The sequence below is a fragment of the Lactuca saligna genome, chromosome 9 (assembly GCF_052625555.1).
Source record: "Lactuca saligna cultivar CGN05327 chromosome 9, ASM5262555v1, whole genome shotgun sequence".
In the NCBI taxonomy this organism is placed as follows: Eukaryota; Viridiplantae; Streptophyta; class Magnoliopsida; order Asterales; family Asteraceae; genus Lactuca; species Lactuca saligna.
The window spans coordinates 41,601,832-41,653,528 of record NC_136425.1 but is presented as its reverse complement, the minus strand read 5'-3'; the positions used below and the strand labels follow the sequence as shown (position 1 = coordinate 41,653,528).

Here is a 51,697-nt window from a genome sequence, read left to right as displayed (position 1 = left end):
TTTGTGAGTGTGTGACTCTTTTGTGAGTAATCTTGTGTGTTGTTGAAGCTTGAAGAAGAAGGGATTAGAAGGCTCAAATAAAAGATTGTAGATCCAAAAACTCCCTTCAATCCTCATCATTTTCTGGTAATTAAGTCTCCATCTTGGCTTTTAGTTCATTAGATCTTCTTATGTCCATTTATGGGAGGTTTTGACTCAAGAACCTTGATCCTTGGGATATGGACGGCCCAAGTGGTTTACCTTTCAGGTCTGGGATCTAGAAGGGGTTTCATGGCATAAATGTGCAAGCTTTATGACCATGGAAGCCCTATGCAGGCTTAAGGACGTTTCTATGGCCTTTTGAGCCCAAAAGGGCCATGTATGGAAGTAACGTCCGAGACTTTACATGTTTATTGGGTGTTTAGGACCTAGATCTGGGTTTTCATGATTTGGGTTGGAGTAATAAGGCCGTTGGACAAAGATCCATGTCCTAAATAACTAAGGTTTGAGCTAAACCCATTAAGGAGGGCTATAAGCAGATAAAGTTGGAAACTTTACCATTAAGAAGGCATTTCCAGTACTTAGAGGAGTTATGGTGTTTGGATCAGAAGAGTAGAGGCTTAACCCATTAATATGGCCTAATCAGACAGAGGAACTTGTGGGTCCATATAGGAATTCGACGAGTTGAGTCGTGTGTGTCTCGTTTTCTGTTTATGGTAGAACTCATCGAGTCTGAGGATAACTTGGCGAGTTGATTCGCCAAATCAAAACCATTAGTTGCTAGGGAACTCGGCGAGTCAGGGGGTGACTCGACGAGTTAGATCGCGATTTCAGGGTTTTAGGACCCATCGAGTTGATGAAGCAACTCGGCAAGTCGGGTCAACCCAGAATGTTGACTTTGAACGGGGGTAAAATGGTCATTGTACCCTTAGAAGGATTTTCAGTTTGTGACTAAGTGTTCCTTGTGAATTTATAGTCGGGGAGTCGTTGGAGCAGCCATCATAGATTCCTCATTTTATATTTCAGCAACTAGCTTAAGAGGTGAGTTTTCCTCCAGTAGGAACAGGTCGAAGGCACCAATGTCGGCCCGTTTATGTATGTTAGCGTATTCCAGATTTAGGTCTGATTCTAGGGTTATCCTGATGTAGCTTATATGTTTTGGACTTCGATCCGATGTCGGGGCAATCCCGGGGAATGTTTGTATGTTTGATGTCTTTGTGATTCTTGCATGTGTTTGTTTATGTGTTCCGGACTTTAGTATGATGTCGGGGCAAGCCCGAGGAATGTTTAGCTTACATGTTATGTGTTATGTGTTCCGTACTTCGGTCTGTTTATGTATGTTAGCGTATGCCGGATTTAGGTCTGATTCTAGGGTTATCCTGATGTAGCTTATATGTTTTGGACTTCGATCCGATGTCGGGGCAATCCCGGGGAATGTTTGTATGTTTGATGTCTTTGTGATTCTTGCATGTGTTTGTTTATGTGTTCCAGACTTTAGTATGATGTCGGGGCAAGCCCGAGGAATGTTTAGCTTACATGTTATGTGTTATGTGTTCCAGACTTCGGTCCGATGTTGGGGCAAGCCCAAGGAATGTTTATATGTTTATGTTAAATGCTTGTTGATATGTTATATGTATACCAGACTTCGGTCCGATACCAGGCGGTGGCTGATGCCAGATTTCGGTCCGATGCCAGGTTGGGCCCGATGCCGGATTCGTTTGATGTCGGGCGGGGTCCGATGTAGTGGGCAACGCCCAATGTATGATATTATGTGTTTATGTGTATGGTATGTGGTATTTTGGGAGACCCACTAAGCTTCGTGCTTACAATTTTTAGTTTTTTGTATCAGGTACTTCCAGTTGCATGGGGAAGAGCTTAGGATGACTGTATGGCACACACCACAGTTTTCAGTCCGGGATGTTTAGACTCTGATATTTTGACACATGTTTTGGTACAATATTTTTGATATGATGTTTGATATACATGACTTGTGATTTTATTAAGTTGTTTGACGAATTATGGGTTTTCTTAAACAATTTAGAGCGGAATTTTTGGACTATATATTTGGGATGTTACAAGTTGGTATCAGAGCTTTGGTTTGAGGGATTCGGGCACACTCTCGGGTGTCTGAACTCGAACTAAGGAATTGGTATATATATATATATATATATATATATATATATATATATATATATATATATTCAAAAGAAAAACCATTTTTATAAAAAGAACTTTGAGAAAAAAGAAAAGAATTTTAAGAAAAGCGAGAAGAACTTTGAAAAAAAGAAAAGGGTGTGGTGCATGCAATCAGCCAAGCTCAAGTAAGTATTCCCAGATTACCCATACAAGTTTATGATAATATGTTTATGAGAACTGCATGATAGATTAAGGCTAAGGATCTAGGAAGGATGCCTTATGTGCCTGCTATATGTGTATTAGCTTTATGAACTGCATGCTAGTACATATTAGTCGGTATGATGGCCTGATTAGTATATGCTTGATTATGTTACTCAATGCTCAAATGTTGCTTGTTTTGTGCTTTTAGGAGTCTTAGTTATCTTTTGCTAACTAGTAACGAATATGTTAATTTACATATTGCAAGGATTAAATAATTTCAGAAGGTTAGTTCTAGCTCTATTTCGCAACTCTTGTTTGAGTCCAACCGTTGTAGGGTAGGATCTCTTATTCGAAGAATTATCTAGTCTTAGTGATATGTAATGGTATTCACGAGCTAGTTGGGGGAGATAGCAGGGACTTCTTGTGTAGTTGATGGCGGAGAGTGGGATGGTGATTACTCTAGGGAAAGCCTAGGATGAGATTAGCGCGTGAAGTAGTAGTAGTAGAAGGGACTTGGTGAAGTCAAGGCAGTTCTTGAGGAAAGTACGGATAGATGTGGAAGGTAGTATGGGCACGTACTACTGAAAGCAGAGGATCCGTACTCGAATCAAGGAAGGCTGAGATGAATCCAATGAACTTATAGTATGTGTGATCCCTCAAGTTATAATAAGTATTTTGATGTTTTTTGTGGTGTATTTTTTCAGTATGGTGACACTACACATTAGACCAGTTGGCAGTTCAGGCACTGGTGAGGGATCAGGCTCATGCTTAGGAGTCGGGCAACTAGACGACCAAACTAAGGAGTTCATCTCCTCTGAGATCATGCGCAATATCCTAGATCAGACTCATGTGATCTTTTGCATGATAAAGGAGGGTATTTTGGAGATTCTAAATGAGAGATTGAGTGCTTTTTACATAGAGGTGGTGGCCACGATGGGGGTCGCGCACACTGACATTCAGGGATTTCAGAGCTTGTGGGGCTCCCGATTATCGTGGGGCTCGGGACCCCATTCCGAGCACTAGATGATTGGCGGATGTCGCCAATGCATTCCGCCCTAGCAGGTGTCTTGAGGGGGACAAGGTTCGAATTGTGTCCTGTCTTCCGAAGGACATGGCAGGAGGTCGGACATGCCATTGGTGATGGCGCAGCTCTTGATACTATTAATTGGAGTGACTTTTCAGCCAGGTTCAGGTCCAAATTTTCAGCCGTGATAGAGGTGCATTAGCTTTCTAAGCAGTTCCAGGATCTACAACAGACGACTGAGATGGTGACCGAGATCACCGCTATGTTCAGGGATAGGGCCTTTCTCATTCTGCAGTATGTGGAGGGTGTGTTGGATTAGGTGTCTAAGCCCATAACTATTATTGGTATGTATTCGACCCGAGAGTAGCATGGTCTATTTGGGTTGCATATCATCAGGACAATTTGTTAGGATGGACTTTTGAGAGAAGGTTAATTTATGGTTTATTAATATATTATAAGTAATAATATATTAATATGAAATCATATGTTTTAATTAGTATTGATGAAGAGTTAATTTGAAATTAATTTAGTGGTCGAAAGAGACTAATTAAATCTATGGGGACTAATTATGATAATTAGTTATATTTATATGTGTTAGGCTTATGATCCATGTTGGACCAAGTTTATGTATGGATACATAAAGAGTTGGGCCACATGAACCATGGATCATAAAACCCATGGGTATGGATTTGGGTTATATCCATGACCCTAGAAATCTCACATATAAATAGATACTTCATTGCCCAAAAATGCCACTTGTATCTTCTTGGAGTTCATAGTGTCTTTTGTGTGCATGGAATTCTCTCTCAAGTTCATCCTTTGTCCATGATGTGTTGTGATTCCACTTGAGGCTTCCACACTATTGGGGCTAATCTATTTAAGGCCAAATACACCAAGAATTCAAGCTCCATCAAAAGGTATGTCATGCTAACTAGTATATTATATTTATATGTTAAATGCATGCTAGTTGTAAGATTAATACCTTGGAAACCATTTGCATGTATAATTAGTGAAAACATAGATCCAAGGTATTTAGGGTTGTATGTGCACCATAGGATGTTGTAGTATACCAAAACCCAACAGTGGTATTAGATCCATGGGTTGTTTTCAATTATACTTGATGCAAGTTGTTAGAAAAAACTGAAAAAAATCGAATTTTTTGCTATCGGGATAGCAGACTCGATGAGTCCAGTGATGGATTCAACGAGTCCATGAACAAATTCATCCAACTCGTCGAGTTGGTTCATGCACTCGATGAGTCCATGAAGAAATTCATCCAACTCGTCGAGTGCAGAGTTGGTTCATGCACTCAACGAGTTGGACCCCCTGACAGCTTATCTTTGAGTTTTTTGGCCTGTTTTGGATTAGAATCATTACCGCAAAGTATTTTTGTTCATAAAATTTGTTTTTTGATACTATGGTAATGTTTATTCTCATCCAAATAAAGGATAATAATCAAAGTTTCAAGTTTTATACATGTTTATATGATGCTTGAAAAATGTTGATTATGGATGTTCATATTTATGAGTTTGTTTAGATTAATAGGAAAAATTATGAGATAGTTGTTTTCAATCCAAATTAATCTTGAATTTTTTCATAATACGTGTTTTTGTAACTTGTCCTCAAGTTACGTGAAAAGTCACATTTATGAATTTTAAAACTCATAAAATTTCCATAAGTTATGAAAAAAATGAAGAGTCACATTTTTTAAATGCTTTTAAAGTCTTCCATAACCTGTCTACAAGTTATGGAACTTGAAGAGTTTTTCCATTAAACCACTTTAAAACTCATAAGTTATGGAAACCATAAGTTTTTGAATTGTTCAAAACTTGTCCTCAAGTTTTGGAATTTGTAAAGTCACCTCATATACACTTTAATTCCAAACTCTAGAATTTTAAAAGTTAAAGTTCAAACCTTATGGACTTCATTAAATTAATAAAATGTTTAATTAAAAGAGTTAATAATTTCATAAAGACATGGTTTAAGTTTATATAAATTAAGAGTATAGTTTAATTAATAAATTAAACCACCAAGTATTTAAATGTTTAAAATACACCTTTATACTATTATAATATTAAAAGTTAATGATTATATATACGTATAAGAGTAAAGTCAATCTTACCGTTAGTAGGCCTCATTCACAAAGCCGGTCTATAAGGGGGGTATAAGGTTACTGCCTATAAAATGGCAGTTTAATGGGTGTCTACTCTCACCCACCGCTTCCTTGACCGGTGGAGGGCCGTTATCCGAACGGGTAGGACAAGGACTATAATTCTCCCTTCATTAAAAGTGTTAATGATAAATACTAAGTAACTAAACCTTTTATAAATACCCAATCTTAGTTACTTAGGAAAAAGTAAATAAGGTGTTAATCCATGAAATTACACCTTGCACTTTGTTTAAGTCGGTTAGTGGAGCATGTGTGGTTAACTGACACACTAACTCGTATTTAACAAGGTAGGCAAATGGTAACTTAATGTTTATTATAGTATCGATGGAGCGTGTGTGGTCAACCGACACATCGATTTAGGGGTAAACACTTAAGGGTACCAAGTAATTTGCATGGTTACTTCACACCTTGTTTTGTGATCCTCGGCATCCCAGTCACAAAACCTGAAGGGCACACTAGAGATTGAAACATGCCATTGAAAGGTTCAATGAATCTCAAAAGATCTAGGAGTTTCAAATCCAATTAAAACCTAATAATACATTTCGTTTATCTTGGTGGAAATAGGTGAATCGTCATTCACCTACCTTCAAATATTATATAGCTTGGATTACGACATCCCTCTTCTAAGTTATAAAATAGTTTATTTGGGTCCTATCCTTAATATTTCATAGTGGGTGTCATATTAAGGATTTTAAATCAACTATCTTGAATATCTCCCAAAAGATGTCTGGTTTAGACATTTATGATCTTCCCAAATCTCTTGAAACAAGCTTTCCTAAATGAAGATGATGTCCCATGGAAATCATACTTCTTTCACCTCCTCCAATTATTCTCCCTAACCCACAAGTTCCTGAAAAGTTTAAGGTCACTCAAGCCCTATTGGCAAGCAAAGGTCTATGTGTGATCACATCTTGGAGATGTAGTCACATATTGACAAGCCGGGAAAGTTGGGTGCCAAAGTCTTGATAAAGTTGGTGGCTCAACTATTTTATAAGTCACATAGTGAGTTCTTTTGGAGCACCTATGAAACAGACTATGACAAGACCCTTAATAATCTTATCTATTTGCTAAGATCAACTTCCTAAAAACTTTATGGACATTGACAATGATGACACTGGAAATCCAGAAAAAGCATTCTCTTCCCAATGGAAAGGGATCGGCCATAGTCAACTCGGTTGACCAAATGGTAAAGAGAAAAGCTAAGTCTGGGATAGTCCCATTACCAAAGGGTCCATATGTTTATATTGCCAAAGAAAGGGGCATTGGTTGTGAAGCTGCCAAATTTACCTAAGGATGTTAAAGTCAATAAGTTTGACTCTACTTCAGGTAAAGTCCACTATCTAACTTTGTTAAGTTTCTATTATGAGATTCTTGATAAAGGATGTGACTGGGTCACATGTTGATGTTTTAAGAATCAAAGAAAAGTGAAGAAACTTAAAGAAAGAATATGTTGAATCTGATCGTGTAGATGGATTTCTATCGCATAGTTTGAAAATCGAATTTTTGAGCTACTTCTTAGGAGTTATGATATTTTGCTTAGGAATAGATAACAACAAGTTTTCATATGGATTGTAAGGATAATTTTTCCGCAAAGTTTTAAAATAAAAGGTAAATCTTTTGATTTTATTTATTTTAAAATATCCTTACAATGGCATTTGTGAACATATGTGTTGCTTATAAGATTCCATTAAGAGCAAGAGTGGAAATATGAATTTCATTCTTTCATTTGTGGTAGTGTCTAAATTTACCAAATAAGGAAAGATTCTCATCACCCAAGTTTCATTTGGATAGAAACTTTGAATCATGCAAGTTGTATAGCATGATGAATGAGAACTTTTGAGCATTGGAAAAATTAAGACTAACTACTTGTTCACATAGATGTGTGAGTCAAGTGAAGGACTAAGGAATCGGGTACACATTCTTGTGTACTGGTCAGAGTCCACCACAAAAGATCGATAAGACTATTCGTCATAATTTACTATAACTTAGTAAATATGATTATACATACAAGCTTAAGTGTAATTCTGAGATATTGGAAAAATGTTCCAATGTATGGTAGAGCGAATAAGAAGAATCAATTTAGACAGAAGATAAAAGTTTCTCAAATCTGAAAAGATGGGAGAGTACTTTAGTATCATGTTTTAAGACCATCTTAATGATTTTGAGACCTTATCAAAATTCATCCTCTAAGTGCATTCTGATAGTTAAGAAGAGGAGTTATGAATTGTTGAAGTGGTTAAATCAAGAAGATGATTCATACTTTGTTCCAAAAACAATTCTCAGAGTTATACTCTAAGAATGTAACTTGAGTGACATGTCTTAAAGAAGGTTTAAAAACACTTGTCAAATGTAAGAGTAAAAGTTTTCTACTCTTGTACATTTGAAATTGGTAAGTTGTGATGTTTTGGATAAAACAAAAACCAACTAAGGCCAATTGTGTAAATTGTTTGTCTTGATTAGAATCCAAACTATCTCTTGAATATCTGAAAAGAAAGTCTTATATTTTAAGAGGACAGTGGGAGTCTTAAAAGATCTTGAAAGTCTCAAGAACTAATCAAGAATAAAACATGAAGTTCTTTACTGGCACACGACTTGAGGTTCATAACCTATCGTGTTGACATATTTTGTGCCCATTCTAATCAAATTTGGCTTTGTATATGAGTTCTTAGAGTTCTCAATTGGTTGCACAACAACTTGGAAGCAATGGTAGGCCCTTGAGCTGCCAGATGGCAAGAAATTAAGATTGAGTTCAGTCCATATAAGTTTGGATTTGTCATTATCCTTGTCTTGTGACTATGGTTTTGACAATTCACATGGATAAGAACACATACACCATTAAATCTAAGTGTCATAAGGTTTCTCTCCGATTCATGAAAATGATGATAAGGAAACACTTTCACTAAGTAGATTCTAGCTAGATAGCAATTGTGATATTTGCATTCTCAAAGTCGTTAGTGGAGCTTGTGTGGTTAACCGACACACTAACATGGACTTGTGAGAAGTGGCAAAGGTCTAAACAATCGAGACTATGATTACGTCATCCCTTTTCATAGTTCTTAAAATTGTTTAGACACACCTGTGAGCTATCTAAGATAAGTTGTATGATATTGATAAAGTTTTGTCAAAGCAATCTAGTATCAGAAATCTGAACTTTGGTAAGAAGGTCAATAAAGTATTGATTTCTAGAAGTCCAACTTATTTATAAGTACATGTCAAAGCTAGTAGGAGCATAAGTGTTATGCTAATAATCATCATGTTAGTGTGAGCATGATAATTATGATAAAGATTGCAAGTTAGTAATGTTAATTCTAGAAAACAAAAGGTTTCAATTGGGAAAAAGTTGTTTTGCTATAATTAAGGGAGGGGAAATTATACTTCATCTTAAATATAAAAGCTTAGATTGAGGTTTTAATTGTATTTAGTCAAGTATATATATGAATGTTATGTTGGAATGGCTCAACATAAGAAAATTCTAATATATGGGTCCATTATTTGCGTTCTAAATTTCGATTATGATTACAGCATCTCTTTTCATAATCTGAATTATGAGAACTTGGAAAATTGAAATGGAAATATTATAGCAAAAGACTAGTTTAGTCTTTATGTGAGACATAATGAATCGTGTCCCATATGCTTCAGATATAGCATCGATTACATGTGCTATATTCATCCTTTCTATAATATTCCAAATGCCTGGGGCATTAAGAAGGGAAAAAGTCTAAAACTGGATATGACTAAAAGAACTAAACAATTGTTGATGATAATCTAAGGTTTACCAAAGATTGGTTGCATAAGGATAGTTGGAAGTATAGTGATAATTCTAGAAAGACCATATTGACATAATCTGCAAGGAGGCAACTCTTGTTCAGAAGTGATAGTCAAAATGGAATATGGAAATGTTTCAAAGTTAGAAATTATTCAATCTGTGTAAGATTAGGAAACTTAATGCAAGAAGGATGTTTCCAAGGACCTGATCTCCTTTGGAATGCTCTATAATGTTTATTGTCAAGTCTTTGTGACTTTGTGCATAATCATTACAAGAGGATCTATGCATATAAGTTTAGAATCTAACAGATTTCAGTAAATGGCATGAATTTGGAATTCTTGCATTTGTAGTAAGGATTTGGGACTGTGAAAAGAGGATCATTGGAGTTATGTTCAATTGATCTAATTCACAAAGTAAAGATCATAGACAAACATAGTATGCATACTTGGTTTATGGCATGACTAGTGTTTAGAAAACATAGTGTACATGCTTGGAGCATGGGACAACTATTGTTTTAAATTCAAAAATAAAGTTGATAGTTGAAACAGTATACAATGAATAATGTGTAATCATATGGTGATAAATAAAAGGTGTTTTATTTATGTTCATAGGTTTTGATACCATATTAGATTCAATTATTCTTGTGTTTCATTTTGCATGTTTTGACTTCCAGAATAAACTAGGTTATTCATCCAGAATGACTAAGTTATTCAAACCATCCATAGTCGGTCATATGTTGGAAGTAGATGTTGGACAAAGGGCTACAACACTCATGAGTCCTCATAAGTTCTGAGTATTGGATTCAACCCGCGCTCTTTGGAATCACTTCATGGATTTTATCACGAGTGATCACGAGATGATAATATCTTATATTCTTCAAACCTAGAGATATGAGTTGTTACTATGACTTGGTTGTACATTGATTGCACGAAAACACATTCGGTAACTCAATGTTATAAAACGTGCCTTTGTGTATGATTCAACAAGTAGTAGAACAAGCCATATGAGCTGAAGTTTATCCATTCCTTTTAACTTCGGGATAAAAGCGATATCTGTGGGCCCCTCGATGATTTGGTGATGAAAAACGTAAGTGCTCGGCTGGGCCTGGACTGATTTGATTTGTTCAATTAGTCAGTCGTCATAAATCGGAAATCGGGAAACAACAAATGGATAGGGAGAATGATTATAATCCATGTCACAGTCCATATGATATCTAGAATGGAGGAATATATGATCCCTTATCTAATGGACATGTCATTGATTTGTTCAGAGTTCGACAGCGGCTTTAAGAGCTACGATTTCTATTCGGGTTTTAGAGTCATACGCAAGAATAGTTTTAGACTTATCCAAGTGGGAGACTGTTGGATTAGGTGTTTAAGCCCATAATTATTATTGGTATGTATTCGACCCGAGAGTAACATGGTCCATTTGGGTTGCATATCATCAGGACAATTTGTTAGGATAGACTTTTGAGAGAAGGTTATTTATGGTTTATTAATATATTATAAGTAATAATATATTAATATGAAATCATAAGTTTTAATTAGTATTGATCAAGAATTAATTTGGAATTAATTTAGTGATCGAAAGAGACTAATTAAATATATGGGGACTAATTATGATAATTAGTTATATTTATATGTGTTAGGCTTATGATCCATGTTGGACCAAGTTTATGTATGGATACGTAAAGAGTTGGGAAACATGAACCATGGATTATAAAACCCATGGGTATGGATTTGGGTTATATCCATGACCCTATAAATCCCACATATAAATAGATACTTCATTGCCCAAAAATGCCACTTGTATCTTCTTGGAGTTCATAGTGTCTTTTGTGTGCCTGGAATTCTCTCTCAAGTTCATCCTTTATCCATGATGTGTTGTGATTCCACTTGAGGCTTCCACACTATTGGGGCTAATCTCTTTAAGGCCAAATACACCAAGAATTCAAGCTCCGTCAAAAGGTATGTCATGCTAACTAGTATATTATATTTTTATGTTAAATGCATGCTAGTTGTAAGATTAATACATTGGAAACCATTTGCATGTATAATTAGTGAAAACATAGATCCAAGGTATTTAGGGTTGTATGTGCACCATAGGATGTTGTAGTACACCAAAACCCAACAGGGTGAGGAGATGAAAAAGGCCCGATATCATGAGATGTTGCATAGTGATATATGCTAGTTTGTGAGAAACTCCAGCTGCAAGATGCTGGAGGACATGATTGTTAGGGAGAGAGAGAGAGAGAGAGAGAGAGAAAGAAAGAGAGAGATAGAGAGAGATAGATAGATAGATAGAGAGAGAGAGAGAGAGTTGGATTTGGAGATGGAGAGGAAGAGGAAACTTGAGGGTGTTCAGTCAGGGAGTTCGGGCAAGAAGCCCAAGGTATCAGACCACTGACCTAGGAGGCGGAAGGGTAACAGCCGTTGTGGCAAATGCAACAAGTTACACAATGGGACGTGCAAGGCAGGGAGTTCGAGTTGCTTCAAGTGCAGCCAGACTGGACATGCAAGCAGAGATTGTACAGCTACTACCACCACCACTATAGTATCAGATCTGATTTGCTTTTAGTGCAATCAGAGGGGGCACAAGCGGTCCCAGTGCCCGAGTTTAGCAGTAGCAGGGTAGGTAGCAACACCTACCCCTGCCACATTAAGGATTACAAATGCCCATCAGGGTCGGGATGAGGCACCTGTGGTGAAGAGAAGGGCCTTCCAGTTGATAGCAGAGGAGGAACGAGCAGTTCCCGACATGGTGACGGGTATGTATATTTCCCTTATCTCTCTATTGATATTGATTATTGCTTACGTTTATGTGTTTTCTTATAGGATCGTTCTTAGTGAACGATACATCAGCTTTGGTAATATTTGATTCGGGTGCCACCCGATCTTTTGTGTCGCTCGCGCTCTGCATGTCATTCTCAGGGGCTCCTGGGGAGTTGGATTGCCCACTTGATGTAGAGATATCAGATGATAGGACCTTCAGGGTTGCGAGGGTTTACAAAGGATGTACACTGCAGTTGTTTGATGAGTAGTTTTCTGTGGATCTAGTCCCTATTCCCCTACGAGGGAATAATTTTATTGTCTGTATATATTGGTTGATCCCCAATGGGGCAGTGATCAACTATGATCAGCAACTAGTGAGGGTTCACACTCCTAGTAGGGGTGAGTTAGTGATTCAAGGCGAGAACCCACAAGGTGGACTGGCCCTATGTTTAGCAGCGAGAGCAAGGCACTATCTTCAGCTGGGTTGTGTGGGTTACGTCGCTTATATCATGGATACCCGGGATAAGGGTAAGGTAACAGTTGATGGCATACCGGTAGTGTGAGAGTACCCGGACGTATTCTCATAGGATTTACCTGGGGTGCCTCCAGAGAGACAGGTTGAGTTTAGGATTGACCTAGTCCCTGGTACGGCTCCGATAGCCAAAGTACTATATCAGTTGGCTCCTCCTGAGATGCAAGAGTTGTCTACGCAGCTATAAGAGCTGCTAGATAAGGGATTTATCAGGCCGATCAGTTCACCATAGGGAGCCCCGATCCTGTTTGTGAAGAGGAAGGACGGGTAACATCACATGTGCATAGACTACCAGGAGATGAATAAGGTGATGGTGAAGAACCATTATCCCTTCTCGAGGATTGATGATTTGTGACTAGCTACAGGGTGTATCTTGGTTCTCCAAGATTGATCTATGGTCGGGTTCCCACCAGATGCGAGTTAGGGATGAGGATGTGCAGAAGACGGCTTTTAGGACTCACTATGGTCACTATGAGTTTGTGGTGATGCCGTTTGGGCTCACCAATGCTCCAGTCGCATTCATGGACCTCATGAACCACGTTTGCAGACCGATGCTGGATCGGTTTGTGATAGTCTTCATAGATGATATCTTGGTCTATTCTAAGACTCAGGATCAGCATGAGGAGCACCTGAGAGAGGTATTGGAGACACTGAGGAGGGAAAGACTTTTTGCAAAGTTCTCTAAATGTGAGTTCTGGTTGCGCAAGGTGTATTTTCTTGGGCACCTCATCAACCAAAAGGGTATTCTGGTTGATCCGGCCAAGATAGAGGCTGTGATGCAGTGGGAGATTCTGAGGTCTCCAACTGAGATTCAGAGTTTCCTGGGTCTAGTGGGTTATTACCGGTGATTTATTCATGACTTCTCCAAGATTTCAGTTCCTTTGAACCGACTGACCAAGATGGCGGTGACCTTCCGCTGGGGGCCTGATCAGCAGGCAGCCTTTGAGACTCTCAAACAGTCGTTATGTGAGGCACCGATCCTGAATTTTCCGGAGGGAGTCGACGACTTCGTAGTTTATTGTGTCGCTTCTATCACATGCATGGGAGCGATTTTGATGCAGCGGGGTAACATGATAGCTTATGTTTCGAGGCAGTTGAAGCCTCATGTGGCAAATTATCTGACGCATGATTTAGAGCTGGGGGTTGTGGTTTTCGCCCTCAAGATTTAGCGGCATTACCTCTATGGGGTCCATTGCACCAGATACACCGGAAGTGCGAGCAGATCATAGGCCAAGTGGCCTCCTTTGATTATGACAGCCGTGAGCTGTTAACCCTACATGGGAGGGTATGGGTACCGTATTGGGGTGGAGTGCGGCAAATCTGATGGATGAGGCCCATAAGTCCAGGCTCTCCATCCATCCCAGGGCGACGAAGATGTACAGAGATCTTCGTCCTGATTACCGGTGGCCCTGCATGAAGCGGGATGTAGCTTGGTACGTTGAGAGGTGCCTAAACTGCAGGAAGTTCAAGTCAAAGCACCAGAGGCATCATGGAAATACTCGGCTGTTATATATTCCTGTGTGGAAGTAGGAGGACATTACTATGGATTTCATTACTAAGCTTCCTAGTACCGCACATGGAGTTGATTCGATATGGTTCATCATTGATCGGTTGACCAAGAGTGCTCATTTTATCCTGATCCAGGATAGCATATCAGTCGAGATTTATGTGCAAGAGGTAGTGGCACGACATGGAGTGCCTGTCTCAGTGGTGTCAGACCGAGATGTTCGTTTCACTTCCCGATTTTGGAAGCGGTTCCACAACGAAATGGGTACTCGTCTCCACTTCAGAACCGCTTTCCACCCCCAGATTGACAGACAAGGCAAGAGGACGATTCAGACTCTCGAGGACTTGTTTCGTGCATGAGTTTTGGATTTTGGTGGAAGTTGGGTTACGTATCTTCTGTTAGCTGAATTTTCGTATAACAACAGCTACCACGACGTCATAGACCGACCTCCCTTCGGAATGCTCTATGAGAGGAAGTGTAGGAACCCAATCTATTGGGGCGAGGTTAGTCAGAGAATCATGGGAGTACTGAGGTAGTACTCAAGACTACAGAGTGGATCCAACAGGTCCAGAGCAGGCTCCAGACTGATCAGAGATGGCGAAAGAGCTACGCCAACAAGCGACATTCAAACTTGGAGTTTTAGGTGGATGGCATGGTCCTCTTGAAGGTGTCACCTTGGAAAGGTGTCATCCGGTTCCGGAAGCAGGGCAAGCTAGGCCCCAGGTATATCAGCCCCTTCAGGTTTATAGCTCGGGTGGGCAAGGTGGCGTGCCTATTGGATCTTCCAGCAGAGCTCAGCCAGATCCACAACATTTTCCATGTATCCCAACTATAGAAGTGCTTAGTGTACGACTCGGCGGTTGTGGCTCTTGAGGACATATTGGTTGATGACAGCCTAAATTACATCGAGAGACCAATGACTATTCTTGATAAGAAGATGAAGGAGATGAGGAACAAAGGGTTGGGATGGTGAAGGTGTAGTGACAGCACCGCAGGGGTTAAGAGTGGACTTGGGAGCCCGAGGAGGAGATGAGGGAGCACTACCCGGAGTTGTTTCCATATGCAGCAGACTTCGAGGATGAAGTCTAAGTCAAGTGGGGGAGAAATGTAATGTCTCATTCCTGGTACACATTTATTTTTAATTTGTTTATTTTTATAAAGCTACTCGATGGGTTGGGAGCCCCAGACTCGTCGAGTAGAAGAGAGATTAGACACGGGTTTTAAGTCATCTACTTGACGAGTTAAAAGACCTCGTCTCGACGAGTAGGTCTGCCAGAATGAAACCCTAATTTCGGGGTTTTGTGCCTTATTTAAGCAACTTAATCCCCACCTTATGGCCTTATTTCTAGCCTCCAAGTCCCAAACCCTAATCCACGAAACCTTAGAGCTTTTTGTGAGTGAGTGAGCCATTTGTGAGTAATCTTGTGTGTTCTTGAAGCTTGAAGAAGAAGGAGTTAGAAGGCTTAAGGAGAAGATTGTAGATCCAGAAACTTCCTTCCATCCTCATCATTTTCTGGTAATCAAGTCTCCATATTGGCTTTTAGTTCATTAGATCTTCTTATGTCCATTTATGGTAGGTTTTGACTCAAGAACCTTGATCCTTGGGACATGGATGTCCCAAGTGGTTTACCTTTCAGATCTGGGAGCTAGAAGGGGTTTCATGGCATAAAGGTGCAAACTTTATGACCATGCAAGCTTAAGGACGTTTCTATGGCTTTTTCATCCCAAAATGGCCACACATGGAAGTAAAGTCTAAGACTTTACGTGTTCATTGGGTGTTTAGGACCTATATTTGGGTTTTCATGCTTTGGGTTGGAGTAATAAGGCTGTTGGACAAGTATCCATGTCCTAAAGAACTAGGGTTTGAGCTAAACCCATTAAGGAGGGCTATAAGTAGGTAAAGTTGGAAACTTTACCCTTAAGAAGGCATTCGAGTACTTAGAGGAGTTATGGTGTTTGGATCTGAAGAGTAGAAGCTTAACCCATTAAGATGGCCTAATCAGACAGAGAAACTCGTCGAATCTGAGGATAACTTGGCAAGTTGATTCGTCAAATTGCGACCATTAGTAGCCAGGGAACTTGACGAGTCGGGGTGGGGGTGATCCGATGAGTTAGATCGCGTTTTCAGGGTTTTAGGACTCGACGAGTTGATGAAGCAACTCGGCGAGTCGAGTCAACCCAGAATGTTGACTTTGACCAGGGATAAAATGGTCGTTTTACCCTTAAAATGATTTTCAGTTTGTGACTAAGTGTTCCTTGTGAATTGATAGCCGGGGAGTCGTTGGAGCAGCCATCAGAGATTCCTCATTTTAGATTTCAACAGCCAGCTTGAGAGGTGAGTTTTCCTCCAGTAGGAACGGGTCGAAGGCACCAATGTTGGCCCATTTATGTATCTTAGTGTATGTCGGACTTAGGTCCGATGCCGGGGTTAGCCCGATGTAGCTTATATGTTCCGAACTTCGGTCCGATGTTGGGGCAAGCCCGAGGAATCTTTGTATGCTTGATGTCTTTGTGATTCTTGCATGTGTTTGTTTCTGTGTTTCGGACTTCGGTTTGATGTCAGGGAAAGCCCGATGAATGTTTATATGTGTATGTTATGTGTCTATGTGTTCCGGACTTCGGTCTGATGCCGGGCGGGGCCCAATGTAGTGGGTAAAGGCCCAATGTATTCTATTATGTGTTTATGTGTATGATATATGTTAGTTTAGGGAGACTCACTAAGCTTCATGCTTACAGTTTTCAATTTTGATTTTAGGTACTTCTGGTAGCAAAGGGAAGAGCTCGGGATGACTGCATGTCACACACCACGGTTTTCAGCCTGGGATGTTTGGACTCTGATATTTTGACACATGTTTTGATACAATATTTTGATATAACGTTTGAGATATATGACTTGTGATGTTATTATGTTGTTTGACGACTTATGGGTCTTTTTAAATTATTTAAAACGAAATTTTTGGACTATATTTTTGGGATGTTACATTAATGGATTAAGTTGAGAAATATGCATTTTTGATCCCTTTGAGACTTAAAAAAATAGATCTTGGTTGTTTGGACCATCATGGAGCTATTAGGAGTCATAAAAATGTGATCTTGGTCCCTTTCTTCCCTCCATGCAAGAGTCATGATGCTTTGGTGTGTGTATTAAGTTAGGATTTTGGTGTATGGACTCCTTCTAGCCATGGAAAGTCATAAAGTTGGAAACTTTATGACTTAGAATGTTATTTGGGACTAGATTTGAGATTTGGACGTGGGATCTTAATGAAATAAGCACTTAATGAAGGTAACTGGAATTAGTCGAGTACGTTGGGCGTACATGGTAGTACGATGAGCATACCAAGATGGAGCCCCGTAATCTGGAAGGGATCTACTACGCGGAGCGTAGTGGCTGAGTAGATTAGGCATACTCAGTTTGTGTTGACCTCTTTTGACTTTGACTAGGAATTTGACCAAGTTTGACATAAAGGCATTTTGGGTAATATGAATTATAGTTTGAGATTTGGGTCCCTATTAATTGTATATGTGATCAGTAGAGATAACTTTTGGAATAGTGATGGGTACTACAATTCTTTTAGACTATGAGGTGAGTCTCCTCACAAAATGTTCGGTGATATGCAAGAACACTAAAAGCTCAAGTGATTTGTATTACTTGCAGGTGCATGGGGAGTTGAAGACGACGAAGATATATATATATATATATATATATATATATATATATATATATATATATATATATATATATATATATATATATATATAACAGTGTTAATGTTTTCAAAAGGTTCTTTGTCAAAGTTTTCAAACTGATTTAGGATAGTTTTCAATTTCCAAATAAACCAACCAAAGGAAGAACAGTCATACTACCTAGATAACTTTTTTCATAATTAAAATCAGTTCTACTATGTTTTGATACATATATTGAAAGATACAAAATAATGGTGATTTTGGTCTACGAAATCCAAGATTTTTACTTCTCAGTGAATAGGTAGGACTTGAAGTAAACCACAAACACAAGCTTGTAAGTCTTTCATGTATTCAAGCTTATAAACCTAGTTGAGTTTAGTCAGTCTACTAATGTGGGACTCATTCCCACATTCATCTATTTTGCTAACTTTATACTTAAATCCACAGTCTTTGAGTATTGATATCTCATTCATATACTTCATTTTTGACATATAATATACATCGTTTCGAAGTTCTTATGGAGGAGAACACAAACTAACTTAAAGTTACTTATATATACAATATATATATATATATATATATATATATATATATATATATATATATATATATATATATATAGGGTTAGGATTAAATGTGAATCACAACTATTGTGTAAATGTATGACCATTTGTGGTCCATTAGATTATAAGAAATGAGTGGTTAAGATAAAGAATGGCATGATGGTAATTAATTGAAAAAAAATTAATTCTTTTGTATATTAAAACACCCTATATGGGTAAAATTGACATTTTGTTTGATAACAAATTAAGAAAATGCATATATTAAGGGATACAAACCAAAAATTTAGGAAAAGTTTGAAAAAGTTTGAAATAGTTTGAAATACGTATTAACATTTTTGAAAATTAACATTTCAAATCCAACTTAATATTTCGATTTTCTGCATTCCGTTCTTCAAAAACCAACTTCAATTTGGTTTTTCATTCTTCAAGAATCAGTTCCAATTTCACGTTTTTTTCTCCAAGAATCAGTTTCTATTCCATATTCCATTCTTATGCATTTCGTTCAAGAATTATTTTTCATTATGTGTTCCATCTTTCTGCATGAACAAAAAAAAATGAAAACAATATTATAACTATTATCTTATTTGGTAATGTTAAAAGGAATTTAAAATTTTAACATATTCTACAAGAATGTGAGTATATTGTTTAAGAATGAGATAAAAAAATACCACATCTAAGAGAAAAAATACATTCTTTTAAACATGAAGCATTAAAGTTCTAGTACGTATAAAGAATTCATACAAAATGTATGTATGTCATTATTTACAACATTGTTGTTCTTAAAAAAACATTAAGAATAATATTAAACCTAAAAATTTCTTTTATAAAGAAAATTACAAAAATACAAATAAATAGTAATTTATTAAGCATAAATATCATTTTCATTATTTATTCACATCCAATTCCATAAGATTTTATACAAATTGCTTAGGAATGAGATGTTTACTCATTAACTAATTTCAGATTGAGTTTAGAATTACATACATCATTCTTTAAACAAAAAGTTTTACAATTTTGTGTTCAAAATGCAGGTTGCAGATTTATTTGAGACTGAATTATTTAATAATTTAAGCAACCTGATAAGAATGAGATTTAACATGTTGTATTCTTTAAGAATATAACTTATTCAACTTTAATTCTTTTAAATTTCCTTATTTCATATAAAAAACCATTACAATCAAATTACATCATCAAAATATATTCTACTTTGGTTGATTTACAAACAAAATTTACAAGATACTCATTTACTATTTTTTTAAGAATTCATACTAATTGCTTTAAGAATGGAATATATATTTCTAAACAAATTTAGAATGAAACTTGATTTTCCATGTTTCGTTCTTAAAGAATATGATTGTCTAATTCTTAATGAATATGATAACTTCTTTTAAAAGAAAATTGTTTGCTTCAATAGATAATGATTTGAAACATTTTATTGTGTAAATATTCTGCAAGAATATGAAAACTATTTTTCAAAGGAAAATGACTGAAGCAATAAAACCAATAAATTATATAAATTGCAATGTTACATATCATGGAAATTATTAGTGGAGTGTACCTAAAAGCTTTATATAAATTTACTTGACCATTGTTGTTGTTCTTATCATCAGTGAGGTTAATTTAATTTTAAGGATAGTTCAAGGTTATAAACAAATAAAAAAACTATTAGTAGAGTCTACCTAAAAGGTTTATATAATTTTTTTTTCATTTTATGTGATAATAATCATAGTGTATAGTAGTATAGTTCAAGGTTATAAACAAATCAAAAACTCAACATTCAAATGTAACCCCAACACCCTATTAGCAATCAAGATCATTATGATAAACTAAAAGCTAATTTTAAGATGGTTATTTCCAAATCAGATACTATGCATTCTAAGTTTTTTTTTTAAAGATAAACATTTGTAGTCAAATACCATACAATATACAATATGCATACATACTAAATACAACCTTAATTGAGTTAATAACCTCAAAAAACTGTTGAAGCTAAAGTAAGTTTAGCTAGTGTAATATACATGTAAAGCAAATAAAAGAAATATTTTTCTGTTAAAGCATTAAAATCATACCTCGTTTCTTCTTGAATGGCTTCAATTTTGAGTTCTATCCAACGATTCAAGCTTGGCACTTCATAGTGTAGTGTACAGGTATGTCTTTCAATATAAAGTCCATGGTTGATTCTTCAATTATACAATATATTTCAATTGATCTGGACCCTAATCGAGATTGTCTTTTTTCGATGGTTTCTTTTCATTGATGAACCTGGTGACGGTGATGGAGGTTTGTAGTATTGTTTTAGGGTTATTTTGGGGGCTTATGGGGGATAGATAATTAAGATGATGATGGTCATCGTAGGATTCTATGGGTGATTCCAAGCAGCGAGATAGAAAAGATGACACAAGGAGGATTTGAGCTTGAATGAATTTTACTTTTGATCAAATAAATCTTAATGATTGTAAACGATAGTAGGATAATTCCACAATTTCTGTCTTATAATTTTGGGTAATTGATTAATTAATTACTCAATTTACTATAATGCCCCTATCTATTGATTGGTCTGAAATTTGTCATACATTCACACAATAGATGAGGGTTATATATGAACCTAACTCTCTCTCTCTGACTCTCTATCTCTCTCTCTCTCTCTCTCTATATATATATATATATATATATATATATATATATATATATCCAAAGTTAGTAAAAATATAAATATCTATACTAAAATTTTCCAACATATTTAACAAGTTTTAATTTATTTAAAAAAAAATACATATACAAATCAACCACTTTAATTTAACCTGTTATAGCATTATTAAAACTTCGATTTAAACTTTTGAAGTCATTTATAAACAATTTATTATAAACAATTACTAATTCATCTTAACAATCACCATCTCTAATTGAGCGAGTCTTATGTCAAAAGCATCAAAAGTTAGTTGGATTTGGGTGAGAAAACATACATAAAATCATCAAACTCCACCAACCATAACTTTGTTTTGTGCCCTAGCAAAGCAAATTTGATCTAAGAATACGTCAAATCACACCATCCCAATGGTGCCAAAACAACGAAAAATCCTTCATTTTACCTCAACAATACTCCTCAACTTTACCTTACTCATCTTAGTTTCATCAAATCCCGATACTACTTCACACCATACTGAATTCATTTACAAAAAATGTCAAAACGTAACTCACCTTCCCCAAAAATTAGCGTCATCCCTAATCCAAGAACTTGTTGAAAAATCGTCAAACTCCAAGTTTTACCAAACAACCACCGGTGACGACACATTTGCAATCTCCGGTGCTTTCGAATGTCGACACGACCTCACAAACACCGATTGCAATAATTGCATAGTGAACACTCTCCCAAGATTATCATGTGGGTCAGATTTTCTCTCTCGGGTTCAACTCAAAGGTTGCTATATAAGCTTAGAACCCGAACCAAACATTCCTGATCCTGAAGGTGATAGGATTGATGAAAGGGTTTTGATCGGTTTTCAAAAAGATGACTTGCAACACAAGAAATGCGGCGAGAGGAGAGTAGGGTTAGAGGGATTGGAGGAAGTTAGGGATGCAGCTTTTGAGGCGATTGCTAGGTGTATAATAAGTAGTGGTGATAAGCACTGTGAAATGAGCCATGAGTGGATGCATGTGGTGGCCCAATGTGACATGAGTTTGGAAGGGTGTCAATGTGGGAAATGTGTTAGTAATGCGTTTCAAGTAGCTCAAGATGAATGTTTGGGATCTGATTCCGGGGAGGTTTATCTCACGAATTGCTTTATTAGTTTTAGCGATGATAACGGAGGAGGGAATTATTCTCAAGGTATCGTTGTTACATATGTTTAAATTTGTTTAAATTCTCAATTAGCCACATAGATCAACGATTAGTATCATATTTTGAGTGTTGCATGGCTTTTTTTGTAGTATGATCAATGATGTATATACAAAAATCTTAAATCTTGTTCGTTTTTTTTACAGGAAGAAATATAGGAGGTAGTTCAGCGAAGGTGGTTGCAATGGTGGTGGGTATAGGTGTCGCTTTAGCTCTATTATTTGCCCTTTGCTATTGCATTAGATCTTCGAAAAGAAAACGTGGCGATGGTTAGTTTTTTTTTTTTTTTAATGAAAAATTAGATGAAACTTAATTTTAAAAAAAATAACTGCAATTTAGTTTGAAACATCAACAGCATTCATAAAGTTAAATGATCATGAATGAATCTGTAAATATATACGTTGTATTCCTGCCAAAGTTTTCTTGATGGATTGTAATTAAATAACCTATTTGTAACTTTTGTTGCAGATTGGTGAGAAGATAGATATCGGATATTCATTAAAAAAGTTGCATGATTGTATATTTTTTAGTGAATTTGAACGTAATTATTTTGTATGATTTTGTATAAAATGTTATAAAACACCAATTATATAATTGTTTCCAAGATTTATATATTATTTTGTATGATTTTGTATAGTTAGTCATATTGTATATGCAAAAGTAGAAGATCATAACGAAAAAAACTACATTTTGACGTTTCAAAACCTAATAAAATCATCCTAAACATACAAATTCGATCGGAAATATTATTAATGGAAGAAAAGCTTAATTAATTAGTCATTTTTATCAACATAACCCTTTTGCATTTTTGCACAAAACTCAAACAAGCTTCCATCAAAGCACCTTCTTACGGATTCTTTCGATAAAAATCCTTCTGAATCCTTGGCAAGCATATAAAGTACTCCCCATTCCAACTTGCTTGCAATCCTATATAAAAAGTGTCTTAATTCAAAAGGCTACGAGTGTCGCTAAAAAGAACAAAATCCGTCGCTAAATAATGAGGTTTAGGGAGATAGATACAATACCAGCCAAAGAAATCAAAGGCATTGCGATTTGCATCTGTCATTTGCCAGAGTTCTTTGAAGGAAAGCTTGTCTGCCTTTGTTTGAGCATATTTGCTGAAAATGTTCTCGAAATTTGCTGGAATGTATCTACCAGAATACGCTTTTGTAATTAATATCAGTTTGATTTGATGAAGAAAAGAAAAGGAAAACGAGATTTGTTAATTGTAATGCACCTTCCTTCGGTGTCGTAAGTTGTAGAATCACTTCCATGCTTGCACTTGTGTATGTTTTCTATGTAAATCGGGAAGTGAGGTGATGGTAACCAAGTCTATGACAAGAGAAATTCGATCAATTAAACCATGTTTTGAAGATACATTAATTAATTACAGAAAGAAAACTGATAGAGAAATAGTAATTGACAACTTACAGGAAGAGTGGCGTAACTCATAGCTCCATGAATAAGCATTGCAAAGAACAAACAAGCAACAACATTGAATCCGATGTCACGAAATCCTGATAAATGATGGTATTAATCAATTTTGTTCACAAAATCATAAACTGAAGATGAGAATGGTATGTAGAAGAGAGATTGCATGCCCTTGAAAGTTTCCGAGGGGTAGATGATGCCATTATCGTCTTGATCAAAGAAGGCTACATGTTGTTGAAGAACTGACATGTTATGGTGCTTGTGACATCCCCATGACCCATCCACGTTATCCCAATCTGGTGCAGCTATAGCTCGAGCCAAATCTGAAGAGCAAACAAGCTACGGATTTCATCCCAAATCATTCAAATACGCATTTGATCGCAAAATTGTACTACGATTTGATCTCAAATCAAACTCGGATCTTTCAAATTGTACAAAAAAATTGAAGTAATAACATACAAGGTTTGGCGAGTTTAACATCGAGATCAGATCGGACTTTTCTCTTGAAAGTAAGGGGAGCCTTATCGGCGACGGTTAGCATTGAGTCGGCCGACGCCTTCATCGCCTGATTTCCGCCTCCATTGTCTCCCATCTCACTGCTCTCCTCTCGATTAAGATCGGGGGAGTCTGTAAGCTGATCGAATTGCTGAAAATTCTTACAATTTTAATGTGGTTTTTGCGTTGGAATCGGAGGATTTGTTCGTGTGATTTTGAAGATTTCACTTGGAGATCATATGCTCCGAATCCTATTTTCATGGTGTCATGGACCTCCTGGTTTTACTTGCATCATTTCATTTCATACCCATAATATTATTTCTTTATATCAAATTCCTCAATTATATGATTTTTATTGGCAAAAAGACAAAATACTTGCACTTTAAAGATATAAGTACTTATATTTAGGAAATGAGTAATCTAATCTCAATGTGAGTTTAAGAGTATGTGGGTCCAAACAACGAATTGGATGAGTTTGCACACGAAAACGGCGTCACGACGTGAGGAACACCTCCCCCAACTCATTGAAGCTCGTTATGGCGAATCTCGTGGGCGTTAAGACGGATTGCAACGCATAAATTTGAACGTTTTCTTCACTTGCCCGTTTGAAAACGGTCAAAATTAAATAATAATAAAATTTTATCTTTTATCCTAATTATAAATATTACTTTTAAACCATTTTTTAAACCTTTCTCTCATTCTCTCTATATCTTATACACATATATTTTTTTAAAATTTTTAAAAATGGAGCAAAACCCAACCCCCCCCCCCCCCCCCCCTCCATCATCAAACTCAAACACAATCTCGCCTCTCGGATTTGCGGGTTATTAAAATTATTTCAACCTGTTATCGTCACAAGGCTCACCACAAATCTCATACCAACGAGCCGCTTTTAATTCTGCTTTACCGTCATTGCAATTTCCCAACTCACCTTACCTTCAACAAAATCAATTTGGTTAAAACCCAAATTTATAGCAAAATCTTTTCCCTACTTTTGCTTCGATGCAACAAACAAGCAACCAACCACCGCCTACGACACAATAATCGGTTGAAGTGGAAGCGGGAGGTAGTAGGAGAGGGAAAGGGAAAGGAAAACCGATAGCGGTAGAAACAAAAAATACAGACACCAGAGGAGGAATACGCTTTGACGGCGGCTTGATGTACTACTTCAAAAAACGAACTTCACGGAAATGAAATGAAAAAAAGGAGTTTATTGGGGGGGGGGGGGGGGGGGGTGCTCGACAAGTTTCACGCTATTTTAAAGAAAAATCTTTATCGTAACAATGACATGTTGAGCAGAAAATGGGGTCAAATAACTAAGCGGTGCAACAAATTCAACGGTATTTACAACCGGCTTGAGGCGCAACAACAAAGCGGAACCAACGACTTCGATTTGTTCAAATCTGCTAAGGAACAATATCGGGTTGAAATGGGTTATGTTTTCGACTTTGAAAAATCATGGGAATTGTTGCGAGCGGATCCAAAGTGGAATAAAACGCCTACATCGTCGGGGGTTCAATCCAAAAGGTCTCGCAATTCTAGCTCGGTTGACGTGTCAGACGCACGGACTAACATCAACCTAAACACCGACGACAATGAGATCCCAGATGATATCTAAGAGATAACCCCACCACGACGACCGCCCGGACGCGACAAAGCGAGGCGCGCTGCAAGACATGCGGAGAAGGTGGAGACGAGAACAAAAGAGACGGCGGAAATGAGAGCGAAATTTGACGAGCACAATTTATTAATAAAAGAAAAAAATTAGTTGAAAAGTCGTCATTTGGAGTTCCTAGAAAGACAGGCACGGGAGAAGCAGGAGCAAAAAGAAAGGGAACTAGTGACACATCGTGTAACGTCCGGATTCCCATGTATTCTATTTTATTTTTTTATTTTGAGTTAGAAAGAAGGACTCGACGAGTCAGTGCCTAGACTCGTCGAGTAGAATCGCGATTTGGTGACTGGATTAATGAATAGTCTCGACGAGTCTGCGCTGGGGTCAGAAACCCTAAATCTGTGGGCCTGAGCCATATTTAAAGGACCTTATAGCCCTCATTTGCAACTACCAGTCCAGAGAGAGAAACCCTAGAGAGCTTGGTCGAGTTGTGTGTGTGTGAGAGAGAGAGAGAGAGATAGCCTTTTTTATCCTTGTTAGTGTGATTTTGCCAAGATGAAGGTGTTTCCAGCTTGAGGAGGTCAAGAGGGTTGCTAATCTGTGGTTTCCAAGCTTGTATCTGCAATGTTGAGGTAGCAAATCGAACTCCCTTTATGTTTTGGTTAAGATCTATGAATCTAGGGTTTTCTATACCCTTTTTATGGCTTGAATTGATAAGTTTGTGGTCCCTTTATGTGTTAGACTTCAGATCTGGACCCATAGAGGTCCAGAGAGCATTATCCATCTTGCTTTATGGAGTGTTATGGAATGAATGAACTTAGGTTGCCATTATTAAGACTATTTCTTCAAAAGGAACCATATATGTGCTGCATGAGTGTAAAGGTTTCACCTTTACGTGATTATCGTGGCTGGGAAGGTCAGATCTATAGGTTAGAGAAGCAGATCTAACCTCAGGAGGTCATTTGAGTATGGTCATGGAAGCAACTCGCCGAGTTCATAAGTGGACTCGACGAGTCGAGTCGGGTTTGCCCCGCAATTCGTGACAGGAGTAACCCGTCGAGTGAAGGGATGACTCGATGTTCCAAGTAAAGCTAGAAGGATTCAGAGGACCCCGCATGGACTCGCCGAGTCGCCCATGACACTTGACGAGTCGGGTCAAAGTTTGATCGTTGACTTCAGTTGACCTTAGGGTTTTGGTCAAGACTGATTCAAGAGAGTTTAGGAAAGGGTAGAATGGCCTTCTACCCAATCTTTAGACATGAGATTATGAGAGAATATTGATTAGGGATGTTATTTTGATAGGAGGAGGCTAGGTCGGGTATTCGAGCTCGTGAGATTATCCGATATCGTTTGAGGTGAGTCTTCTCACTATACTGTACCTGGAATGGTACCTATGTGTGACCGGAAGGTCTTATATGCTATGAGATGTATGTGTTGTATGTTGTTATAAGATATGTATGTGTTATGTATGTTATGAATGATAAGGACCGGAAGGTCAAGATGATATGGACCGGAAGGTCAGGAGGTTACTGACCGTAAGGTCGATACGGGTAGGATCGAAAGGTCTACCAAGAGTTCGGGACGAAAGTCTCCTTAGACACTTGGACCGCAAAGTCCCACATAGTTATGGCCTTGAGTGGCGTATGTGTTGTATGTGGTATTTTGGGGAACTCACTAAGCATTTATGCTTACAGTTGTTGTGTTATGTGTTTCAGGTACTAGCGAGGATTGCGGAAAGGCGCCAGCATGATCCGTATACACTCGTGGGTTTTTATGTCTTGAGATTCTGGGATATGTTTTGTTATGAAAACATTGGAAACATTATGTTTTGATATTATCTTGTGAATAAAAGTATGTTTTAAAAATGAAAAATAGTTTTGAAAATTTATGTCGTTACACATCGGTTGTCAATTCTTCGGACAAGCGAGGAGGGTTTGGCGTCTGCCGATCTAGCGGTGCTACAAGCGATAAAGGAACAAATTAGGAAGAAATATTTGGGTTAAATAGAATTGTTATGTGGTTTTAGTAGTAATTTGAATGATATTTTAGTTATGATTTTATGTTTAAAATTATGTTTTTTTTTTTTTAATTGTAATCGTAATTTTAGATTTTAAATATTATGTCTTTTTTGTTTTTAAAATTTTATGTTTTATAAAAAATATATTCATGTTAGTGATTAAAAAAATACAAAAAGGGAAAAAAAACGAAAAAGTAAAAAAGTAAAAAAAAAAAAACAAAAAAACAAAAAAAAAACCAATTTCAAACAAAAAAAATAAAAAATAAAACATATTTATTTTCAAAAAGTTGGTGCTACATCTTGTTGTCTATTTCCCCACTTGGTGTTATGATACCACTTGTTTATATGGCATGTGAGGTGGCACAACTTGGTGTTGCACCTTGCTGCCCACACCAAACGCTCTAATCTCAATACTGCAACCTAATGATAAATATGGGCCCACACAACACATTCCGGAATACGTGTTCCAGATTCTTCAATTCCGAAGTTCGTTCTACCTACATTTCGCACATAGTTTTTAATATGGATTCGTCAAACCAAATGGGTTTTATTCTTTAAGTTACTTGCATTTTAGTTTTCAAACAACATATTCAAGAATGCGTAGAACACTCTGGAATATTTGCATTTTAGTTTTCAAACAGAAAAGTCTCATTATTTTGAGAAAATCATATAATTTGTCATTTGTTGTTCAAATATTAAAAAAAAATCGTTGATCTAAGCAAAATGTTAAATAATCGGTACTTTTCTGTTAAAAAAAAAACTTTTAGAACTTTATTGAAATTTTTCCAAAAAATTTGAGACTTTTCTGTATATTTCCAGTATAGATCAAAAAAGGTTATGAAACTATAAGTTTAAGAATCACACTTACACAATAAAAATATGAATATTTTTGGACTTAAACAAAAAAAAATAAGAGTAAATTACATGAATGGTTCCTATGGTTTGGAGTAATTTGCACGTTTGTTCCCTAATTTATTTTTTTAACTCGGAAGGTCCTAACTATTTGTTTTTGTTACACGCTTAGTCCCTACTGTTTGCTTTTGTTACACGCTTGGTCACTGTCTTGCCTAAAACGACTATTATTTAAATAGGAAAAAATTATGGGATAGGTAAGGTAAGGTGAGAGGGGTGGGGTTGGGGGTGTGTTTATTTAAATAAATTAAAAAAATCAAGAGCAAAATAGTCTTTTTATGTATGATAGGGACCAAACACGTAACAAAAAAAAACAATAGGAACCTTCCGAGTTAAAAAAATAAATTAGGGACCAAATACGCAAATTACCCTAAACCATAGGGACCATTCGTGTAATTTACTCAAAAAATAAAAACACTAAAACCAATTTGTCATTTAAAAATTGTTTAATAGTTGTTGATTAAATCAATTTAAATGAGTGGAAGCCTTAACCAAATAAAATGTGTTGGGTGAGGGTACCAAATGGTCTGACTATGACAAGTCAGGCCTGTTTTCTTACCGGATTCAATAAAATAACATATCAAAGAGGCCTAAGTCAAAACTAAATAAATGTTTTGTCTTATCGGATAAATAAGTAAATAAAAGCATTCATGCGAATTGGTCATTTATAATTTAATGATTATTATCTTTTAATTTATTGTAATATATTTAATATCTATTTATTATTTGGAGAAGAGAGCACTACCATTGTCATGAAGAAACAAGATATAAGTCTCGTAAAATAAATCCTTATGTTTATGCAATATTATAACATCAACTGTAGGGGTAGTCATATTGTGTAAGCAGGATTTGGAGAAGAGATTTCAGCAACAAGTATGGTTTTTAGTGGTGGGGGAATTGAACCATCAACATAACCAGATAGGCGTTGATAAGAGAGAACGAGGAGACGTTGATTCCGCCATAACAGATAATTGGAGGAGAATTTGATAGTGAGCATGTGGAGAATCGTATTGAAAGAAAGAGTTCCATCAATGGGTTTAGAAGTAGAAGAGTCCATGAAGAAGAGGAGGCATGACCTAGATTGATAACATATAAGGATTATAATAATTGCCTTGAATAGTTTGATTATGATTCACATAATATATAAAGGATACAAAGATACATTCCAATAAACTAACCTAAATATAAGGGATTTAAATAAAATAAATGTTATCAAGCTTAATAAAAAACATATCAAAGTTTAAAAATAAAATAAAATAAAATATAAAAAATAAAACATACGATTACAAACCAATAGCGGTATAATTTCAATATATAAAAAAACATGTGATAATATTCAATTATTCACATTTTAATAATGTAAATGTTCGGTTTTCAAGTTTTCCACCCTCATATAATTCACACTTTAATATGAAAATACCATAATAAAAAAATACATCATGTATGAGATTAGTTAGAGGAGACAACTTGGAATTATCTTTCTAACAAACCAAATGAATAAACTCTAAATTTTAATTAAAAATAAAACAACCCAACAACCTTCAAAATTACTTAGAAAATAAAGAAAGCTTCTTGTAAATCCTTCAACTTCTATGGTCCTATTTAATACGTTAATAACGTATAAAATTAAAAAACAAATATAAAATATTTATTGGTCAAACCAACTTGGCATTGCATATTTTAACTCACAATAATAATTGCTTGTTACACACACACACACACACATATATATATATATATATATATATATATATATATATATATATATATATATATATATATATATATATATATATATATATATATATATATATATATATATATATATATATATAACCTTAATTGCTTATTATTTTTGCTACACCTATAGAACATACACATCTCACATAAGGTGTAATCCTCAAGAAATGGATTAATGACGATCATAAGATAATCAACTGTCTTATAAAACAAACTAAACGACTAAAAGTCATCAAAACATATCTAAATGCATAAAAAAAATTTTAGATTATTCATGTGATTATTCATGTAATAATCAAGAAGCTATAATAATATTCAATATATTAATAATTTATAATTTATAATTTATAGATAGAAAAACTTACAAAAAAATATTTATCGGTGAACTTTAATCATATGAAAGTTTATCCTTCATATAAGTGTCCCAGCCACTTATTTTGCCATATCTGATATATATGGAAGTATTATAAGATAAAATCCATTCAAACAAGTTTATTTATCTTATTATAATTTATTTTTTTTAAATTGAATAAATTTATTATATTTTTAAAATTTTATTGGGATTCATATATATGTTTTTTTGATTCGGAAATCAATAAGTCCCACTTCCAATGAGTACCCTTTTCATTCCATTAAGATCAGCCTGATCCCCTGTTTTCTCGCAAGTTTTGATCATCTACACACATTCAAATCTCCACCGTCCAATTTCCATCCATTTAGAAGTCATCTATACCAACGGTGAAGATTGTTCAATCAACCGCAGTGTACAAATAGGCGTAAAGAACCCCAAAGACGTGTGCTATGTGTCTCTAATCATTCTGTATTCCATTCATTGGGGATTGGGGAGTTCAATTTGCTTTCGCTGCTCCGTACGTCCCCGTTGCTTACGACAATCTTTGTTTAACTCCTCGCGGAAATCAAGGTTTGTGTTGTTATTCTCTTCGTTTATTGAAATCTTGTAACCTCAAAAGCGAAAAGATTGAATCGATTATTGAGGTGAATATGATTATATAGCAGTTAGCACATACCCTATCTCGGCAACTTACATGGAGATGGTGATCGTGTTATGGTTCAATTATGTTGTTGAAGCTTAATAGCCTTTCTTTTCTCTTTGAATTCGATTGAGTATTGTTTGTAGGTTTTCGTTAAATTTGTGATTTTGGGGAACAGATATGAGATATTCGAGCAGTCGAATTCCCTTCTGTGATCGAACCCACTTAGTTCGAGTTTAATCCTAGAGCTTTTGATTGTCGATATAATCGATGCAAATATTAGGTTTACACCAACTATTGTGATTTATATTAGTTGATTTTGGATTTCAGTGCGCGAATATTTATCAAAATAGTTGATTTTAGCATCATAATGTTCTTGTTGTAGCTATGTAGTGGCTTATAAAGGTCCGCCTTTGTTTGAAGCTAATTTGCCTTTTCAATTGTCAATTGTACTTCATCTTCTTAAATTCTGAACTCATTAACCCAACTAATCACTCGCTATATGTTAGTAAGATGATACACACTACACATCAAAAGCACACAAAATTTAATCTAGTATTTCCTCTTGACTCAATGCAGAAAGAAGGACTTAATACAGAAAGTTAAGAAAAAGTGAAGCTGGTTTTATGAATGGACAAAAATGGACATACACCCCTGTATGCTTAAAACAATCTGGTGAAAAGCAGCTGAATAATCATATGGGTGTTTCAAGAGCCATGTCATCTTCTAATCCAGTTATCCCTGGTTTTGAAGGAAAATACAAAAAAATATCCGATTCCATTACAGACACAAACACTTTATTCCCTGATCAAAACCAAATGGTGGTTTCATCTGACCCAATCTCATCATTCCAAACGTCCAATTTCGTAAATTCACAATCAATGTCATTAATCGGTTACACCGGTCAAACCGATGATATCTCATGGACTGCAGAATCACTTAAAGATCTCATTGACTTCCCGGAAAATGTCGCCGGAAATAATATCGCCGGAAGTTCTTTGATTCCGGCCGGCGACCATGGTGGTGGTAGGGGAACCGATTGGCAGAATTGGGCTGACCAATTAATGAGTGTTGATGACACAATTGACCCAAATTGGAGTGACATCATGGCTGATGTGGATGTCCCAACCCTAGATACAACAAAGGTATATGCTTCTTATTGCTATTATTTGTAAAGAAATGTTATTATGTTGCTATTAGGGGTAAAAAGGTAAATTGTAAAGTAGGTTGCTATTTTATGCAGCAAATGCAAATAATCCCTAGGCCTCAAGTGCCAAGTATAGAAGTGTGTCCTGTGAGTAGTCCATCATCTAATGGAGCTTCTTCTTCAATTAAACCTCGCATGCGTTGGACTCCAGAACTCCATGAATCCTTTGTTGAAGCAGTTAATCAGCTTGGTGGTAGTGAAAGTAAGTTTTACTATTTTTATTTTAAAAAAAATATATTTAATTAGTTAATGAGTGTATTGTTTTTGTTGACTTTTGTGTTTGATCATGAAGGAGCTACACCAAAAGGAGTTTTGAAGCTCATGAATATTGAAAGTTTGACTATTTATCATGTGAAAAGCCATCTGCAGGTATGTATTGGAAGCGATTTATTGGTTAATCACTTAATATGGACAACTATATATGGCTGTTACTTTTTGACTTAATGGGTTAAGCCAAAAAACTTGGTTTAATGTATTGAGACACTAACCCTTTTAGCTAGTTGTCCTTCTTTTATTCTTTGAACTACACTAATTTGGAATTGATGAATATTGTGAAATCTGTTTCCGGAACGTAGGGGTAAAATGGTCGTTTGATCTCATTCAGACACTTTATCCAAACAGATATTGTTACTCATAAACAACCCCTAAAAAGGAAACCTTGACTTTTGAGGTCAAAGGAGTTAAAACTAGCCCCGTCAACATTTTATAATAAAAATAGTCAAAACTTCAGATTTGATGTTTTTTTGTTACTTTGATTTCAGAAATATAGAACAGCAAGGTACAAGCCAGAGTTATCTGAAGGTATTAAATATTTAATCATTAATCATCTTTCAAAATATATTTTTTGAAAATATTCATCATCTTTTCGGGTTGAAACTTGAAAGATCTGTGATCCTTGAACAACTTATTGTAATATTTTAAATCTTTTTTTTAATCAAGAAAACGCTGATACTTGATTTGTTTTTCATAAAATTTAATGCAGGAACATCAGACAAGAAGGCTACTTCTATTGATGAAATGGTAGCTATGGATATTAAAACCAAGTTAGTCTCTTTCTCTTTCTCTACACTTGTGTGTTGAATAGACGTTAATGCCCTTCCCATTCTGTATAATTACATTTGTTATATGGTTTTGATGACAGGAGTTTAGGATTCACTGATGCATTAAAACTACAGATGGAAGTTCAAAAGCAACTACATGAACAGCTCGAGGTATGCCAAATAAATAATTATCAAAAATATATATATCTGTTTTCTCTTCGCTGAAAATTGTGTCTATTTCTGTTTTCAGATCCAAAGAAACTTACAGTTACGAATAGAAGAACAAGGAAAGTACCTTCAATTGATGTTTGAGCAACAAAGAAAGATGGAGAACGGAAGGTTAAAGCCATCATCATCTAATCAAGATGAAGAAGACGCCTCTGCAACTGAAAAACAAAAAGCTTCAAAAAATGATGATCGAAGTGAGAAGTCAAAGGAAAAGTCAAACTCGCAAATAGAAGTACCTGAAGTTAACAAATCCAATATCGAGAGTGGATGTAGTCCACGTCCATCAAAGCGTGCAAGACCTGATGAGGCATCCATGGCTTGATTTGTGTGGATTAATTTTGAATCTTATTTGTCTTCTTCCCCGTTTCTCTTCCTGTTGCTGAAAATTGTTTAAGATTTTAGGGCTTCTGCGCTTGGAGATTGATTCTGTAGGTTTTTTTTTCTTACTTTTTCATCATAATGTTTAGTAGAAATAATTTAAATCGGTAATAAACGTGTTTGTGTCTAGGAAAATTGTTTTGGGTTTTCCTTTGCATTTGTAATGCATTATGTCAAATTGGTTACTTTTCAACTTTAAGTTGTAAGGCCTAGTTGGCTAGTTTCTATTAAGAGACATGAACATTATCTGGTCGATCAAATGCTTTACAAGAGTTGGTAAATGTGCGAAAGAAAGAAACACACACACAAACTGTTTGATAAAATGCCCCAAAGAAAGTTACTGAATTGGTGCAAGAGAGTTGCTAGATTGTGCAAAAGAAAGAAACATGCGCACAAACTGTTTGATAAAATGACCCAAAGGGAGTCGCTAAATGTCTAAATCGGTGAAAAAGAGAGAAACATGCATACAAGCTGTTTGATGGAATGCTTCAAACAGAGAATACAACAATTACAGACAAAAGACTCTAACCAGATGCATGTCAAATAAGAGCAAACCACATACCAAATAACTTTATAGCTTTATTTAGATAGAACATAATAGCTTTATATCTATAGATCAATCACATAAATTTCAATAAAAGAAAATTTTTAAACCATCTTCTCTTTCCCCTTCTCATAAGCGTTCTTAATCATAAGATCAACCAATCGGATCTCACTTGCAATCGAACCCTTCAATCCTTCCAAATCCTCTTGATCGTTCTCATCAAACATGCATATTAACATCGAACGTTTTACATTTTTCTCTTTCTCTTTATCTAGATTCTTCTTCGTTTTCATTATGCTTTTCTGAAGAAAAGCTTTCTGATCAAGCATAGCACTTGCACCCAAGATTTTTGAATTTTGAAACTTTTGCATCACTCGTTGCGCTTCAGAAGGCGAAGGCCAAACTTCTGGTGGGACTTCATCTTTCTCATACATCACAAGACAAGCATCAACATCGCATAAACACTTCAATTCAATCATCTTTTTAAACAAACTCGTTTTCCTCTTCTGCAAGGTTGTATTCCTTGCTCTTTCATTAGCCATAAATTGGTATTTCACGATTGAGCGCGTCATAGTGTTTGGTGATTTTACATATCCCCTTATGACATATATATATATATATATATATATATATATATATATATATATATATATATATATATATATATATATATATATATATATATATATATATATATATATATATATATATATATATATATATATATATATATATATACACACAATATTGGCAAAAAAAATATATTGCAAATGTAAAAATGGTCAACAAATAAATATGCATTTAAGGAAATTTATGAGGTTGTAACTTTGCCAAAGTAAGTCAACTTTTTTATGGAAATATTTACAAACGCGTCGCAATATGGTTGGGTCAATAATTTATTTTAGAGAATCCGATTACGGGAAGTAGCGTATTCTATATCAATTTATGGAAAAGTCATTATTTGGCATTGGTTAAAGGTATAAAGTCTTGTACTTTATATTTATTATAGGAAAAATCTATCACAACCACCAAAGAACCAATATACCTTCTCTTTCCGCGTAATGAGAGTAACTTTGGTTATTGTCATAAATATATGTTTTATGAAATGGTTTAACTAACAAGTGGCTAAGGAAATGAGCTTCTTCATTACTCGCAAAAGGACAAACGGTTTGACATGTCATTTGTTTGAATACATCTTATAAGGAAAAGGAGTTTGAACATCATGACTTTTCAAGAAACTAAGTGTTTGCTGCTGAATATGTCAATGAATAAAGTTGATTATGATGAAGCTATTGTGTGAAAGCTTATATATGGTTATTGTATGTTTCTTAGCATAGAATCACAAAGAGCATTACTCCTATGTGATTTTGTTTTGTGTTGTTAAAAGAACTCAAGATGATATACCATCATGTATGTTTTGAGGAGATAATAAAAAAGTGACAATCGAAATAAAAAAATACACGGGAGAGATAAATCACAATACCCCCAAAACAAGGAAGATGATGATTGTGCTTATGCTTGAACTTGAACATGAACATGAGACCTTCCTTATGGAATCTCACTTACATATACTTATGGATGTTTTGTTGAATATTTTGCTAACTTTAAAATTTCAAACTATATGGTGCAAGATCTTCACATTGTTGTATGGAGCAAGTCAAACAAAAATCTATATATACCTTTAGGAGTTGGTACATTGTCGTGCGAGTTTATTCACTATTTTTATGCGAAGATACCTATTGAGGTATAGTAGGGAAATTCTATGGATTATCACTTTTCTTAAGTATTTTGGATTTTTATCTCTATGTTAAAGACAATATGAAAATTAGCACTTCAAGCATTGAAGTGCATACATCTCAAATTCAAAGTTAGAGTGAAAGATTCAAGTTATGGTCTATAAGATCATAAATATTATAGATGTTATATTTGATAAGGAGGAAATATTTAGAAAAATATATGTAATGAAGTTAATTTTGAATGATAAAACTATAGGAAGTGAATTGAGTTCTCATATACTGATGAAGTTTTCTATTATTTTGGTTGGTACATTAAGTCTACTTTTGTAGCACCCACATCGTTAGTTCCCAAGTTGGGACCTCCAAAAGATAGCAAAACATATGTATTTGTTGCAATCGTAAATGATGGAGTTTGTAAAGTCCCTTCTTAAGTTTTATCTAACAATTATAATGAAAATTTGACATTACCTTTGGACAAACTATAAAATCCATGGATAACATATCTATTTTAATTTATCCAAAAACAGACTCAATACTTATAAACTATTGCAACATAATTACCATGGTATTACTAACATAAATTATATCTTCATGTCCAATATGATATATACATACCAATAAAAGGGAAACAAATATCCCCAGGGTGTCAATTCTACCCAAAAGGGGGTCTCTATAACTTTGATCCCCTTCTAATCTTCTCATCCTAAACTATATATATATATATATATATATATATATATATATATATATATATATATATATATATATATATATATATATATATATATATGGAGAGAGAGAGAGAGAGAGAGAGGTTAACCATGTAATATATGAGACAAACATTGTCTCCTAAGCTAAATAAGGATTAAATAGTATAATCATATCAAAACATCACATTAGTAAAGTTATACTTTAATTTGAACATAATAAAATACCTTATATATGAATTTAATTCCAAGTTATGCATTGTCTATTTTAGGTCTAATCTCAAGCAGGTTGATTGTCAACACAAATTAGTCATTCCCAAAAGGTATCTGCCCAATGAGGGTGTAACATTCGGACCATTGTAAGTTTTCTTTTCAACCCTCCTTAAGATAAATCTTTGCAAAAATGGTCCTTTGGCTAGTACGCTTAGCGTACTAGCTGAACATTGGTCGCGAATATCGCCCATGTACGTTGGGCGTACTCTTGGTAGGGGAAAACCCTAGTTTTTAGGGTTTTCACCCTATTTAAAGACCTTAAGTCCCTCATGATCTTCACCCTCTCAGACTCCCTTGTCCTTAAAGTGTTAAACTCGAAACCTAACCCTCTTGCATGCACTTTTTAGTTTACATTGGTGATTTTTGGTGATCTTTGTTGGTTTTGAAGAAGAATGAAGTTTGGAAAGAAACAAGGGAAAGGAAGGAGCTTGTAGATCCATAGGTTTGGCACCATTTCCAACTCTTTGAAGGTATAAAGATTGAACATTGACCATTGCATGCTTAGATCTAGTTGTAGGATGGAAAATGTCATCTTTTGGTCCCGTAGTTTGGATTATTGGAGTTAAGGAACTTCAATCCATATGAGCTGTTCTTTTGAACTCTTGGAGGTGTTATGATTCATAAAAATTGGATCTTGATGGTTAAGCCTCAACCATGCAAATGATAGGGACCAACCAAGTGTGTTTATGGACTTGATTCATGTTTTAAGCCCCATCCATGCATGCAAAAGCATAAAGTTTGCAACTTTATGGCTTAGGACGTTTCTAGGGGCTTGGATCTAAGTTTTAGGCATTAGGTCTTAATGAAATAAGTCAAGAAAGTGGTTTTGGGTTGGCTGACCAGTACGATAGCCGTACTCCCATTTATGCTGCACGTACTGGGCCAACATCCTGAATCTAAGTCAATATCAACATACATTGGGCGTACATGCAGAGTACGTCGCGCGTATGCATGCAATGGACAAGAAGGGATTTTGGGCTCTTGGTTTTGTGGGGCTTTGGATTTTTTTAGGTTGGGCCTCAAGCCCACCTTTGTAACAAGGCATTTTGGGCCTACGACCATGATTAGATATCTTTGGGCCATATTGGGCCTTAGAAGCCTCTTTGGTTGGGCTTCGACACTTTTGGGTTGTTTTGGAACTAGGTCTTGGAGGGAGGAGGCCCAATAAGGCAAAGGTAAAGGAATGTTTTTGCCTTAAGTTAGGGATTGAGGTTTTGGACCTTCGGGCTAGATTATCACCTAATTGCTAATTAGGATTTTATGCTTGTGCAATAGGGAGAGGAGTTCGTGAGTCATCCGCTGAGTAAGTTTTGACACCCACATTTTGAGGTGAGTCTTCCTTCGTAGTAGCTGTGGGTTGAAGGTACCAAGGTCGGCCCACTAGTTATGTTATAGCATGATGATTGTCTTGGTGATAATTGTCAGTTGTGTTTTTATTTGTATGATGACTCTGTGATTATTGTTATGATATTATGTGGTAGTAGTAGGGGCGAAATAAACCAAACATCCGATTGAAATAGACCGAAGGGGCAGACCAGCACCCAAATATACTTGGCAATATCCAATTGAGATAGACCGAAGGGGTAGGCCATCACCCAGATATGCTTGGCAGTATCCGGTTTAGATAGGCCGAAGGAGCAAGCCAGCACGCATATATGCTTGGCTCTATGTTTGTTCAGTATGTTGTGTAGCTTGTTTGATTTGTATGTGGTATGTTAGGGGAACTCACTAAGATTTATGCTTACAGTTTTAAGTTTCTGTTTCAAATACCTCTAGTTCGAAGGGGAAGAGTCCGGCTTGATCGCACCGTATCACTCCATGCTTTTTCTCACTTAGTGAATTTGAGATTTATACTCTGATGCTATGATACAATATGACTTCTTGAATATTTTGATATTTGTTTCTTATGAATGGAATGAATTTAAAGACAAAAATTTGTATCTGTATTTTTAGGATGTTAGAAAAGGACACATAAAGTTATATAATATGTGACTATGGTGAGGAGATTACCGCAACCAACATAACATCTTATGTAGATGTGGCCATTCTTAAAAAGGATCCATCATCTCCTAGTGATCGGGAACAATATATTTACCATCTAGTTAGTAGGAACTTTATGTTGATCATCACTACACATACAAGAATTCATCATATTTTTAATCATACTTGCAAAATATATTCATTGTCTAAGGGTAACATGCACTATCGTGGTAATCTAGTCTCAATCCACTTCTCTTGTATCTTGATCTTGCATCATACTTGTCAATTACCAATACTGACATTTGTTTTCAGGGAAATATGTATTTTGTATGAAACCGATTTATTAAATAAAGTTATTAGTTTATTAAATAACAAGATCTCTAAGATTAAAAAAAAAATTAATTAACTCATTTAGCAATTAATAGAAAAATGGAGCATAGCATAGCATACGCACACACGAACCCGTGATATTACATACATAAAATTCAATAGTAACATACATTGAAAAACAAGCAAATTTTATAACCGCATAAAAAATAAAAAAGAACATCTATTGTTCAAGCATGAAACAAACTAATTAAAACGAAAAAAAAATGCTTAAAAAATAAAAGTTGCAAAAATACTCGAGTCAATTTCGTGTTATGGTGTAGCAAGTAGTAACTAATCTCTTTTAGAAAACCCCATTTACTTACTACAACCTTCTGTAAGGAAAGGAAACCCGAGTTAACTTATAAATCTTCTCCCACTTCACCTGCATCAAAAAATATGATGGAATCACGGAAGGAATGGAATTACAAACCAAACATGGTAATGGAATTCCATTCCGTAGTTTTTTGAATTAAATTACCTGAATGAGTAGTAGTGTTTGGAATTGAAGTCAAAATGGAGCCTCAAGAGACTCATCCCATACATCCCCACTACCATTCGATGCATCATCTGCATCTTCCTCCATTGAAAGCCTTATATATTCCCGATGTGCAAACCGATCCCATTCAGTCAATGTTGGATTCTCACGTTCCTGTTTTTTTTTAAATATGTTATTTCCGTTTCTACCCCTGATAATATTATGAAAGAGGGAATGGCTTACCTGGCGAATGAGAAAGGGGTCACGGGATTCAAAGGCCATGAACTTATTAAGGTTAAAGAGGATATTGAAAGTGCTTCCAGAGAGCTTGCTTCCTTTCAAGTCTTGTAATGTAAAATAAGCCTCTTCCTGTAAATAAAAATTATATGTATATAGTTAAAAAGAAAACTAAAACGATGATATAAATTACAAAAAAAATAAATAAAGGGTACCTGTGGTTTAATCATGTCAACTATTTGACATAAAATGTCCTCAAAAAGAACAGGCTCTTGAGCCATGCATTCCATCCTATGCAACTGTTCTTCATAGAAGAATTGTAATTCATTCCTAGTCAGCACCCCATTTCCATCCAAATCTATGCACTTAAACCTGAAAATAAAAAAATAAAAAACAAATTTATTTTATTTACAGCAAACAAAAAAGATGTTAAAAAAATTGCACAAAATAAAAGGTAGAGAAAGAAAGGAGTGATACCAGTATTCGAGACTAGGCTCAGATGATTTATCCTCTTCAGATAAAATAAAGTAAACAAAATCTTCATATCCCATTTTACCCTCGACTTCACTCGTGAACTTTCTTGGAACCTAAGAAGAATAGAATTTGATGAAGAAGAAGAAGAAGAAATATATGAATATTTATAGATCTTTTTTTTTTTTTTTGAATAAAAATGTTGGAAAGAAACCTGAGAGAATATTCGGTCAACAATCCTGTAGGTCAAAGCATGGTTGCCATATCTGATAAGGTTCTCTTTATCAATCAAGAAATCATGATCTGTATCCAGCTCCCAGAACTTGCAATATATTACATAGAAGTGTTCATAAGAGAAGAACCTGTCCCAAAAGACAATTATACCCTTTACTTTATAAACATACACCTTTCTTATTCTGATTTCTCATACAAAAAAAAAAATGTGAGAAATATTTCTATTTCTATTTCTATTTCACCTCAAAACTTTGTTTATGTCCTCTTCTTCATCAGCATGCATCATTGCAGCAATTAATTTTCCTCTCTTGAGTTCCCTGAGGGTAAGTCGCCCATTTCCCACTCTATTCTCATAGTAAAAAATTCTGTATATTACCGTTTCAGCTGCCCATAATAATAATAATAATAAGAATATGTTAAAAATAATAATAATATTAAAAAGTTTTGTAATAAAAATATATCATATACCATATCTCTCTTGAAATTCAGGTGTGCTTTGTAAGAATTCCAACCCTGGATGAGTTGCCAAAAGTTCTCGAAGTATGGGCTTGAAATCCTCCTATTGCATAGTTTATTTTCCTTAAAACAAACTCATTATTTATTTAAAAAAAAGAAAAAAAAAAAAAAAAAAAAAAGAAGAAGACCAATTTGAAACGAAAATTGCCTGAGTTAGATATCTCAAATCAGGCTGCTTTAGTAATGTATAAATCTGAGTTGCAGTGTCTTTTGTCAGCATGTTGCCATTAATCCAATAATCCACAAATGCATCCCTGGAAACATATATAAATATAATGTTCCAAAAGTAAATCATATAAATATAATATTCCAAAAGTAACAAAAATTAAAAAATAATAAAAAAACTCACCTGGTTACAGTGCCAGTGCTGGCAACATCAATCTTTTTAAAAAGAGTGGAGGAAAAGAATGATGGCAGCATGCATATTTCCTTTGTAAAAGGCTTAAATTCTATTAATCCAATCAAAAAGTTACCAAAATGTATCAAAATAATTTCATTTAAAGTAAAAAGTAAAAAATAAAAAACTTACCCTCCAATGATAATCCATTAGCATGACCATAAAAGAACTGATTAGTTCTAGTCAAACATTTATCTTTCAAATCATTAGGAGGTGGGCGTCCATTCTGAAAATAAAACTACAATTCCAACAACAATTTTCAACTGAGTTAAATGAATCTAGAACATTCTAGAAGTTAGAAATCATTTCACAAACAAAATAAAAAAGAATAAGAAAAATCAAAATCTACCTGAGGTATGAACTCTTTGACTGGCTCGCTGACTACTTTCAAAGGAGAACTTAAAACAGAGGGGCCCGCCCTTTGTTTTGTGACACGTGGCGAACCAGAAGAGCTTCTTGGTGAAAGTGGAGGCACAGAGTTGCTACAAGCAGATTTAGGGCTTGAACTTGCTGCAGATACATTCAATGTAAGCCCTGATTTAGCCTTGCTTACCAAAGACTTCACCTATATCCAAAAGGGCAAAAGTGGAAAATGTAAAAACCTTCGGTTGGGAATTGGTAAAGATCACAAAAATGTTCATCATGTAAACAAGAATCAACAACAATACACAAAGTCATGAATAATAGTTAAGAAAGTCACATAGAAACATAAGGAAAACAAGAATCAATGATTGAAGAAATCACAAAGCATACGTTATAACAAAAACCATGTTTTATCAAAAATAGTTAAGAAAAGATTGACTTTTACTTTACCTTCTACTTTTGTTAAGCATAGTTAATATATGCTATTTCAAATAGCAGAGATGAAAATGACAAGAAATGACAGTTTATTGCTTCCTAAAGATTCTATAATTTACCATACAACATATCATCATTTTATCCACCCTTAACCATAAACAATGGATATATTCACCAATGTGTAAAATGACAAAAGAAGCTTTTATGTATTTTTAGCTAATAATATGCTTTTTGATGTTACCTTGTTGGATGAAATAAATAAACTGTTCAAGAAACACATCAGGCACCATTACTTCAACACCAAACGTAAAATGGTGTAAATTCCAATTTAGACCAAAGAAACTACAGCTATAATGGCATTAAAATTAACCAATTATCAGCTATGATTTTGTCACCTTGTTGTTGGCAATAATTGATGATAAAGAAAGCATGAAAAATCGAAATGGAAAATCACAAGAGAACCCGTTTTACGTCAAATAGAAAATTAAATTATAATAATTACCAAGAGAGTGGTTTCGGGAAGCGAAAGCCATTGCTCGAACAGCTTCTCGGCGACATAAGAATTTGACTTGATAGCCAAAGAAGACACTTCATTTAGCTGTAACAATTCGGGGTCAAGACGACCCATATCGCCATGATAATCCATATCCATCTTGTCTCGATTAATTTCTTTATCCAATCTTGAATTCAAAATCTATCATCCAGATCTCAAATTGAATATCTAACCCCACAACGATCACTTAACCCTAACAACCTATTATTAAAGACGAGAGAAACGAGCCCCTTTCATATCAATCAATCTCGTACATGTTGTTTTTCTCGGTTTTGAAAATCAAATCAATCGCAGTAGGTCATGTTTCCGAATTGGGAAACATAGAAATCTAGGAAAGGTAATAAACAGATCCTGAAAATCTTGTAGCCCTGGAATTGGGTTTTCTTTGTGAATTATGTTAGTGAAGTGGCTGATGATGAAAAATGGGGTGGAAAGATTGAAGATTCTCGCATGAGCGAGATTGGGAAAAACGAAAAACAGAGAAAGAGAGTGGCGGTGGGTGAAAATATGAAATGGAGGTATGAGAGGGCACCGGAAGTGGGATGGGGGGAAGACAATGTACTCGGCAATACAAATCTTTTTTCTTGCAATTTTTTTCTAAATTCTTTCCATTTTAAGTAATTCATTACCAAAAAAGCAATTATATTTACTTTTATTTTTATTTTACGAATCATAGCTTTCATATGAAATTGAGATTCTATTAATGAAAACCATAATTTACAACCAAAAATACATAAAAAGGAGATATATATCAAATCTAGAATGAGATACTTAAATAGGAGGTGTATATAGAATCCACATGTATACAAATGCTAATACTTCCTTCAAACTAGGGATGAGATATAAAACCGAAAAATTGGACCGGAACCGGTATAACCGGAAAATGTTTAAACAATTCGGATATTGGGTTCTAAATTTAGTCTTATCCGGGTTCCGGGTATTTCGGGTATGGGTCCAACGGGTCCGAGTATTCCGAGTAAAAAATCGGAACCGGTTTTTGGAACTGGATATTTAAAAAAATCGGAACCGGGTTCAATGGACCAGGACCAATTTTTATACGTTTTATAAAGTTTTTATATAAGAAATATAAATAAATATGTAAAAAAGATTATAAGTTGATGAGTATTTTATAATAATCTATATAAGTTTTAAAAAATGAATATACTAGGAATATATTTTTAGTATAGAAAGTTATATAAAAAATAGTATCGGTTAAAGATGAAATATTATTTATACATTTTTGATCTAAAGAAAATGAATGTAGGATTGAAGATGGTTGTTTATGATAATCTCAATTTGCATACGAGCTCTTATAATAATAATAATAATAATAATAATAATAATAATAATAAACATTGAAGTAATGAAAAATTCACAAATATGAAGCATGACATTCATCTAACAAAATCTTAGTCTATCTTTCATTCCCCTTTGTGGTGAACTTTATTTGTAAGAACCATAATTTATATGTAATATTAATATTAAATAAATGGTTATAAGTTTGGTTTTATATGTTAAACAATGGTTTAATTAAAAAGGATGATTTCGTCATTTGTAAGAAATTTTGAAAAATTGGCTTATGGTGTTTTATTTAAGTGAATTTGACTATATAATAGTGCATTTGATCAAAAAGAGTGAAATCGAAAGTTTTATTACTTTTAGTATCAACTTGTTTTGTTGGTTTAATGGGTTAAAGTTCTATAAATGTTTAGCCTATTTACAGTGGATCTTTTACAAAATGTTATATATTAATTTTGTTGTTTAATTATTCTAACTATTTTTTTAATTAGAACCTTTAATCATGTTACAATTAACTCATCCCTATGAATGTACAGTTGAAAGATCTTCCTAAATGTAATTTTGGACCAACTTTGTTATATTAAACCAACTTTGTTATATCACGTTACCTTTTTAGGGACCAAGTCCCGAGATTAGGGTTTGGACTGATTGCGACAGCGCGTCGCGACCTATAGAGCACACATCACATCCTAGCATAAAATTAATACTTCCTTAAACCTTTAAATAAGTAACTTGCCAATTAAAACCTACTTGAAAAATATGTGTTACAACTGCCCCTACTAATCTGGATTTTATCCCCGAAATTCACTTTCATAAATAACTTCAGATATTTTACATATCCCTTTTTGGGTTCCCAAATTCATTCAGAACCTTTCTAGAGATGGCACTACACCTCCACTAACATAATCACCTTGTACATCGAACTCATGCCTACAAAACTCCATAACATAGTAACATAACCTAAATCCTTTTGAAACCACCTCCAAATCCGAGAAGTAAACGTGACACTCTATCTGAAATTGTTGAAACTGGTACTCCATATGTAACATCTTATTTCGAGAAGTTTCTTATTCCGTGATTATGGGTAATAAAGGGATTAAGTAAATGCCTTGGGTTTTAAGCGAATAAGGTTTAGATCATGTTGGATGTTGATAATATTGGATATATGATCTAAACCCTTGGCTTGTGTTTCGGGGCCAAAGGGTAAAATGGGAAAAGTTATATGTTAGACTTCTTGCATATATTATGGTTTTTAGTTCAACATGTGTTAAGCCACAATTAACTAGATAAAAGTGTGGGGCTCATGGATATAAAGATCGCCGAGAATGGAGTTGAAACGAAAAAGTTATGGTTGTTTGAAGTTGAGATGGATTTGGGTGAAAAATTGTGGCCACGGAGTGGGGATCATAGCCCACGATGTGGCAATCAACCAGACCCAAGACCATGATTTTTTTAGGGTTTTCAACATATTTAAGCTTAATGTTCCATATTTTTAGGCATTTTATCAGCCTTCATCACCTCTAGAACCCCTTAGGAGAAACCTAGACTCCACCTTCAAGATTTGAGCTTCTCCTCTCTCCTCTATCTTCTTTTGGATGCTTTTTATAATATTTTGATGAAGCTAAAGATCAAGAAGGTTCTTTTGGTTGCAAGGAATGATGATTCAAGTTTAGATCCATCAAAGACACTATATTTCTAGATTATTGTAAGTATAAAGTTCCAATCTTGCTAATCTAATTCTTTAGCTATTGTCATTTGGGGTTTTGGCACTTTTGGTTCATTTTATGGGAGATTTTGGAGTTGAGTGGACTCCAACATCGTTTGATCAGTTTGGAATGTTTCTTGGACCTCATGGACTAGGAAAGTTATGATCTTCTGCCTTCCCTTTTAGCTATGCACGTTATCTTGGTCCTTTAGGTCATTTTGGTATATTAAAGTTTAGATCTTGAATGATTGGGGCATTATTGTGGATAAATTTAGAAAATTTATCCCTCTAGACATCTTGTTGATTCAGATTTAGAAATGGGAGAATTGGTCTTAATGAATTAAGTTGAGAAAGATGTATTTTTGGGTCCCTTGAGACTTAAAGGTTAGATCTTGGTGGTTTGGATCTTCCTAATGGATAAAGTTAAAAACTTTATCCATTAATACTTTGGAAAGAATCATATATGAGATTTGGAGCTCTTGAAATCGAAAAAAAGGATTAAGCTTGTTTGAGCTGTTCAGACTAGTTGCCATGTGATAGTCTTCGGCTGCCACGACGTGGCGACTGGGGAATCAATGATTGTTTTGGCACTTAGTGCCCACGACATGGCCAAGGAAGGCCACGACATGGGCTATTGGATATTTTGGCTTTAGCTTTGACCCTGATCTTTTGAATGGTTTGTCTTTTGGTCAAACTGGGGTAGAATTGAGTATTTGACTAAGGGTTTGTTTCGATTTGGCTTTAGGAAGCTTGGGTTAGCTGTTCCAATGTTGTGGTAGCTGCTGGGCTTATGTTGAGTAGTTCAAGTAAGTCTCTTCACTATACTCATTGGTCGAAGGCACCAATGTCGGCCCACTGGATTATGTTTATGGAATGATAGTTGTCCTTGTGAGAAATTTTTGCATGTGCTTGTTGTCTTTGTAACTTTTGTTGATATGAATGTATGTTTTATGTATGTTGGGTTGATACGGACCCAAGGTTGATACAAACCCGACACAACTACATGTTGTAATATGGAGTCATTATCGACTCAGGGTTGATATGGACTCGGGGGTTGATACGAACCCGACACATCTACGTGTTGTTATATAGAGTTATTATGGACTTGTGGTTGATATGTGTGACATCCCCATTTTTACGGCCAGAAAAGACCGATTTGTTTATGCTTTGTTTTATAAAATCAGAGTAATCTTTTAAAGAAAATGGTTACGGAATTTGTTCCCAAAACAAGATAAGATAATAACTTATCAAAACATTTCTCAAAGAGAATGTATTTTCATTTAATAATAAAACCTCGGGATGTCATGTTCCGATACAGACATATAAGCATAAACAGAACTTACATTTAATTACACAATTGATTTATATCTCCTTTAAATCTCTCTGTGAAATATGTCTTCGTATTAATACCTGTGATACAAAGAAAACTGAGTGGGTCAGGCTTGGGAGCCTGGTGAGCATATAGGGTTTTCATCCCACAATGTATATCATATATTTATAAATATAGAACATTCAAACTTGTACAATTTCACCATATAAAGGCAACTCTTATCCCACCCCATCGATCCTCACAACGACACGATCTAAACTCTCGTATCTAAAATTTTCCTCTTTACCTGATCCCTTTTTCACCTGATCCATACCCACGAATCTAAAACTAACCTTTTTCACCTGATCCATACCCACGAATCTAAAACTAACCTTTTCCCCTTATCCATACTCACGGATCTAAAACTAACCTCCTGATCTGATCCATACTCCCGGATCAATAATTGTACCCAATCCATACTCCCGGAATAGGGACAACTAACTATACCTTAATCCTGATCTGATCCATACTCCCGGATCAATAAATGTGCCCAATCCATACTCTCGAACTAGGGACAATTAACTTAGTCTTAATCCATACTCCCGGACTAATAAACAAGTTTTATCTCTTTACCTGATCCATACTCCCGGATCTAAAACTAACCTCTTGGTCTAATCCATACTCGTTGAATAACTAGATCAACAACAACAACATCAGGGCCTCTCATCTGTTTATCACACATCAATTATCTACCCATGTTCTACCCAACATATTAGTAGATAAAAAAATATATTTTTATACATAGTTTAAAACCTGTATAACATTCTCATTCAATATCTATTCTACATAACAGATGAGGCACACCCACATAACACGTATTTCATAGAGAATAAATCAGATCTATAAGATAGAATAAAATATACACATAACACGTATTTTATACTAAACACTTAATAATTATGCGTTAGAAAAAAGTAACCACACACTCACCTGATTAGAAGATGATCGGACAACACTACGACTTGTAGAAGTAGTATTCTTCGGCAGATCTGGAAGATCTTTTGTAACGCCCGTACATCCGTGCTAGTCAATTTAGAGATAATAGGGGTCGAAAATGACTTTTCGACAAAATATTATTTAGAATAAATAATTTGAACCAAGTTTTAGTATATGTCACAAGGTGTCCGTACATATAAAGAACGCCGAAATCCGAGTTATAACGAAGAAGTTATGACTCGTCGAAGTTTCGCGACGGAACCGGCACGGCACCGGGAAGCGTAAAAAGTGAATTTACGATAGAGCGAGATTTAGCGTTAGTGATCTAAACGAAAGTCGTATAATATGTTAAACCGAGAAAATCCATAAAAAGAACGCCCAAATCTGACTTCGTATGAAGAAGTTATGATTTTTCTAAGATTCGGCTTAGCAGTGTACAGCCCGAAACTCGAATTTTAGTTCGAGTGGTTTTTGGCTTATGCGAACTAAATGAGAGTTGAATATCTCATTAATAGGAACTCAACAGTAAAAAGACAGACGAAAACGGAGTCCGTATGAAGGAGTTACGAATTCTTCGCGGTCATTTAACAATCTAAACGCCTCGTACTGTTAAATTTAAGATCGGTCGAGAATTAGCCGACGGAGTCAAAATGAAAGTTGTAGATATTATTTTTACCTACGCGTGGATATAAGAACATCAAAAACGGAGGTCGTATGTGAAAGTTACGGATTTTAGAAGTCGGAAGTGTGCTGTGTGAAAATAGGTGATGTGGCACAATCTTGGCCATTGCTTTCTCCCCAAGTCTTGCCACTAGATGGTGACATGTGGCACCAAGTTCAACCATTTTCACCCTATAAATACCACCTCTCACACCCTCATTTTCTTCACACCTTTCTCATTCTTCGGGGCCTCGGGGCTTGGGAATGATACCGGGACTTCGGGATAATTCTTGCATGAAAAATGATGCAAAAACGCGAGAAAACGGGAAGAAATGAGCAAACTACTCGACTGCCCTCGACACCCTTTTATAGGGGGCTGGAAACCCAAATTACGCTGGGCGTAATTCTAAATTACGCTGGGCGTAACGTGGATCAGATCGTTGACTCCCCCCATGGATAATATCGGTTAATTTATAATTAAATTAAATATCGAAAATATTTAATAAACTTTAAAAATTCATATCTTCTTCATACGAACTCCGTTTTCGACGTTCTTTATATCCCCGCGTAGGTGAGACTATGTTGTACAACTTTCGTTTAGACTCCGTCGGCTAATTTTGATTTTATTTTTATTATTTATTTTTAGTAGGCCGGGACAGGAAAACTCCGTTATAAAATCATAACTTCTTCATCTGACGTCCGTTTTCGCCTATCTTTTTATCGTTTTACTCCTATTAACGAGACCTTCGATTCTCATTTAGATTTTTTGGCTAAAAACCGCTCGGTCTCAAATTGAGTATTCGGGCTGCATACCGCTAAGTCAAAAACTTAGAAAAATCATAACTTCCTCATACGAAGTCAGATTTGGACGTTCTTTTTATGCACGCTCATGGTTTAACGAACTCTATGACTTTCGTTTATATTGCTAAGTCTAAATATCACTCTAACGTAAATTCACTTTTTACGTCATTCAGCGTCATGCCGGTTCCGTCGCGAAACTTCGACATGTCATAACTTCTTCGTTATAACTCGGATTTCGGCGTTCTTTATATGCACGGAAACCTTGTAACATATACTATAACTTAGTTAAGATTATTTATTCTAAATAATATTTCATCAAAAATCCATTTTTGACGCCTATCGTCTCTAAATTGACTAGCCCGGATCTACGGGCGTTACAATATGGACCCGACATAGCTACGCGTTGTTATATACATATGTGTTATATGTGGTATTTTGGGGAACTCACTAAGCTTATGCTTACGGTTTTGTGGTTTAAACATTTTCAGGCACTTCCAGTTTCAAAAGGAAGAGTCCCGCTTGATTGCATTGCATCCCTTGGAAATTTTATTCTGTAATGTTTATTTATTATTTTACTCTAATGTTTTGAGAATAATTTTACTCTGGTTGTCTTTTGGGACAATGAATGAATGGTTGGACTTATTTAAAAATGAAATTTTTAATCGGTATTTTTGGGTCATTACACCATAACTGGTAATCACCCCTTTGACATAAATGTCGGTTTGGTTCTCTTATGAGGGACTCTCCTGAATCTCTATAAAATGAGCACTCTTGGTCAATCCTTCCACGATAACCCAAATAGTATACATGCTATTGAGAGTCTTTAGTAACCTGGAGATCAAATCCATGGTGATAAGCTACTACTTACATAGTATACATGTTATTGAGAGTCTTCAGTAACCTATATACCAAATCCATGGTGATATGCTACCACTTCCATACTAAAACATTACAATGGCTGAAAACTTGTCATGATGCTTTTGATGCTCAACATTACTTTCCAACAAGTCAAACATCTCTCAACATACCATGTCATATCTCGCTCATAGCAACCACTAATAATTCTTCCATAAATCTTTATACATCATAATCTTTATATACTAACCTAGACTTATGTTGTGACGTCCCTTATTTTCTAGGATTTAAAATAACTTTTCTTTATGCCTTCAAAACCATGTTATCTTAGTTTGCGAAAAATCCCGGTATAATAAAACATTTTTGCGGAAACTATTTCGTTTTATTAAAATATATTAAGTAAAGATGTTTTCAAATAAAAAAATCCTAAGGATGTCATAATCCATATAAACATAAGTTACAACATAAAGAGCTAATGGTCTTGAACATTATTGCAGTTTGTCTCTTAATCACTCGACATGTTAATCAAGTTCCAGTAGCTTTAGCCCTATTACATGTG

At 35.3% G+C, this 51,697-nt stretch overlaps 5 protein-coding genes across 5 annotated transcripts; 2 read left to right on the top strand and 3 right to left on the bottom strand.

Annotated features, from left to right (window-relative positions):
* Window positions 1-21,352: 21,352 nt before the first annotated feature.
* Window positions 21,353-22,773, top strand: LOC145017868 (plasmodesmata-located protein 2-like). Its single transcript, XM_078975821.1, has 3 exons — window positions 21,353-22,159; window positions 22,315-22,437; window positions 22,637-22,773. Exons 1-3 carry the CDS (start codon window positions 21,388-21,390, stop codon window positions 22,642-22,644), a joined length of 903 nt encoding a protein of 300 aa, XP_078831947.1. The 5' UTR covers window positions 21,353-21,387; the 3' UTR covers window positions 22,645-22,773.
* A 137-nt stretch (window positions 22,774-22,910) lies between these two features.
* Window positions 22,911-24,368, bottom strand: LOC145017231 (peroxygenase-like). The gene is made up of 6 exons (XM_078975295.1): window positions 24,059-24,368; window positions 23,770-23,922; window positions 23,600-23,685; window positions 23,406-23,500; window positions 23,194-23,319; window positions 22,911-23,095 (listed from the first exon to the last, which is right to left on the bottom strand). The coding sequence occupies exons 1-6, from the start codon at window positions 24,189-24,191 to the stop codon at window positions 22,942-22,944; spliced, it is 747 nt and encodes a 248-aa protein (XP_078831421.1). The 5' UTR covers window positions 24,192-24,368; the 3' UTR covers window positions 22,911-22,941.
* A 6,793-nt stretch (window positions 24,369-31,161) lies between these two features.
* LOC145015477 (myb family transcription factor PHL13-like) lies at window positions 31,162-34,483 on the top strand. Its single transcript, XM_078973955.1, has 8 exons — window positions 31,162-31,300; window positions 31,950-32,515; window positions 32,614-32,779; window positions 32,870-32,946; window positions 33,339-33,378; window positions 33,560-33,620; window positions 33,719-33,788; window positions 33,868-34,483. Exons 2-8 carry the CDS (start codon window positions 31,997-31,999, stop codon window positions 34,165-34,167), a joined length of 1,233 nt encoding a protein of 410 aa, XP_078830081.1. The 5' UTR covers window positions 31,162-31,300; window positions 31,950-31,996; the 3' UTR covers window positions 34,168-34,483.
* Window positions 34,484-34,871: 388 nt separating this feature from the next.
* On the bottom strand, window positions 34,872-35,339 carry LOC145016268 (agamous-like MADS-box protein AGL80). The gene has a single exon (XM_078974643.1). The coding sequence runs from the start codon at window positions 35,337-35,339 to the stop codon at window positions 34,872-34,874; it is 468 nt and encodes a 155-aa protein (XP_078830769.1).
* Window positions 35,340-39,912: 4,573 nt separating this feature from the next.
* On the bottom strand, window positions 39,913-44,091 carry LOC145015227 (putative serine/threonine protein phosphatase 2A regulatory subunit B''delta). Its single transcript, XM_078973681.1, has 13 exons — window positions 43,463-44,091; window positions 42,512-42,727; window positions 42,295-42,400; window positions 42,115-42,214; window positions 41,914-42,019; window positions 41,718-41,808; window positions 41,492-41,633; window positions 41,230-41,377; window positions 41,022-41,131; window positions 40,760-40,916; window positions 40,551-40,676; window positions 40,311-40,481; window positions 39,913-40,214 (listed from the first exon to the last, which is right to left on the bottom strand). Exons 1-12 carry the CDS (start codon window positions 43,610-43,612, stop codon window positions 40,341-40,343), a joined length of 1,593 nt encoding a protein of 530 aa, XP_078829807.1. The 5' UTR covers window positions 43,613-44,091; the 3' UTR covers window positions 39,913-40,214; window positions 40,311-40,340.
* Window positions 44,092-51,697: the final 7,606 nt, after the last annotated feature.

What these genes read in the sequence shown, in the direction of transcription:
- LOC145016268 (XM_078974643.1), bottom strand. Translation starts at nt 35,339, where the DNA reads ATGACGCGCTCAATCGTGAAATACCAATTTATGGCTAATGAAAGAGCA.
- LOC145015227 (XM_078973681.1), bottom strand. Translation starts at nt 43,612, where the DNA reads ATGGATATGGATTATCATGGCGATATGGGTCGTCTTGACCCCGAATTG. An exon ending in AGCACTGGCACTGTAACCAG is followed by an intron (nt 42,020 to 42,114) that starts GTGAGTTTTTTT and finishes ATATGTTTCCAG; the next exon opens with GGATGCATTTGTGGATTATT. An exon ending in TTGACCGAATATTCTCTCAG is followed by an intron (nt 41,132 to 41,229) that starts GTTTCTTTCCAA and finishes TATTCTTCTTAG; the next exon opens with GTTCCAAGAAAGTTCACGAG.
- LOC145017868 (XM_078975821.1), top strand. Translation starts at nt 21,388, where the DNA reads ATGGTGCCAAAACAACGAAAAATCCTTCATTTTACCTCAACAATACTC. An exon ending in AGGAGGGAATTATTCTCAAG is followed by an intron (nt 22,160 to 22,314) that starts GTATCGTTGTTA and finishes TTTTTTTTACAG; the next exon opens with GAAGAAATATAGGAGGTAGT.
- LOC145017231 (XM_078975295.1), bottom strand. Translation starts at nt 24,191, where the DNA reads ATGGGAGACAATGGAGGCGGAAATCAGGCGATGAAGGCGTCGGCCGAC. An exon ending in TGTTAAACTCGCCAAACCTT is followed by an intron (nt 23,923 to 24,058) that starts GTATGTTATTAC and finishes TTTGCTCTTCAG; the next exon opens with ATTTGGCTCGAGCTATAGCT. An exon ending in GCCTTTGATTTCTTTGGCTG is followed by an intron (nt 23,096 to 23,193) that starts GTATTGTATCTA and finishes CTTTTTATATAG; the next exon opens with GATTGCAAGCAAGTTGGAAT.
- LOC145015477 (XM_078973955.1), top strand. Translation starts at nt 31,997, where the DNA reads ATGAATGGACAAAAATGGACATACACCCCTGTATGCTTAAAACAATCT. An exon ending in ATGTGAAAAGCCATCTGCAG is followed by an intron (nt 32,947 to 33,338) that starts GTATGTATTGGA and finishes CTTTGATTTCAG; the next exon opens with AAATATAGAACAGCAAGGTA. An exon ending in CAAGCCAGAGTTATCTGAAG is followed by an intron (nt 33,379 to 33,559) that starts GTATTAAATATT and finishes AATTTAATGCAG; the next exon opens with GAACATCAGACAAGAAGGCT.